This window comes from Alligator mississippiensis, chromosome 3, assembly GCF_030867095.1.
Source record: "Alligator mississippiensis isolate rAllMis1 chromosome 3, rAllMis1, whole genome shotgun sequence".
Classification (NCBI taxonomy): domain Eukaryota; kingdom Metazoa; phylum Chordata; order Crocodylia; family Alligatoridae; genus Alligator; species Alligator mississippiensis.
In genome coordinates, this window is record NC_081826.1 from 60,318,153 (window position 1) to 60,390,241 (window position 72,089).

A 72,089-nucleotide genomic window follows, 5' to 3' on the forward strand; every position below is an offset into this window, starting at 1 on the left:
GCCCTTGCTAGCATTTCCTTAAGTTCTTTTCAAACTGGGATATACAGGACCTGGGACAGTCTCCTTCAATGCTCCCTCACTACCTGACCTGGGCTAGTTCTAATCTGATGAAAAATCCCTTTGGCTTTACCAGACACTTCCATGAACACATCTTTAAATTCTAGCACCAGCTGTTCCATTTGTTCCATCCCTCCTTCAGGAAAATGAGTCCCAATAATGAGACCAGTTTTACCAATATCCTGAGAGTCACTAATCTCTGGAGCCCATTCCTCCTCTACCACCCTCGGGTCCATTAAATAATTCTCATGATCCTCCCACTCCTTTAGTAAATTAACATGATAGATTTGTTTATTCTTTCGCTGCCATAGTTGCTTCACCTCATAGTTGGTGGGCCCTACCTATCTACAGATCCTAAAGGGTCCCTGCCACTTAGCTACTAGTTTACTGGTGTGATCCTGAAGCATGACTAGAACTCTGATCATAATTTTGCTTTTGGCGGGACTGACTTCTCTCCAAATTGTCTCAGGCTATGTGTCTTATGCATTCAAGCTGTTCTCAAAGCTCTGTAACATGATGAGGATCCCTTTTGCTGACACGCTCACTCTCCTTCCAGTCTTCACACATTATATCAAGTAGGCCTTGAGGCTTATGGCAAGAAATCAACTCAAAGGGAGAGCAGCCCAGGTAAGCTTGAATATCAAACATAAGAGGGGGAAGGGTTTGTTCCCATCTCTTGGTGTCCCCTTGAATACTTTTCTTAACCATGGTTTTCAGAGTGCAGTTGAATATTTCTTCCAGGCTATCAGTCTGTGCAGGATAGACTGATGTCCTAAGATGATGTATCTTAAAGGTTTCACCAACTCCCTTTAACATTCTAGACAGAACATTCGTGCCTTGGTCAGAGACTATCTCTTGAGGGATCCCCACCCAAGTTATTTATCTAATACGTTCTTCTGCCACTTTTGGCACTGTGTGGCAGGGCACCTTTGGGTCCCTGCCCCTTTAAGGGCAGAGGCAGGCAGCTACCAGGTGCCTGATGAGTGCAGCCATTTTGAACAAGGCATATAAAGGCTGCAGTTTGCTGTGGTTAAGGGAGCCAGAAACATTGCCTAGCTGAGCTGCAGTGGGAACAACCTTGGAGGTAAGCACAGGAGCTTATGGGGATGGTTTGGAGGCTCCTGGTCCTGGGCATGAGAGTAGGCCTGAAGGGCTGTGCGTGTGAGGGGGCTGAGTCAGGTTGAAGTTGGAGTAGGCTTGAAGGACAGCCCAAGGGGTGTACTGAGTAAGATTGATTGAGAGTAAACTTGAAGGACAGTACAAGGGCTAGCCCCAGGAGAAGTTGTGCCCAGTGGGAGGCCTGGGGCAGAATTAGCCTAGGGTTTGGCATAAGGCTGAGCCATGTACAGTAAGGGAACTTGCGGGAACCAAAGGATCTGCATGGCAAGGCCAGTATGACAGTAGCGAAGCCTGATGGCCCAAGGAGGAGCAGGTCTGTGGAGTGTGGCCCGGTAACAGGCAATATGCCAGAGGCCCTGGTGAAAGAGGGGCGGAGTGAAAGAGGCTTCCTGTGAGAGGAGAGATAGTGTGAATGTGTGTATGTGGAGCCCAACTTTGGACTCAGTTTGCTCCGGTCTCAGACTGGGAGTAATATTAATCTGGATGCCATCTGCAAGGCATGGGCTGTGGTGTAGGGGAGTTCAGAGCTGCAGATAGCACCCCCTGGCATCAGAGCAATAATGGGCAGTCTCCCACATGTATCATCCATATATGGGAACAACAAAGTCATAGCAGGTGGGATCAGACGGATTGTCCCACAGAGACAGGTGAGCAGGCCAACATGAGACCCAGCCACAAGAGTTGCCACTTGTCACACACAGTCACTGTCTTCATCAGGACTGCTTCAGGGTAATGAGTATTGTGGTCAATTAACATTAAGACAAACTGACACCCAGCTATGCTGTCAGGGAAAAGGCCAATGACATCAAGAGCTATTTTGTCAAACGGCCATTCAACTATTACAAAAGGTTGTAATGGGGCTCTGGGTGGAAGTATGTCAGAATACCATTGGCATTTGGGGCATGGGTGACAAAACTGCTCCACCTGCTTATGTAACCCTGGCCAATAGGTTTTTTTTACGTAAGCTGGGCAGTCATTTTGTCCCTGCCCAGATGTCCCCCCAGTGGAAGGGGATGAGCTATTCTAACCATATCCTTCTGGTAACATCAGGGAACTAAAATCTGGGTGACTGCCTCCCCTTGCCACTTTCCCTTTGCCTGTTCAATAGAGAATGTGGTCCCTTACCTTGAAGTGGGGGTATCTTGCTAGTAACTGGCCATTCCACCGCCTCCTCTCACTTGTCAAGGCTTTCTGCATACACTCATTGGTTCTGCTGCCTGTTCTTCTCTAAAATTTTCCCCGATTACTTCCTCTAGGTCTATGTCATGCAGAACATCTGCTAGGCCCTGGGTCTCAAATTCACCTCTGAAGAAGGCTACTTCTAACTCCTCTGCCACTTCTTCCCTGCTCGCTTCTCGATCTCTCCAGTCTTGGGCTTCATTTAAGGCATCATAGAAGTATGGCCAGTCTTGCCCCAGTAACATTGGGCAGGGAAGAGTCTGGGTAAAACCCACTGCCATTTTCTCTGTGTTATCCATTACTGTTAGCATAACTCTTCATCTACGGTGGGTATAGGATTTCCCATGTAGGCATACCATACTTATGTCCATGTTGACTTCTCCTTCCTGAGGATCAATTCTCCCCTTTTGGGTCATGGTCTGAGCACACCCTGAATCAAGAAGGGCTGGAACAATCACAGAGCCAATCTTTACTTGTATCACAGGCTTTGGGATATCACTTGGTCTGTTCAACCATCCAAAGATGCAATTTATTTGCTCTTTGTGCTCCAGATTTCCCTTTCCCATGCACAGTCTCTCTCTGTCTCTCCCAGGGGCATCATTCACCCAATTTCTTGAGGAATTGTCAAGCTATATGACTGGACACCCTGATTCGGAAAAATATCATGACCCTCTCTGCCAGTGGTTTTCTTAACCAGGCCATATTTCTTGTCCCTTCTGATTTTTTTTTCCCACAGTTACCCCTAGTTTAGAGAATTTCCCTTTCATTCTGATCTTCTCAGCTTCAGAGTTGTAAAGCTTGCTCTATATACTGCTGCTGGTGTCTCCTCACTCAACTCTGTGTTTCTTCTAAATTTTTACAAAAATTGTTCAAGGGTAAAAATGTAATGTTCAAAGGGGAAAAAAAATCCAGCATTCTACTGTGTCCCTCAATATCTAAGCTAGAATCCTGCGCTGTTTTTCATCTTGCCTCTTTGCTGCTCAAAATTGCTGCTGATAAAATTCAGGACATATTTTTAGCTGGTACAAAATTGCCTTTTTCACTGTTGCATAATCATGGGCCTCTGGTCTTGAAAGTGCCCTGTAGGCTGCTTGAGCCTGGCCTGTCAACTAGGGCCCTAACAATGAGGCCCATCTGGCTGGGTCCCACCCTGCAGTGATGGCTCTTCTCTCAAAAGTTTGTAAATAGGCCTCAACATTGCTGTCTCCTGTCATCTTGGGGACTCTACATTTCTCAGAAACACCCAACATGCCTGCTTGCTGTGCCTCTATTTTTTCACTTAGCTCCTGTTGGCACTTAGCACCACCATTTTTGCTTCAGCCTCTTGTGTCCTTAACCAGATCTGGACTTGCTAAGCTTGTATTATTTAATGTTCCTACCACCAGTCCTTTGGAGCTACCATCCAAGCTCAAGCTCCCATGCCCTCCATTTCTTTCTCTCTGTGGTTGGATCATGCTACTCACACTTCACTGGAAGAGCCTGTCACTTTCCAGCCAATGAACCACTGTGGAAGTCCTTGCCATGCACAAAAGATCTTATCATAGAAAGTTGCAGACTCTCTGTCAGGACCCGATGGTCCTCTTTGGTACTCCCCGCCATGCCTTGGATGAAAAAGGGAAAAGAACCAAAGAAACTGTAATCTTGGGAGGAAGATCAGATGACCAATCCTGCAACTTAGTAGGCTGCCTCCTCTTCACAGGGCTCCACCATCCCCATATTCTGCCCTAACCACTCCAGATGTTTCTGTGCAGAAATCAATCTAACATTTTCATTCATTAGTTCTCACTTGCAGGGATCATATGTATGTGATTCTCTATTTCATAAGTTCTAAGAAACAGTCCCTTTGACCCCAGAGCTTCCTATTAAATTCTCCGCCCCATTAGTCCCAAATGCAGAGTCTCATAAACCCCTTGGGACAGAGGTATCATGGACCTCTGCCCAGCATCCCTTGGAACTCGCACTCTCTGTCTGTTTTCTTCTTTTTCCAGACACCTTGAATGGGGACCCCATACTCACTGACTCTGACCATCATTGGCTTCTGTGCACATCCTCCTCATACCTTTTCTTAGGTGAATTAGTTTAAGTTATGTAGGGTTTTGGGTTTTTTTTACCACCTCCAGATAATCCAGTTAGTCACCTCACCTCTGTGCAATCCCACAAGCTCCTGCTCATGCCACTCCCCTCTTTGGGGAACTTACTACTGGTCCATCCTGGCTTTAACTTCCATGATGATCAGCTGGGCAGTAATGCTTCCTGATGGGATTTCTTATTCTTTCGTGTTTCACTTAAGACTCATTGAAAAAATATACTGCCTGTCTGTAATTGTGGTACCAATATGGAAAAAGACTTCTGTACTATGATCACTCAGTTTACATAAGCCTTCAAAATGAGTTACTTAAGGAAATTTCTCAGTAGGGATAATTAGCATTGGCCTGATCCAAAGATTACTGCAGCGAATGCAAAGACTCCCTCAGACTTCACTAAGCATTGGAGCAGAGCCTAGGTCACTTGGTCTACTGGGTTTTTTTGTCTGTTCCTCAGGACTTTGGCAAAGCTTTTAATTGCTCTATGATCCTCTTGAGTAACTTGGGAAACTCCAACTCTGACTCCAACTCCTTTGGAAAATTTTGGACTTGCTGTAGCTCATTTAAGAAAATTCTACACTTGTTAGTATTTCAAATGATTGCAACCATGTTAACAGCATTATGCCTCTTCAGAAAGAAACTCACTTGTGGACAAGATTAGTTGTGTGTCAGCAATCACAGTTTGCATGTTTTGTAGTAAGTTGTATCATTATTGCATATGAGAAGCCAGGGCTAAACCAGCTGAGAGGAAACTGGGTGCATCTACATATGAAGTTAATTTTACATAATAAACTCCAGCACAGTTTGAGCTGGAGTAAACTGCTCCTGGGAACGGCACCTACACATGTACCCAGGACAGCAGTAGTTCCAGCTGAGGTGGAGCAGAGCTGGGCTGGCAGGGAGCACCTTGGTCCCTGTGGGGGCAGCATCAGACAGGAGAGGGGCTGGCTGGTGCACAAGGGTGTTGACCCCCTGGAGCTGTGTGATTAGGCTTCAGGCAAGAGTCTGGCCCCTGCCCGGTCACCATCTACACATGTTTCAGTGCAGTAAATGACCTCACTGTAAGATAATATTGTCCCTAACAGTACTATCTTATGGCAAAGTTAATTAGTTTACTGTGCCTTAATACCGGTGCACATGTAGATAGTGACACTTACCTGCAGAGATAATTAATTAGTCTGCTCTGCAGTAAAGTGCAGATGTAGATGCACCCACTGGGCACGTCTATATGAGAGGCTACTGCTCAGTCATTACTGTGCATTTATTTAGTAGTTCTATTAGCAAGTACTAATTAAAGCTCAGTAACTGAAGTTACTGCACAGTAGTGCCAGCAAATGTCTTTCAGGTGACACTACTGCACAGTAGCCTAATAAAACTTTGCAGTATGTATTAGCACTGTCCATGCTGTGACATGCTACTGTGCAATATTTTTGGCTACTGCACAATCAGTGTCTTGTGTAGACATACCCACTTAGTGCCAAACTGCACTGCATGTTCCAGCAGTATATCAGTTACAGTGCTGAGATCTCTTTCATTATACTGTTCAGTGATACACACCGGTGTTTTCATCGTATATAGAAAAAAAAATCCTGCCATTTGATGTGATTTGGTTCTTTTTCAAGTAGTTTGATCACTGTCACATAGCAAATCTGAAAACAGAACCTAGATATCCTGAGTACATACATACTGGATATTGTATCTATCAGAGTCACATTGCCTTTAGAGCTTCGTCTTTGATTCAGTATATATTTACAAATCAAATATTTGATTTTTTATATTAATGAAACAAATGATCCAAAACGCTTAGTACTAAATTAGGAATCAGAAATTGTGGAAATGCACTTCCGTCAACAACTGCTGTAACATCCACTAAGCATAAAAAGTCTGAAAAGATATCCATTCCATTAAAGAGACCAAATAAAGGCTAGAATTATTTTAATTAGATTTTCTGTTTAACTTGTTTTCCAACCACTTCGTTTTTAACTCCCTGTTATTTCCTGCCAGCAAGCTGTGATAGTGCTTTCTTAAGAACCAGAGTCAAAATAAGCCAGCTGTGCTGAACATGTGTGTAACAAGGGAATCGTTTATTATAAAGCTAAGATCTGGTAAAGGAAAAAATATTCCTTACTTGTTTCTGGTTTTGAGTATTTGAAACCTCTTCTTTTGAATAGGTCCTTTAAGATCACTAACTCATAACCTATAAAAAATCAGCTGCTGACATGAAGATTAAGTGTTCTGCAGATTACCCATTTACCATTTAATCATGAAAAAATTCTTCGTTCTTTAAAGGGGTATAGGTTGTAGCCATGTTGGTTGAAGGACACAGGAACACTTTCATTTAACAAGCCTTTGTTGTAAAGTTTGGAATTTGCTTTGCTTTGCACCTATTTGTCCAAGAAAAATACCTATCGATGGAAGGAGTTGAAATTCGGATGCTACGCAGAATGAAAATGCTCAACTGTCTTCCTTAATCTCTATTTCCTAATTTGTGTGTGTGTGTGTTTTGCACACATGCATGTGTGTATATATATTTAAGATTAACACCTAGAATAGAGAAACCCTAAAGGGTTTTGGCACTTATTTCTTTTAATATTATTTATTTATTCATTCCAATTTTAAAAACACAGCTATTAAAGCTCAGTCAGTTCTTTAGCCCTCTACTCCATAAATCAAAAACCACATCATAAAATATAAACAAGGCCTGCCTTTAAGTATTTCTACCTTATCCTAGGCCTTCCTTCAAAGGAAAGAGGGGAAAAAAAGATATAATTTTTTTTATTGCTCATAGAAAACAAATAAACTGCCAATAACTCTCTCTCTCTTTTATCCTGAAAGAGTACCAGTGATAGCGCTTCTGCTGATCTTAATCATGAGTTTATATCACGCAAAAGACATATAAAAAACTAGAATTCTTGGTTCCAAAATGATACCTTTTATTAGACCAACTGGAAAATGGCAAGAAAATTGTCCTTTTCTGGAAGCTTTCAGGATCCAAGTCCCTTCATCAGGCTCTGGGAAAAGTGTAGATGGTACAAGATGGTAAAAAGTCCCCATAGGTAGGAAATAAACTTCATTTTTGCACAGAGGGAGCTAAAGATGGAAGGCTGTCCCTCTGGATCCGTGAGAGTGTCTTTGTGAGCTGTGATGAGTAGCTCTTTGCATTGATCAGGTAGAATTCCTTCCCTGGAGGTGTCAGATGGCAGGCAGGGAGGTAAAAATACTTCCATGTTGTATCGGGCAAAAGCACAGTCTTTCAGGTAATTTAGAACTTTATAAGTTAAAATTTGAATTCCACTTAGGGGCTTATGACAAGCCAGGGTTGATCCCAGAAGTTTAAACTAGAGTCCTACAGCATCCCAGGATGCTCTCTGGACTGGCCTGTGCTCTCTGCTCCAGAGCAGGGGTGGCCCCACCCCGCTGCTCTCTAACCTAAGCAGGGACAGGAAGTGGCAAGACACTGGCTGGCATGGCCCTGTTAAGGTAAAGAGGGCAGGGAGGGGGTTAATTCTTCCCTCCTTCCCCTCTGTTCTCACCACAACCAGGGTCTGCCCATCTGCAGGGGAGCAGAGGGGAGGGGGCTGTGGTGGTGGCTCCTGGGGCTGGCAGACACCAGCTGCAGTGCAGAAAGGATGGAGGGAGGAATTAACCCTTCTCCCTGCCCCCTTCACCTTAATGGGGCCACGCTGGGATGATTGTCCTCTGTGGCAGGGAGGGGGGCTCTGTTTCATGCTGGGGGGACTCTTCCCCCTCCTCCCCTGTCTCCTCCCCCAAGGTGGGGGTGCTCTGTGCAATAATGGAGGGGGGCTCCTCCTCCTCCTCTTCCCCCTTCCACCTGCCACTGCAGGATGATGTGGGGGAAGGGGATGCCCACCCCAAGGGGGACTCTACCCCCCCCTCATGGGGCAGGGAGGGGGGCTCTGTTCAGTGCTGGGACTCTTCTACCTCCTCCTCCTCCCCACCCCCACTCTGTGCAGGGTGGCCTGGCCCAGCCTGGCCCAGTCAGGATGTGGGGAGTGGGTGTAACTGAGCCACAGTTGCCGGGGGTGGCCCTGCCACCATGGCCTGGGCCATCCTTGTTCAACCCCAGCCAAGGCAGCTGCATAGTGGACCTGGGTCTGGCCATGGGGGCGGGGCCACTCCTGGCAGCTGTCGCTCAGTTGTAGCCATTCCCCACACCCCAGCTGGCCTGGGCCAGGCTGGGCAGTGTTGCACAGAGCCTCCCATCCCCGCTGCATGGTGGTGGGGGGAGGAGGGGAAGAGCACCCCCCAGCACTGAACAGAGCCCTGCTCCCCACCCCATGGCAGTGGGGGAGGAACAGGGGGGAAGAGTCCCCCTCTGGGGGGAAGCCCCACAGAGCCCCCCTCCTCACCCCATGGTGGTGGGGGTGAGGAGGAAGAGCCCCCTCAGCACTGAACAGAGTCCCCCTCTCTGCCTCACAGTAGTGAAGGAGAGGGAGGAGTGGGAAGAGTTCCCCTCTGGGGCTGGGCAGTGCTGTGTTCTGGGATTGCTCCTGGCTGTCAGGTGTCCTGGGGTGGGCAGAGCTCTCCCTGCCTCCTGCTGCCCCACCACTGTGGTCTGGTCATGCTCCCTCCTCCCCCACTCTCTGAACCCTGCAGACCAAGGTTGGGGTTTAAACCCCTCCTCTGTTACTCAGGCTTGCCCTGGCCTGGCCACGCGCCTCCTTCCTCCCTCCCCTCGGCTAAGCTTCCTTGTGGAAGGGAGGGCTGCTCTAGTGTCCCCAGGCTTCTGGTCTGAGCCACTGCAGGCATGTGACTGCATTTCTGGAATGAAAAGAGAATGTCTATCCACTTACAAACCAGTTCAATCTCTGCAGGTTAGATTAATATGCAAAGATTGAATCAATTCAGGCTTGGACTTTTTTGAATGTCTGTCTCTAGCCCCGGTGTTGATCTAATATGCTCTCACACTGCATCTAAGAAGTTGGCCACATTTTCTGTATTCATTTCAGCTTCTATCCAGTCCCAACATAAAGTTCTACCTGGAGGTGACAAATGCTTAGGTAGCGTTAATAGGGTGCAAACTAAGGAAAAAATATATAGTGGCCATGACCAGAAGAAAAACTGCTCTTGCTATCTGAGGAGTGGCTCAAGATCTAACAATCCCAAATTGTGTGCATGTTTTGCAAGTGGACATCACTTCCTCACTAAGTACTGATAAATGCTTTGTCACCACCAGTGCTATGTAAGTTTTATCTCATTCAAGCCCAAAATTTGTGTAGGAGAGGATAATTTGTTCCACTGCTCTGGCTGAAATGAATGATAGAGACACAGAGCTGGATGTCAGCCCATTTCTCCTCTTTACTCTTCTATCAGCTTCATACACACATAAAACAAAAGAAGTTACAGTACTGGCCCCTTGCACCTTCCTGCAGAAGAAAGCCTTGTTCAAATCCTGAGTTCTCTCTTAAAAAGTAATAAAGGAGAGCATCGCCTGCCACTCTTCTCATGAGGAAAGAAACGAGCCAATAAATCTCATGATCAATAGATCACTGACTCAATAGTGTGCATGAGTCCTTGGATATAACCTACCCTTTCAGATACCTGGTACCATTACATGTGTACCCGAACATGGAGGCATGGGCACAAATGTTGTAACATCCAAACACCAAGTCACTTAGCCCTTTCTGGGCTTTCAACAACTGCCCGCTCACAAAATATTTGTTCATAAACAAATTTATTGGGGATAAATGTACATCTCTACAGCGACAGTTTCACACAGCTCATTCAATTCTACTCTTCTTTGGTAGTTCATATTTCTAAACCCTTGGTGTGTAACTGAAGATAGGAGTAGCTCAAATATCTAATCTAACTGGTTCCTGGTGGCTGCAAGGGTGGATGGGGGGATTTTGGGGGCAGCAAAATCCCTTAATATGTCTTCTCAGCCTGGTGCCAATGATTGAACCACAAAGCACACGAATGCATTTCCTACATGAAGAATTCCGCAATTAGTGCTTATGACTGAAGCTCCTCCTTTCTTGTGCCCTGATCTTGGGGCTATAATTTGATCCTTGCTTTCTTTTGCATACAGACCTGTTCCTCTGCTCTCACAATCTCCAAATAAGAAGCCTTATTTTTTCCCTTACATCTGGCCCATTTAAGGGAGCTTTTGCTCTGTTAATGTTCAAGAATGATTGTCTAGCCCAAAGATACTGGCCATCTTCCGTTTACCAGGGCTATCCTTTTTTCAGCTTGTCTTTCCTGCTGTCTCTCAGTGGGCACATCTACCCATGCATTAATGCACTTTTCTAATGCACATTAAATTTAGTACCTCCAACATGAGGTACCAAATGCTTATTGTTAGGATGGTTAACCCTTGCATTTTCCCACCTTTTTCTTGCCGATTTCTTGCATCTAGTGCATTGGTTGCTAATGCTTGCTTTTTCCTGCCTTTTTTGTTGTTGTTGTTGTTTTGGGGGGGGGGGGGGTTTGCAATCTGCTCTTTTTCCCGCCCTTTTCCCTTGTTGAGCTGAGCTGAATCAAAACACTGAAGGGGCTTGGTTTCAAGTTAAAGATTTAACTAGGCACTGTTTGTTTAGGGCTTTAAATAGTTAATTGTCTGTTTAATTGTTTAACTAAGTGTACTCTGTCCAAGTTTGTGGATGATACAAAACTGTGGGGAGAAGTGGACACACTGGAGGGCAGGGAACAACTACAGGCAGACCTGGACAGGTTGGACAAATGGGCAGAAAACAATAGAATGCTATTTAACAAGGAGAAATGCAAAGTGCTGCACCTAGGGAGGAAAAATGTCCAGCACACCTACTGCCTAGGAAATGACCTGCTCGGTAGTACGAAAGCGGAAAGGGATCTCGGAGTCCTAGTGGACTCCAAGATGAACATGAGTCGTCAGTGTGACGAAGTCATCAGCAAAGCTACTGCACTTTATCATGCATTAACAGGTGCATAACAAACAGAGCCAAGGAGGTGATACTTCTCCTCTATCGGGCACTAGTCAAACTGCAGTTGGAGTACTGAGTGCAGTTCTGGGCGCCACACTTCAAGAGGGAGGGATGTGGATAACCTGGAGAGGGTCCAGAGAAGGGCCACTCGTATGGTTAAGGGCTTGCAGGCCAAGCCCTACAAGGAGAGACTAGGGCACCTGGACCTCTTCAGCCTCCGCAAGAGAAGGTTGAGAGGTGACCTTGTGGCTGCCTATAAATTCATTATGGGGGCACAGAAGGGAATTGGTGAGGCTCTACTCACCAAGGCGCCCCCGGGGGTCACAAGAAATAATGGCCATAAGCTAGCCGAGAGCAGATTTAGACTGGACATTAGGAGGAACTTCTTCACAGTTAGAGTGGCCAAAATCTGGAATGGGCTCCCAAGGGAGGTGGTGTTCTCCCCTACCCTGGGGATCTTCAAGAGGAGGTTAGATAGGCATCTGGCTGGGGTCATCTGAACCCAGCACTCTTTCCTGCCTATGCAGGGGGTCGGACTGGATGATCTATTGAGGTCCCTTCCAGCCCTAACATCTCTGAATCTATGTTTGTTTAATTGTAAAGTAAAGGAACTTAAACCAAACAGGGAAAGGGAAACCAATGGGTATATAAAGAAGGCTTTTGAGAACTGTGACTAAAGACAGTAGGGGTAAAGTAAGGGTGACGACCTCATATGGGTGCAGAGTGGAAAGTTTCCTAATGCATAGGCAATTCCATGTAAATGCAGGGGTGGAACCATGGGTGTAACAGAAGGAAACTGGGCCTGGTTAATGCTAATGAGGGTGAACTGAAAAGTATAAATGTACAAAAGCAATGATATTCTGCGCGGTGTTCTCAGTATTCTGCGCGGTGTGCGTGTGTGCAGTGGCTACACCCGTCTGAAGTTGCCTCCACTCTAATAAAGCAGTTGAACGCAGTGTGTGCTGGTGTTTGCCCCCTGCTCTGGTCTGGCTAATGAGTATCAGGATCCAATGGGCAATTGATTCATCAGATTCCTAGTTAATGGGCCTCATGTGGGGTTGAGGTTTAACATACATTAGGTGATGCTTAATGCTCAGTAGCCTATTCCACTATGCATTAGCATATTAGCATGGTTTTTTACATGCCACTTTAATGTGCAGTGGAATAGGCTACTGCACATTGAAGCACACATCTAGACGTGCCCAGTGACTGCTTGTTTAGTTCCCATAGTTCTCCAGCCACTCTTTTCCCAGCTACAGCTTCCTTCTTACCCAAAGGCCTTTAGAAGAGTTTGACTTCTCTTGGCCTCTCTTTCTAGTCATAGGATTGCCTTTTTCTCCCAGCCCCACCAGTTTCCTCCCTTATTGAAAGCTAATCTGTTCTCAGGCCTGATGCAGACCAGCACACTTATCTCCTCCAGATTCTTCCTGCAAGGATTTATCAAGTCCTGCTGCCTTCCCTCTACACCCACCTCAGAGATTGCTGCCTCCAGCTTTTCAGCTCACTCACCACCCTCTGCATATCACTCTCTCTTCCTGTGTAGTAAGGGAACCCTATAATAGCACTGCACGGTTCATTACAATATTGCCATACTCAATCAAAAACATTCCGCTTGAACAGAAAATCCAAGTAAGACAAAGAACAGAGTTGTGTAACAGAAAAGAGATGTTGAAAAATGATCAGTAATGTGGGTTCAATATAGTTTTCCCCCAATAAATCTAAACTTCAAATACATATTATTTTGCCTTAAAATTCATGAACAAAACACAATATTCTGTGATAATAAGCATTCCACACTTTCTGACATATAGCAAGACAGCTAAAGTATTTTATCCTCTACAACACATGCAGTTAAATTTAACGTATGATGTTTATATAAGTACATCTTTTGTGCTAAACTCACACATAAATAATGTGTGTAAACTATGCAATTTATTGCAGATTATTAAATATTACTTTGTCAATGTAAGAAATGCCCAGTGAAGGCAAACAACCTTAACTCTATCCTTTAGTTCAGGTGTTCCCAAATTGTGGTACATGTATGCCTGGGAGTACGTAAGACAACTCTGGGGGGTATGTGAGAGAAATTGTGTAATGGCAGATTTGATTTTCATTATAATAATATTTGGCATTTAAGGGGTTAAAATGTAAAACATTTGCTGGTAGGGGTACATGGGCAGCTGATAAATCTGGAAGGGCATACACAATAAGAAAATGTTTGGGAACTTCTGCTTTAGTGATTACAAGGGTAAAATAGGAAAAATACTAAATAAATCTTTAAAATCCAGTTAATCCAATCTGGCATCACAAACACTAAAATATACTTTAATCATATTTATATGGTTATTGTGTCACATCGGGGCGAAGTTAAAATTGTTTGGATGCTTTAAGTAGGCCTCCCTTATCCTAGCATGTTTGGGTTTCTTTTAATGTAACCTTTATTCTGAATATTTCTGGGGTTATAATGTCTGATTTGGGGATAATTACTTTGTTTTCACTTTTAAACCAAACCACATTTAATGTAGTTTTTTGTTTCTGGTTAAGCATACCTTTGATAAATGGATCATATTTTATATTTGATACTATTTGCTTGAATCTTAGAAAAAAGCTTTATGAATATTTTCCAGATCTGAAATTAATGTTTGCTAAACTATAAGAAATCATGGAATGAGAGAGAGAATGAAGGAGATAAAAAACATTTATACGACTTACTTAGGTAACCTTGTAGAAGACCTACAACTTCCTGTTAAAGGTCATTTATAATTGAGGGATTCCTGAAACTAAACAATTAAATGCAATAACATTTGTTCAAAGTCGAGAAAGAAATGGCAAATTGCCACATTCTTAAAATCATGTAATTGAGTGAAATCTGGAATTTAATACCTCAGCAGATGACAAGTTCAAGGATGACCCTGTTTTACAAAAGCGCAGTTGGAACGCATGAAGCCATCTGATTTTGAGTTTTCATGTGAAACATTTTAGAGCAGCAGGATTAACGAATGGATGAGAATGTGTCCTTGGATTAGAATGCATTCCTAAAGAATGAGAATAAGAAATATGAGAAATATTAAAAAGAAAACAAATGCAGCATTGTTAATTTCTTGCTCTGTGACTGAAACACTTGTAACTGAGTGTCCAGAATATGACTTCAGTAGTGGTTCATTTTCTCATAATGCACCTGCATGCAATGGAAACGGTTGTAAACAGTACATGATTCTACTAAGAGATGGAAAAGACCATAAACTGCCATTAAACGTTGCTTAGTCCTCCATAAATGCTAGTAGATTCCTCTCCTGGAACTAACAAGATAATAAATTTAAGTCTTCTCACGTTTCAAATTCAGAGCATAGAGTTTTCTGCTAAGAACAGATCTTTGTAAATATATGTACAGTATTCTACAGCCCATACTCTAATTTTAAGTGAAAGTTAATGTTACAGCAGACAGTTTCTTATCTTCATCTTAAGTTTTTTAGTTTATTTCATATAGGGGTAGTTGAACACAGTGATCAGGGGAAAAATTAGATTTCTGCTCTATTTATAAAAAATCAAAACAAAAAAAAAAGAAGAAAGCCAAGTCAAGAAAAGCCAAAGTTGTCTGAATTGTGAACCCAGACTAGGTTCGCAGTTAAACTCAACAAGTGCACCAGCTGTTCCATTAGATAATTCCTTGGCCAAAGATCACTCTTGTAATAAGAATGAAAATGTTCACACTCTAAAATGACAAAGCATAACTACTGAAAAAGAGAATTATTGCAAACATTCAAGATGCCCACAAAGCTAACTTTTTCCCATTACTATATCTGCATTCCAACCCAGAAAATAAACCATTAGCAGGCTGCGGACTCTGTGGAAGTGAAATATAAGCAAGAGTGTTAACAGTAAAATGACCTAAGTGAGAACATAAGGACACTTATTCTTTCAATGAAAGGTAGCTGCTTTATTAAAACTGTGAGTGGAGGATTTGATGTCACATCTAAACATTTTTATAAAACTCAATCCTGTCTGGGAATATAATTAATCTCTTTCTTAAGGAGTCCACAGGTCTGATTCCCACTGGAGTCTTTCCATTGAAACAAGCCTTATGTTTATATCAGGCTAGAAGTGTCTACTGTCCCACTTCTCAAGGTCTATTTCTTTGGAAACATTCTAAAACCACATACAGATGATCAAGGGGAGGGACAGGAGAAGTTATGGCATCATTGGCAACCCATGACAAAAACACAGGTGGGTGTGTTGATAAACATGTTCAGCCTGCAGCTGCTGCTAGTGTGATGGGAAAAATGCCGTTCTAGGGATTAGGAATATATTGCAATCATGCCAGCCAAAACATGCATGACAGTTGAAGAAGAGAAGAGCTATCTAAATGGTAAAAAGAATACAATAGGTTTGTTCATTTGTTTCTACATTACAACAGTTTATTAAATTCTCAGTTTTTCCTGGTGTTTGTATGAAAAACAGTTACAATTCAAACTTTAACTCACCTTTTCCTTAAATAGTAAGAGTAAATGATTTCATTTCTGCTTGGACCCAGTTGTTTAGGCCAGAGTATTTATCCTATACTCATTGTTCAGTAGAAATATACAACAAAAAAGTAGTTCCCTTGTCTTAAATGAGAACCCTCACAGAGTGAGGTGCTACTCAGCAGAGTAAAGATGTCAGAATCTGGCCCATAGCATTTAGAAATAAAACATGTACTCTCTAATTTTTTACCACTGATGGCATTTCATACCACAATATGATTTGCATGGCTGACATAAAGTAATACTATATCAACATTTTTCAAGCAGAATGTACTTGATGTGTTCTTTTCCAAGGCAGATGTTTTCCAGATATGCTGTTGTCACTCATTAAGATAGTAAGACTTATGTGAGTTATGATATGGTAAATACTGTATATGCCAGCTCATCCATAAAATCTTTGGATTTCTCAGATAATTCTCTCTCTTGCTTTGCTTTAATCATTTCAATATGACCAGTTTCCTTGTGAATGGACGAGGCTTTTTACATATGTCAGTAGGACAATGAGCAGTAAAACAGAAACAAACAAGCAGTTTGTATCTGGAACTTGCTTTTGTTTAACTTTTGTCTAAAATCTTTGTCATTCAATCCCATATCATTAATAACCTATGTCTGGGGGGGAGAAGGAAAATGTAACTGTCACTTCAGAATCCTATCTGGATCCTACAATACTTTGAATGGTAAAATTAGCTTGAATTTACTTTTTACTCACTGGCATACAGCACCCACTGACTCAATCCTCCTAAAGTGTGATTTTTAGTTTGCTTTATAAAAGATTCTGTTGTTTGCCAATCTGGCGCAGAAACAGACTTCATCCTGCATATCATATAATTTTGAAACCCCTAATCATTGCCAATCCTACTTGGGCAAAAGTCAGAAAATGGACCATATAATCTGTCCCAATCTTTATCTTTTCTGCTTTACCTATAGGAGAAAGACCTTTATTATGAGGGATTTCTTGTGCATGGGTTTGTGCCCAGTAAATCAGTAAATAGATATACATCACTTCTTCACCATCCATTTGTGGTATGCCAACCTAGAGAGCATGGCTGGAGTGTACTTACATGCCTCAGTGTTCCCAGGAGATGGGAGTAGGTGCAGAAATCCGCAAACTTGTTCGAATCTACATCAAGGTAAAACTGAAATAGCTTCAGACCCACAAAGCCACCAATGGGCCCCTTGTTCCTGAACCCAATTACTTGAGGACTACAGAACTGGGATGTTCACCAACCCCCACAGCTTTCTCCAGAGTAGGGAAAAGATTACCTTTATGATGGGTTTAGCTAACTAATCCCATCTACTTAACTCAACTCGTTTTCCTACTGTGGCTACAGAATAACACCATTAGTTCCATTTAAGGGGGGTACATTAAGGGACACTAGTGAAGTGTGACCTAAATTGACTGCCAATTCAAAATAGAGTTCACCAGGACCTAGCCCCATAGCCCCAGATGTAGGAAAATCTTATCTCCCACGTAATTTCTGCTTTCCCCAATCCAACAGTCTCCCCGCTTCCCATTTGGTGATCCCCATTACACTCAATGACAGTCACCACTCTACCCCTCCAAGTGACTTGCTTAATCACCGCTCCCCAACCTTTCCTCTAACTGCTCCTGCTTCCTTGAGAATTCCTGAAGTTTAGAAAATTTTCCTAGGAAAATTTTATTTGGGATACTGTTACCTATGGAGGAACATCTCTGTAGAGTCACCTTCAAAAGATATATGCAACTCTTCATCTTGAACTACATCTTGAAAGAAGTATGAAGGGTGGTTCAAGTTTAATAGCACCTAGTACTATAGGATATGGCCAATGACTAGATGTTCAGGGCCAGATTCTATTTAATCTATTAGATGCATAAGAGAAGTTAGGTGCCTATGTATGATTGTATTCCATTCTACTCAAGTCTCTCCTCACTACTTTTTTGTGACCCAGTCTTAACAGTGAGGATTAGCAGATGGATTAATGGATTTTCAGGACTTGAACAGGTTGGCATAGAATCACCTCACATGCCTAAGTCCACTTAGACATCCAGTAGGTGGAATAAATCTGCCCTTCAGTGCTATGATAAAAATAACAAGGATTGGTTATATATTGGTTTGTATCTCTAAAATAGCTTAATCACCACTCCCCAACCTTTCCTCTAACTGCTCCTGCTTCCAGTTTTTTGCATGCACTTTTTAAAGGATGGAACAAAAGTTTATCCTAATATTCTGTAAGATATGACGAGTTAGAGAAGATGGAACACACAATGGAACACCCTCCCCTTCCCCACGCCCCGGCTTCCCCGTTTTCAGTTTGCAAAACAAAGATTAAAACAACAAGATTTTACAAAAACTAAATCAGTTTATTTTTTCTGTCTATGCATTTCTTTTGAATTTAAGTGCCTGCTCTTCACTCTGTATTTTGAGTTTGTTTATAGTTTGGTAGGATAAGTCACATAAGAGAAATCACATGACTTCTTCCAGATCCCTAAATTTCATAACTCAGCAGACAGCACTGTAACTTAATTGATTTCTCTATATCATCTGAAAAAGTCAAGGGAAAATATCTTTTCATCCATATAGTATGGGGAACAAGCAGGAGGAACTTGCTCTCCTGCTAGCTAACACAAATCCAGACATAGTGGGGCTCACTGAACCTTGGTAAGATCCAACGTACGACTGGGTGGTAAACATCAAGGGCTATAGGCTATATAGGCAGGATAGAATGAAGAGAAAAGGTGGGGGTGTGGCACTTTACATCAAAGAGCAATACACATCCTCAGCAAACAGCACTCGGTCTGAGGTAGGGCAGACTGAGGTGCTCTGGGTCAGAATACAAGGGGGTTGGGCAGGGGAAAGGGACCTAATGGTGGGGGTCTACTATAGGACACCTAACCAGGGGGAAGAGCTGGACTGGGAATTCTCTGGTCAGCTCACAGAGGCAATCAAGTCAAAGGAACATGGTCATCATGGGTGACCTAAACTATCCAGACATCTGCTGGGAAGATCAGTCAGCCAGGTCTGACTGCTCACGTAGGTTCCTAGCCAAATTACAGGACCTCCATCTAACCCAGGAGGTGCACAGTCCCACCAGTGGAAATGCTGTGTTGGACCTGGTCCTGGCCACAGGCAACAACCTGGTGAGGGAACTGTTGGTGCTCGACCACCTGGGTGATAGTGATCATCACCTACTGGAATACACCATCCAGCGCAGGGTGTCAAAGACCTGCAGCAAGGCAGCAGCCCTGGACTTCAGGAGAGTGGATTTCAATGAGGTAAGGAGACTAGTCAGGGAGGCACTGAGGTTCTGGAGGGGATGGGATTTGGGAGTCCAAGAGGAGTAGTTGTTGCTTAAGGAGACGATCCTTCAAGCCCAAAGGGTGACAATCCCCACATGGATCAAAGGGGGCAAGAGCACTCAAAAGTCCCCATGGCTTACCAAAAGCATCCTGGAACATCTCAAAGCCAAAAAGGAGGTGTACACCCAATGGAAGGGAGGGGCTCTCACCAAGGAGGAGAGCTTGGGATTGTATGGGGGCTGTTAGGAAGGCTAAGGCAGAGATGGAACTGGGACTAGCGACCCAGATCAAGGATAACAAGAAGTCCTTTTATAAACACATAGGGGGTAAAAAGAAGGTACCAAGTAACGTGGGGCCTCTGCAGGACATGCTTGGTAATCTGGTGGTAGCACCAGGTGACAAAGCTAATCTCTTTAACAGTTTCTTTTCTTCCATTTTTCTTAACAAGGACAGGGACATCCCCCCCCCCCCCGCCCCCACTGGAAATCCGGATGGACCCAGGAGAGGAGCAGCCAGGCCCAGGGTCAGTGAGGACCTAGTCAGGAAACTTCTGGAGGGACTAGATGTGTTCAAATCAGCAGGTCCCAATGGTCTTCACACCAGAGTGCTGAGGGAACTGGCACAGGTCATTGTGGGACACCTGGCACAGCTTTATGAGCACTCATGGTGCTCTGGCAAGGTGCCAGAGTACTGGAAAAGGGCAGATGTAGTCCCCATTTTCAAAAAAGGGAGGAAAGAGGACCCAGGAAACTACAGGCCCGTTAGTCTTACCTCGGTCTTGGGAAAGCTCTTTGAGAAAATTATCAAGGAGAGCACATCTGCGAGGGACCAGCAGGGGAGAAAATGATTAGAGGCAACCAACATGGGTTCATTAGAGGCAGGTCCTGTCAGACCAACCTGGTGGCCTTCTATGACCAGGTCACAAAAGCCTTGGATGCAGGTGTCGCAGTGGACATAGTCTTTCTGGACTTTAGGAAGGCCTTCAACACTGTCTCTCACCCCATCCTCATTAAAAAAATTAGGTGACTGTGGTGTCGATGCCTACATAGTCAGATGGGTCGCAAATTGGCTGGAGGGCTGCACTCAGAGAGTGGTGGTAGACGGGTCATTTTTGACCTGGAGAGATGTGACCCTTGGTCCTCGGGCCCCCACTGTTCAATATCTTCATCGGTGACTTGGACAAGGGGGTCAAAAGCACCTCGTTCAAGTTTGCAGATGACACTAAGATGTGGGGAGAAATGAGCATGCTAGAAGGGAAGGACAGGCTACAACTAGATCTGGACAGGTTACAGAGGTGGGCAGATGAGAATAGGATGGGTTTCAATATGGACAAGTGCAAGGTATTGCACCTGGGGAGGAAAAACCAACAGCATACTTACAGGCTGGGGAACTCCCTTCTTGTCAGCACAGAGACAGAAAAGGATCTTGGAGTCACTATTGATTCCAAGCTGAACATGGGCCGCCAATGTGCGGACGCAGTCAGGAAGGCTAACCACACCTTGTCATGCATCCATAGATGCATCACAAGCGGGTCCAAGAAGGTGATCCTCCCCCTCTATGCAACATTGGTCAGGCTGCAGTTCGAGTACTGCATCCAGTTCTGGGCGCTGCACTTCAGGAGGGATGTGGATAGCATGGAGAGGGTCCAGAGGTGAGCCACTCCTTTGATCAGGGGACAGCAGGGTAGGCCCTATGAGGAGAGACTACAGGACCTGAACCTGTTCAGCCTACACAAAAGAAGGCTGAGAGGGGAACTGGTGGCCATCTACAAACTTGCCAAAGGGGACCAGCAGGCAATGGGAGAGTCCATGTTCCCCCCTGAGCACTACCGGGAGTTACAAGGAATAACGTCCATAAGCTGACTGAGAGTAGGTTCAGGCTAGGAGCCTTCTTATGTCTGAAGATGGCTAATGAAGCCTATTCAGGAATGACAGGCTCTACTGCAGCTCAGATATGTGTTTCCATGTGGGGTGGATGATGCTAGGTTCTTGATTTGGTCTGAGACATGCTATTTCTGCTGCTCCTGCTTTTCCATCTCCTGTTGTTGTTGGGAGGTTTCAAAGCACTGAGTTCCCTGCAGCAGACTCTTCCTCCATTTGAGGCATGTCTAAGGTAACTCTCTAAGGCCAGGGTCCCCACCTTCCTGATGTTCTACATACACATGCTTTTGGGAAGAAACTGTAGAATGACGCCGTCACTTACCTCGGCAGTTTTTCTCTCACCTGATATGTCTTGATGGAACTTCTGATTATTGGGAGTTGGAAGCAGAGTGAGACATTTTTCTCAAAGTCCTCCCAGCAGTCCTTCTTGTAGTGCTCCTCCTCCCCTTCCATCCTACCTTTACCACCACTTATGATGGTACACATCTTCATGACTCAATTCATTCAAGCACCATAAATCCTTCAACTCGAATCATGTCCTGAGATGATGAGGATCCACCCCACCCCACTAATTCATTGAAGGATTCATAGACAAAAATACCACCCCCCCCCCCCCGCTTTTGTACTGTAATCAATTGATGTCAGTCCCTTGAAGATCTGTGTAGTAATCAACTTAAATCAATCTTATTGGGCTGTTACACTGCCCTCACACCCCTGAGACAGGTCTGACATGACCTCCCTTTGTCGCCAGGTAAGAGTCCAAGACCTCCAGTAATCAGAAACAAAAGAAAAAATAAAACCAGAGAAAAACAAATAAACTTTGCTTGAAAGAGGTAAGGCTCCTTTAAGATTCACAGTCCCGGGTAACTGTGGCTGCTTTCAGTTTCCTCTCTCTGCTGCCTCTGAGCTGATGCCTTCACTGCCTGGCCATCCTGGTTCAATCCTTGTGTCTCTTGTTACAGATTGGAGTGTTGATCCATTGACTACCTTGGTCAGTGGGTTCACTCACTCTTCTGCTGCCATCTGCAAGGTACTGGTGGCAGGGAAGACCTCTGGCTCCCCTTCTCTGCACCAGCTTTGGTCCTCTCCCGATTGCCCCATTTGGGGACCAGAAATACAGTTCTTCAGGCTCCCTTCATGAATCCAGAGGGAGCAGGAGCTCTGGAAACATGTCTTCTTCTCCCTTGCTCCATTTGGAGGTGTCTCCACACCTGCGGTGAGTACTTTTCCCACTGATAGTTCTGGAAATTTCCCCAATCTCCCTCTTAATCTCTCATAGCACAGTCCTGGATGATAGTCTCCCACAAATTGACATCAATGTTACGGTTTTTTTTTTTTTAAGTTGGCCTTGAGGACATCCCTAAAGCACTTTCTTTGGCCTCCTCCTGGGTGTACACCTCAGCTGAGCTGGGAAAATAAAACTTGCTTTGGGAGTCTGGAGTTGGACATCCAGATGACATGGCCAGCCCCATTAAGTTGATGTTGGATGATCATTGCCTCAATACTCACGGTGTTTGCTTGCAGGAGGATGCTAACATTGATACATCTGTCTTCCCACTGGATTTGGAGGATCTGCTGTGGGCAGCACTGATGGTACTTCTCCAACAACTTTAGATGTCTCCTGTACATTGTCCATGTCTCAGCTCTGTACAACAAGGTAGGGACCAGGACTGCTTGATAAACCATGAGCTTGATTTTGATGTTGCCATTTTTGAACACCCATTTCTTCAGGTGTCCAAAGGCTGCACTTGCACATTTGAGGTATTGGATTTCTTCATCAATGTCAGCCTTCTGTGGGAGATGGCTTCTGAGGTATGGGAAATATTCAATGTCCTCCACAGTCTCACCATGGATCTGGATTACTGGAGCTAAGGACTGTTCATTAGGAGCTTGTTGGTGGATCTCCTTAGTCTTCTGAATGTTAAGCATCAATTCCAGTGCCTGTAAACCTCAGTAAAGACATTGACAATTGCCTGAAGGTCTGCTTCCAAGTGAGCACACACTACAGCATCATCAGCGTACTGGAGCTCAGTGATTGAGATTGGGGTGGTCTTGGTTTTGGCTTGAAGTCAGCTAAAGTTGAACAGCTTACTATCCATTTGATAGTTTAGCTTCACTCCAGCTGAAAGTTTGTTGGTGGTCAGGTGTAGCATTGTGGCAAGGAATATTGAGAAAAGTGTTATAGCAATGATGCAGCCTTGCTTAACTCCCATTTTAACGTCAAAGGGATCTGTGATAGATCCATTACTGAGAACCACCACTTGCATACTGGCATGAAGCAGGCAGAGAATGGTGACAAATTTTTGCGGGAATCCATACCTAAGGTACATCCATCCTCACCTAAGCTACAAACAGACAACCAGTTTTATTCCTATCTGAGTATTTTGTCTTGCATCAAACTGCAGACCTCACAAAGGGACAAGCCCATTGTCCCACATCAAGTGCCTGTGAAGTGTCTGAATTGACACTTTGTCTGGGATCTATTATGGCTAATTCAACTGTCCCACATCTGTTTTGATGCTAGTCAAACCTTGGAATAATCAGTCCCAGATTAAACTGGTCATTTGTTTTTAGCCCTAGACTTAACTACCTAAATCAGGAAACAGAGCTCACCTTTTACCCAGTAACCTAGTTGCAGGAATCAAGGTAGATATCACCTACTTGGATTTTGAGAAAGCCTTCAATACGGTCATCATATTCTTATAGATAAACTGAATGACTGTGACATAGAAAATTACACTGTCAGGTGGGTGGCAAATTGGCTTAGGGGTCACACCCAGAGAGTGGTGGTGGATGGTTGGTATTGACCTGGAAAGATGTGGGCAGTATTGCCCAACAAGTCTCAGTCCTTGGACCGGTGCTATTCAATGTCTTCATCAGTGACTTGGATAAGGGCGTGAAAAGCACTCTGTCCAAATTCACAGATGATACCAAATTATGAGGTAAAGTTAACACACCAGAGGGTAGGGAATGAATCCAGGTCAATCTGGACAGGCTGGAAAAGTGGGCAGAACAGAATAGGATGCAGTTCAACAAGGACAAATGCAAGGTCCTGCACCTAGGGAGAAGAAATCACCAGCACAATTACAGGCTGAGGGAGGACCTTCTCAGTAGCACAGCAGTGGAAAGGGATCTTGGAGACACTGACTCCAAGATGAATATAAGTCATCAGTGTGACAAAGTGATCAGTAAAGATAACCACACTTCATCATGGATTAGCAGGTGCATAACAAACAGGTCCAAGGAGGTAATACTTCCCCTTTATGCGGCATTGGTCAGGCCACGGTTGGAGTACTGTGTCCAGTTTTGGGCACCACACTTCAAGAGGGATGTGGACAACCTTGAGAAGGTTCAGAGGTGGGCCACTCATATGGTTAGGGGCCTACAGCCTCCACAAGAGAAGACTGAGAGGTGATCTTGTGGCCACCTACAAATTCATAGGGGGGACAGCAAGGAATAGGAGATGCTCTGTTTACCAGGGCACCCCTTAGAGTAACTAGAAAGAACAGTCACAGACTGATGGAGAGCAGATTTAGGTTAGACATCAAGAAGAACTTGTTTATGGTGAGGGTTGCCAGAATCTGGAATTGGCTTCCAAGGGAGGTGACGCTCTCCCTACCTTGGGGGTCTCTAAGAGGAGGCTAGATATACACCTGACTGGGGTCATGTGACCCCAGCACTCTTTCCTGCCCAGGGCAGTGGGTCAGACTCATTGATCTGCTAAGGTCCCTTCTGACCCAAACATCTCTGAATCTGCAGCAGAGACTTGAAGGAGATTTTGAATGGACTTCTCAGAGCCTTTGAGGAACTAAGGGATTTGTGGCAAAAGAAGTAAAAGTCCCATAAAACCTTGTAGCCAATGAGCCAACCTTTATTTACCCTTTATACACCTATGTTGCACAAAATTAGCTGCACAACTAAAAGATATAACAAAGAACCTTGCCTACCTAACTACAATGTTTGTCATTTATACAGTTTGGATTCTATTTCTACCTGTGACGTCTTGCACCCTTCTGGCCGCCCGGCCTGTCAGGGTGTGGCCTCTCCCCTCAACTTTCCTGCCATGACTTTGGTGTTAAACTTACTATAAGAGGGGTCTTCAGTGGAGATCTTTTCCCGGGTGGGCCCTCCCGATGCACGGCGGTACTTACGAACGCCGGACGCAATGTTCCACAAGGCTCCGCCTCCCCTACACCCTGTCCACTCGCCAACCAGTTGGTGATGTGTTGATGATGATCTCTGGCCCTGTAGGATGGCCGAGGGCCTGTCTACCATGTTCCAGTCACTCTTTCTCCCCTCTCGGGGGTTGTTTTACTTCAAAGAAAGTATTCCTCTGAGTAGGAAGGGGCCGCAGGGCTGCCTCCCTTATCCCAGCCCCCTCTAGGGATCTCAGATGCCTCTTCTCTCCTACTGTAAGCAGGGAGCTCCCCTGCCTCCTCGTTCTCAGCTTCTTCTGGGGGTTGTGGGGGTGCCCCTGCTTTGCCTCCCTCAGGAGGCTTAAAGCTTTCCCCGGTGCTGCCTGCGAGAGCCACGCAGGCTGGGTTGCTTCCTCCCCGTGCCGGAGCCTGCCTAACGAGCTGCTGGCCTGCTCTCTTTCTCTCTCTGGCTCTCTCCCCACCCCAGATCCGGCAGGGCTTTTAAACTTTCCTGCAGCAGCTGGTACGGCCACTGGGATTGACTCAGCTGTTTCCCGCGCCAGAAACAGCTGATTAAACAGCCAGTGTAATGCTGGTTGGTGCGACTGCTGCTGCGGGTATGGCTCCTGTTCTGGCTGCCCTGCCAGAGGTAAGTTAGCTCTGCCAGGGGCCTGCTCTCGGGGTATGGGGCCTGCAGGGTTCACTCTCTGCCTCTCAAGAGCCTGTGGTGGTGCCTCACCGCCACACTACCCATAACTGAATAGGATCACCATCTACAAATATGTCCCAGAAATAAAGCAGAGGAAATAGGGCATTCCACCTTTTAACTCAGTGGCTAAGATACTTGACTAGGGAGCAAGAGACCTATGTTTTAGTCCAGTCCCTGCCCCTCCCCACCCCGTCTCCTGCCTGCCTTCCACCACACACACAGCTGGGAGTTTGAACATGGATCTCTCTGGAGGAAAGTGCTTGAACCACCAGGTCATGGGACAGACATTGCCCAGAAAATTCCAAAAGACCTCCTCTTGGAGCTGACCAATGAACCTTGCACTTAATGGCTGCCTATACATGTGTTTGGTGGGGGAGGGGGAGGTTTAATTAGAGCAGTTCCAGACAGATGACGCTCTAATTAAAATGGCTCACCATCACGTGTATTAAGCCTCCACTTATTTCAAAATGGCCATGGAATGCATTATCTAAAGCTCATTCAACAAGGTTTAGGTAAAGTGCCCATGTGGCCATTTGGAAATGCATGGGGACTTAATACTTGTGACAGTGAGGCTATGTTGGAGTATGCTAATTAAAATGTGTAGCAAACTCGATTAATTGAGAAGTGTTCCAATTAGAATGTAAATGAGCATGTCTATATGTACCCAATGTTTATTGGATAAAGTGCATAAACAATAGTGGGATACTTTCTGACCCATTGGGAAAAGGGGCTAAGGCCCAAACCTCTGGCAACATCCATCTCACTAAGCTACTTTCCATCTAGCTAATTCTTTTCCTGGCCTCATATATATTTCCTTCCTACCCCATGAGTCAACTCCAAAAGAAGAGGTTGGAAGTGCTCTGGGCAAGTGGTATCTGAAAAAGCACCTCCCAGCATCAAATACCCACTAGTAGTGTTTTCTTTTTTTTTGTGATGAAGGTTTTAGGAATTACTTTGTACATGCCTGGGCAATTCTGTTCTACCCTAGTTCTTACATGGGCATAGTGCTGCCTACTAAACATGCTCGGATGGGAAGCGCAGGATGAGTGTAGCTGCAGAGGATCTAAACAGTGTAGAAGTGCCAAACGTTACAAATTACATTACTACATAACTGCTACTTAGGCTTGTAGAAGTGAAATAGCATTTAACCCTATAAGTTTGTTGGCAATTATATCATTTCCAGGCTCTTAGACGCCAGGATGAATATTACTGAATCCTTGGTCACCGATACACAACAACATATTTAGAAAAGCAGCAATATGATACATCAATTTGTTGTACAACAGTGATACATCAATCTGTTGTACAACAGTGGAATGTGTTATAGTGCAGCTCCAAATGTTTCAGCAATTCCTGAGGAGAAACACAGCAGTTCAGAGTTACAACTTACTGGAGGGAAAGAAAGCTGTTTCCTTGTAATATTTGAAGCTGATTTTTACTGAATGTATCATAACCATAACAGAATGGTAGGACTTAACTTTTCTCAAAACCTTTTCTTGTGGGATATAATTCACATTCCTATCTTAATTCATATCTTTGATCACACTTAATGCCTCTTCACAGTCACAGGGCACATAAACCCACCCAACTATGTATTTGAAACAGATAAAGCCACAAGATCTCCATTTCATGCTATAGGCTTCCATGAAGGTTTTTTTTTGTTTTGCTTTTTTTTAGGATTTGGCTCTAAAAATATACACCATAATGGGTGCGTCTACACGAGACACTGTAGCGCAATAGCAATGAGCTATTGCACTGTAGCTCATTGCTACCACACAACAGTGTTGTCAGGCACTAACCATGATGTGATGCTACTATGGAGTAGTAACAAGCTACTGCACAGTAGCTTGTTGCTATTGCACAGTAGCATTGGAAAAAAAAAATGTGATGGTACTGTGCAATAACGCTGGTTACTGCACAGTCATTTAGTAATTGCTTATGCAAATACTTGCTTATGCGGCAAACTGCACAAGTGTTACTGCACTGTCACTTAGTACTTGCATATGTAAATACTAAATGACTGCAAAGTAACACCTGCGCAGTCTGCCACTCAAGTAGATGCAGATACTGTGTACCAAACATAGGATACAATGGGCGTGTCTGCCCGTGCGTTTCAGTGTGCTTAAATTTAATGTGCAATAAGTGGGTTTAGAGAGGCATCTACATGTGCAGGCATTAAGGCACATTAACACTGTGTGTCGACTGACTAAAGTTAGTCCCAAGTCAGTCGACACACATAGCATTAGTGTGCCTCAATGTGTCTGCACGTTCATTAATGTGCTTTAACTATTCATACGTAAATTTGATACCTGCATTTGCAGACGTACCCAATGTTTCCTACAGCACCAAAGATCAAGCTGAGTCTATAAGCACATGTTTGTAAGTACTATATTTGTTAGGGATGCTGTACCTAACAGACAAAAATAGTTGCAGAGGGGGATTGTGTAGAGAGGAAAAGAGTTTTGCTTTGGGAGCTTGATTTATTAAAAAAAAAATGAAATAATCTCATTCACTGTAATTTAAATGTTTAAGTTTGAAAATAAAACATTTAAACCTGAAACTTCAGTAGTGAGAACAATATGTTTTGCCTGGTTCCTTTGGCACACATCTGGCAGGCAGGTGTATGTTTTCAATATCTAAGTTCATCACCATGTCTCAGATCAGTCTCTCAAGGTATTTAATCACTGTCGGTATTGTCAGGCTCCATGTCATCCTCAAAGCAAAATGTTAAGGGTATTATGTTGTATTTATTTTTCATATTAACTTTTCAGTATGTTCATCTGTTGAACTTTCCAAGTGTCTCTGCTTCCTGGTGTATTATTAGTGACCAAGTGTAGTATCCTCAAAGTAAACACTAGATGGTGGACAAGTCAAATACAGACAAAAATTATTTTTTTTTTTGTCTGGAACAGCTACAATACTCAGCCTCTTTCTCAATTACTTAAATGGTCTTCATGAGCTAGCAATGTAACTGTCTATCACTTTCACACCTGTAGTATTATGATCTTTGCAATAATGCTTTCAAGGATCTGGAACTGGTAAAAGACCTTATACAGCACACACTGCTAGCAAGGTATGAGTGGATCTATAAAAATAGTTGTTAAGATGGACTAACATATGAAAAAAATGCCTCTTCTCATACCACTGAAATCAATTCATGTGCCTAGAATAAAATTGAAGTGCTAAGAGTATCAGGTATGGCATTATGTATATCAGTCCTATTTGAAATAGCTTTAGACCTGGTCTTTCAAAAATAACAAGAATTGAAGAGTGGGTTCACTACCCTCTTCTTCTGTTCAAGTAACAGCTATAAAAGGGTGATTTGCTGTAAATGTCCTCCACTTGAGTGTACTTTGTGTACTGTCACCTACATGCAAGCGCAGAAGGTGACTGCATACAAATTAAATCAGCTACACATGGAGGGTTTAATGTAAAAATAGTGTATGCACTTGGCTGTGTTTATGGATAAAGTTGGGCAAGCACATGTGAAAGCCTCAGTGAAAATCATTTAATGTTTGAAGTTTAACTGAGCTCATTCATACATTGAGTACTGTTCACTGCTTTCTAGCTGTTTACAGTAAGATAGCTAACCTACATGGAGGAGCTAAACTTTAACTAAAGACCTCATATTTTGCCACGGAATAGTGTTATGGAGGTGATCACCTCTTTGACTACAGGGTTCTGGAAGTCAGTAATATAAAAATTTCAGATATTACATTAGCTATTCACCAAGTCACGACCACATCAGTGCATGAAATTATAAATAATTTAAACTATTACTTTTGTCAGAATCACTATACATGAGTTTGCCATACATATATTAAGAAATCTCATTTAGAACTTAAATGTGTTACCTTTTAAAGACTCTTTTGTGTTTGGTCAACATCTTACCAAGATCTGTACATTTATTTTATTTGTATTCCAGAAAAGATAACAATACATTATAAACACCGCATGACATTAATTTTCCTGACATTATTTTTCAGTGACAAAACTTCTCATACATTATTTCTTTCTGTCATTAAAATTGATGGATTTGTCCTTTCTAAAACTAGGTATCACACATCTGCCTGTTAATAGCAAGTTATCAATAAGCCCTTCCCTGAGTCAATAGCCTTTTTTCAATATAACCAAATAGACTCACTTTGGGTTTGTGGGTAGTCTAATTTGAGTTGGCTTAAAAATTCTATTTGTTATTTCATCCCAAGTACTTATGACCCAGGTCATTCCTACCATATATGCTGAAGGGTCCTTATTACTCCACACCCTTTGCAGCACTTATGAACTCCCTCTTTTCTTAGTTTAATATTTTCCTTAGCTTAAATGGCATGAGGTACTATTGATAATTTTTCCAGATGGTTCCACAAATATACAAGGTTTTGGCCATTTGCCAGTTTTTTTCCCTTTGTGCCCAAGTAATACCTGTTTTTTTTTAATTCTTTCATCAGTAAAAGTAGACTTATTTTCTATACTTGTTAGTTAGTATTCATTATACTATATGGAGAGCTTTCCTGTAATTAGTTTTTATCCTTGTTAATGATCTCCTGAAACTTGAGCTTCCTGAATGAGAATTGATACAGTGCTTTAAATGCAAACAAACCAAAACTGGTATATTAATATTCCCCATGAGTATTTTAGTGGTATTAATTTCCATCATTTTATCATTATGGAGTAGTTGGCTAATGGCTATATATCCTTTTTGTTTCTCCTGTACTGTATTAGATAACCCCAGTTGAAATTCTGGATGTTAGCAGGGAGGAAAAGGACTTTCTATATCAATCAAATTCTGTATGTGAACTGTCATTATGACTGGTCAGATCCTCCCCTCCCTCCCAAATCTTTAAGGTTGAACAAAAACCAGTGCACTAAATATACATTAAAAAGTTTGCTTTTCAATTTCTACCCATTCTTTTACTAAAGTCTCCATTATATCATGGTAATAAGCTGAGCTGTCAAATAGTAAGTTATTAAATTCAGTACTTCAAATCCCATTTCCTGAGTGGGTCTATAGAGAGTTTTCTTATTTGCCCTTAAGAACCTATTGTCTCTGTCAAGAACATGAGAAATAAATGAAAAATGTGTGTGACTAGCTTTTCCCTACACTCATTTTTGCATTATTACTTACTGACTATGAAAAGGTTGATTTCCTTCTACTACCCTTGAGATACAGCAAGAAACTAGTGAAGGGACCATTAGTTCTTAATGACTGCTGGCCATGGGCTCCCTTTGAATATTTCTATTCTAATCACAATCCCTCTCCTACTTGCACTGGGGTATGTGACAAAAATTGAAACAGCATGAATGGAACTTGAGAAACGAAATGAGATGCTGGGGTACAGGAATCAGAATCCTGCCTTTCTAGCAGATTTAGGCATGACATGTCTACTAGAATACAGCAATGAAGAGAGAAGCTGACTGTAACAGCGAGCCCTGGGCTCTCTGTTACTTTAAGAGGAGAAGCAGCCCAGCGACCGAGCTCTGCAGCCTAGGCAGGGGAAAGAAACTGCCAGGTGTTAGGAGAACAGGGTTAATGAAGCAATTAGCAGCCAGCCCAGGCAGTCACCTGACCAGATGTAGGCAACGCCCTAGGTGCATATAAACCTGGGGCTTGAGCTGTAAAGCCAGTCTAGCCTGGCTCATTGCAGGATTAGGAGCTTCTGTCCAGGGATACTGGTCAGATTGCTTTGCTGCTCACAGGGAGAAGTACCCCCAAGGAGCTCACTAGGAGCCAGGCTGGAAGGTATGCTAGCCCAAGACTGAAACAAGGTTTGCGTTCTTAAAGGGTCTGCTTTTGCTTATGTTATAACCCAGGGGCTTATGTTATGTTACTGTTTCTACCAGTGGACTTGGATGAGACTATAAGGGGAGGTGGAGGCCTCTTTAGTGCCCAGGGGGCATTCGACTGCCTTGAGCCCAGCCAGGGGCAGGCTTAGGGCTTGATCCCTTATTGAGCCCAGAGCAGCACCAGGGAGGGCACAGCCACAGGGGGACCAGGGGCTCAGTGAATGAAAGGGATAAATGAAGCTAGTGCCTCAAAGTCAGGTCTGATTTCAGTGAGCCTAAGCTAGAAGGCTTAGCTAGACTAAAAGAGAAGAGTCCAAAGCCCCAGCAGAAGAACAACATAACACGTGTGAGGCATGGTGCATGGTAAAGGGGAGGATTTGAAGCCACACAATTAGCCCTTAAGGCTTTGGGTGCCCTGCTGGGCACAGCCAACTACAGAGGCCCAGCCAGGGGCCTGAGACCAGTGTGACTGAGGTCCATGGGCAGTCTTTCCATTTATTTACATTACCATCAAGGCATGGCAGGAGAGACAGGAAGGCACTCTAGGGGCAGAGCGAGGCACGGTCACAGAGCTACCCAGCCACCCCTGGGACCCTGAACATGTTACACTGACAAACAAGAGGAGAGATTCATTTAGGTTTTGCTTTACTGTTTTTGGCCAATATCCCTAACAAATTCAACTGACTGATGAAAAATATCTTGTTTGAAAAACCTATTCTGTGTCACTGCAAACATTAGATGGTTGCATGGGCTTCATGCTCAGCAGCACTTCTACTTTCCTCCTCTCCCCACTTGCTGCCACCACTGCCCGGCCCTCCTGTCCTTCTGCAGCCAGGGATGAGGCTGGGGGAAGCTGCACAGAAAGCCAGGCAGTGGTTGGATTTCCCCCTCCCTAGGAATATCTGGGGAGACTATGCAAGGAGTTGTCCATCTTCACCACTGTTGCTTACTCATAGCTTCTCTTGTTAGGGAAAGTGACAGAAATAGAAGTAGTTAGTCAGTTCTTGGTGACTTTGGACAATAATCACATTTTGGGAAAGGCTGGGTTCTCGCACATTTTTTTAGAATTGAAAATATGCTTATTAAGATCATTATTGTGGGATTTTTCCCCTGAATTTTAAGTTGGGATCATTTGGCAAGTTACTTTTTGCTCCACTCAATGGGTGCTTTTGACTTAACTGTACTGTGGTTTCACTGAAAGATGCTGACAACATGTTTGAAATTGCCTTTCAGAGTTTCCAGGCATACCTTAAAAAGAAGAAACATCAGGTGGTGGTAAATGGTGTCACCACTCCAGGGCTCCACATGTGATGGATACATAAAAGTGTTTCTCTCTCATGCTTTTCAACAAACATATGAATTTTCTTGATTAAATTATTTTGAAACACTAGTTACAGATGCCGATAGCACATAATGTCTCTTGCCTGGTGGACCTATATAGTCAACCTCTGTTTTGGAAAAAGGTGTGGAGCTATCTCCTTTTGTGCAAAAAAGAAAAGTTTTGTTCTTTTTTTATAATATCTACACAAAAAAGCTTATCTATCCTCCATGCTCCTACTTGTTAAGATGCTGTCTTCAGAATAGCCAAATCAAGTTACTTTTGATCAGGTGTTTCCCTTTAAAGTCCTGTGTTAGACAATGTAAGATTTAAGCCTAGTGTAGTAACATAGTTAAAAGCTATTTAGGTTTTCACAGGTCTCTCAGTTGGACTCCCCTGTTCTCTTCTGCTTGTTCAGAATGCAATAACAATAGCAAGACATACTACTCACTTGAGTTGTCAAATAGAAAATATTCTATTTATTATTGCATTGCCAGTGGCTACCAATATTCCAAGGACTTGAATACTTGTTTCTTTTTGCCCATATTCTACTGCCATCCTTGGAAGCACATAATCAAAACCTAAGAACATTCCATATGGTATAAGGTAATAAAATACCTGTTGTATCCAGCGACCACTGAATTCTGTGTAGAATTGGAGTTACTTGTCTCTAGCTATCATGGGAATTAATTCATTTCTGTTCATTAGAAGCTACATTGTTCAGATCTCATATCTACTGGTGAGCATTTTTACTAGAAGTCTCATTGGCTGATGTTCTGAGCAAGTGCTAATTAATGTTAGCAAGGGCTGAATCAAATGTACAATAAAAACCATCATAACAGTTCCAACAGAAAACGGATTTAAATTAATTAGCTCTTTCTGTTCTTAAGTCTTTTTATTCACTGATAGATGTAATGTTCATATTCATTTAAAGAGACTATCCAAAAACCAAATGCATTTTTGTAGCATTTATAATTAACACAAAATCGTGGCCAAACAGCGTTTGCTCATTTAACAAGCCAAGTGGAAATTGTCCAAGGTCAATAAAGACCTGGCCATGTAGAATGCTTCCAGGCTGAATAAACTTGATAAAAGTAAATACATAAGTTAGCTAAAGCAAGTAAAAGTATTTCTCTCTGTATTTTGCAAGGCTGTATGTTTTTTAAATATCGTTTCTAATTCCATGTTTTAATTACTTTTCATCTCGTTCTTTGGGAATAAGAGTGCTACTTTGTTTGTTTCCATTTCCATGTGCTTATTCAATCCTCAAAATGAATATTAAATTTATTTCAGCTTAAAACCACCTAAATCATTTTGTTTTAGAGTACATCAGTTAGATTAGGTTTCAACTTGTACTGCCAGAACTCATCTTAGTCTGGCTAAATTGTGTGCCATATCATAGTTTTAATAAAGTGACAGCAAATGTTTAATTGGTCTTTTTTCTGTTTACCATCCAGAGTTTTCTCAGATGAATCGAACTGTGATTAATTTGCCCAGAACACTGCTGTTTTGTACTAAAATTAGATAAGGGCACTTTCTGATTTTCTTGTAAATTAAAGAGCTTTCTTTGATTTATCATCTACTGTTAGAAACACAAGTTAAGTCTGTCTTAATTAGGTTGCTTAAGACTGGACAAAGTGCCTGTGGGAAATTTCAGATGCCTGAGACTATTTTTTAAATACCCAACTGGGCAGGCAGTTTGCTATCTCTGCATTGTTATTGGACAGAAATACCAAAAAAAGGATTCAATAAGGATGAAACTATAACTCCCAACACATGATTTTATAAGTTCAGGAAGACAATGGTATGTTAAAGACTTTAAGGAAAGTATTGGAAAGAAAAAATCTACAAAGATTTTTTTTTTTTTTTTTTTTTTTTTTTAAGAATCAGGGCTGATCTTTAAGACCTCCTTTCTTTTGTTTTGCAGGTTTAATTTACTCACTTATAAAGAAAATTATTATTTTTCATTTTCCCCTGTGGATTGGGGTTATGAACATACAAATGTGATGTGTACACACAGTTTGAGTCCATATTTCAGCTTTACCTTTCTACTTGCATTGTTTCTTTTCCTTATATAAAATAAACAAAGATAATGCTACCAGTATCTACACTGAAGAAAGGTAATGTTTTTTTGTAATGATCACATCACTGCTAAGTTGCCAGCACATTTTTTTTCCAGCAAACTAGCTTATGTCCTGTCAGTGATATATTAATTTGCAATTTTTCTCCTTCTCTAACCAGTCCCCAAATTGCAGCAAAGCACTGACAAGCTGTCTATAGGATAATGTTCCCTTGCTGATTTACAGCAGCCTGAGAACAATAGAACAGAAGTCTTGTTAGCCATGGCGGGAAGCACAACAATTTGGATGGTTGTTGTGCTAGGTCTTGACATCTCATGACTAGGTGTTGTTGTATCTCCTTGTGGTGACAAGATGAAGCTATGGGAAAAGAAAGTAGGTGGGAGAAGGAATGTACCTGAAAAGCATTCATGTCACTGAGCAGGCATTGTCACAAGCAAACTATGTTTGAAGTGTGTGGAGCTGTATTTTTCTCTTGCTTTAAGCTTTAAATGTGAGTAATGAGAAAATGGGATGGACTGTTTTGCGCCACTCAGAAGACCAACCAGCTGCGCTGTTAAATCAAACAATCAATTAATTAATCAATCAATCAATTAATGTTACAACATACCTAAGGTGAAAAAAGCAGATCATAACTTTCATGCCACACCATAGGAAGCCCTGATCTCTACTATGTGCATTCAAGGAAGTAAAAATATAGAAATTATTATATTGCTAATGGCACTTTTATCTTATAAAAGACCAATTATTAGAATAAAAGGAGTACAGCAATTAAGGCTTGAGGGAATTTTGCAATTGACAGTAGTAGAAACAGAGTGCAATGGAACAGTCCATTTTCTCCTTGAAATGGGCAATAGAGCTTACTGCAAGGCATCAGTGCTTTCTGGAGTCATTTTGGCCATTTCTGGAAAAAAGAATACTAAGATTAATCCAATGTAAAAGTTTGCTTATCAGTAGAGCATGTATCTTTGCATGCATTCATTTCATGAATCATGTTAGATCTCTTTACACAACAACAGGCACACAAGCCTCTGGTAAGCAGATCTGCGAAAGATCTTCCATATAACAAAATGTCTACACAGAGCCACAAGTGATTTTGAAGATCACAAGTTTTGGTTTCATGGAAAATATAAGAGCCAAATCCTAGGACTTTTGTACTTTATCTTAATCTTACCAACTAACCATCAGTAAATTGACTGATTGTCTATGGAGTCCAGTTTAATAGCAGTTTAATTCTATTGACTTCAGGGAAATGACTTCTATTTTTTGCTGGGTAAGAAGGAAAGGAGATAAAAGGACCCTGATCCTCAATTTGTATAAATCATCACAGCTCCTCAGAGACTATGATTATATGACATTTTATACCAGCTCAGGAGCTTGCCTAGTCAATTCACTATTTCTAACCTGTAGAATAGACATTTGAAATACACTGTATGCATGGCCCTTGCAAGAATGGTTTCAGCTTTTTTGTTTAGATTTAGATAAGTGACAGATCTAATAAAATACTTTATGATGTGCAAATATTTTCCAATGCTAGCACTGGTTTTATCCTTATCCAAAATATAAACACTGGAGGACTGAAGAAACAGTCATAAAACCATGCTTTTCAGCTAACAGTAGAGTTAAATGTAGTTTTTCAAATGCTGAATTGGAATAGGTACATTAAAAGTAAAGAAAAATGCAAGGTCTGTTCATTTTAATTCATACCATATTGCAATTACTAATTATTAATGTTAATTCAGCACCATCAGATGGTTAAAATCTGTTCAGGGTCAAATCCTGACTTCTGCTAGACAGTGAGATTTCACACACACCGCAGACAGAATTAAACCCACTCCATAGAATAAAAAATAGGGATCAAATTCTTTACCACATAGATTTAAGAGCTTATATTCAGCTGGTAAAGATGTCAGGGCAGGGTGAAATAGTTTGGGAACTGTCTCCTACAAGTCTGAGAGTTATTATTTGAATTCAGACTATCTTTTTAAAAGGAAAATGAATATGCTTTATAAAATAGAGATGAGGATTCCTTGGTTAAATGTTTGCTATCTGAGCCCTGGCTCTAATAGTTGTTTGTATCTGTTAAAGTGGATTTAAATACTGCTCAGGAATATCTACATATCACGCTATGTCACTGTAGTGACATGCTACGATGATGAAGTGTCCAGAGGTGTCTACATGTGACCAGCAGCTACTTTGCCATAGTGGTGTGCTCCCCCATTATAATGCTCTTCTATGGCAAAGTAGCTGCTAAAAATAACAGTCCACCATGTGTACAGCACAGTATGGGTGGCTACTGTGCCATGCTTTAGTACTTCCAAAAGGAAGTACTAAAGTATGGTGTGCTTTGGTACTTCCAAAAAGAAGAACTAAAGCATGGCGCAGCAACAACATCACCATAGGGCAATGTATAGATGTGCCCCTTGTGATTCAGAGGCAGATTTTTTTAATGCAGCCATTTCAATCAGCTGATTTTGTAGGTCTCAGTCTTGGAACTTGTTCCCAGGGATTGATGCAGGTGCAAAGCAGAACCCTGAGAACCCAGACTCCGTGGACTCTCTACTCATGAACACCTTCATTGAAGTCAGTGCGTCTTTGTGCAAGCATCTGCCTGTTTGGACCACCTTCCACAAGCAATACACAGCACCTATACAATCATGTCCCCATTCTGGTTGGGAAGGCTGAGTACCATCATGACATAAGTATTGTGTAATAATAGACCCTTTCAACTCTGCTTGTATCATATTATAATTCAAACTGCCATACATAGCCATGGCTTCTAGCGCTATATATTTCTGTACATAACTCAAAAATCTCTATGCCATATATTAAATACCAGCTCAAGAAGTAATTAATTTGAAATGCATTTTTGTCACAAATCTAAAACTTATTCTAGAATTATATCAAGATTCCACAGTTAAGGTTTGATTTTATACTTAAAAAGTGGGAATCAAGTTTTTTTGGTTTTAAATATGTAGCATATTCTTCCCAGACTTACACTGCTTATTCTTTTGAGTCCAGAATTAAATTTCTGAAAATACTTAATGAGTATGTTCACTTAATGGGTCTGTCTACATATGTGCAGCAATTACTGTGCAGTAGATTAGTCTAATGTGTCATTTTCTAGTACCTCTAGATGCAGGTACTACAAATTGACACATTAAACTAATGCACCAAAGCACAAATTGACACGTTAAACTAATGAGCCAAAACACACATGTAGATGCTAACCAGAACCAAATTGCTCCTGGCCAGTCTAGGCAGTGGGAGGCCACAGGGGCTGGGGAGAGCTATTCTGGTTGTGTGGGAGGCTGCCTCCCAGCCACATGGATATCAGGAACCGGCCCAGTCTCCATAGAGCTGGGAAGCAGCTGCCTAGCAACCAGAGCAGCTCTTCCTCACCCTGGGGAAGTTAAAAGTAGCCCCGTGCCAGTTTCGGGCTGGTACCCAAAGGAGCTTGGATCTCATCCTGGCTGCTGCAGGGGGCAGATAAGGGCAGGAACAGTTCTGGCCTAAATTGCTCCTGCTGGGTGCATGTTCAAATGTGTGCGGGGCTGCAGTTTACTGTGCCTGAATTTTCTATGCAGAAAATTCAGGTGCATTAATGCATGTGTAGACATACCCAATGAACATGTAAAGCCTTTTAAAGGCAGTTTTTTGTCATCTGCTCTAGTAGAACTCATATGAAGAATTAGCTGGATTGAATTTATGCCCTGGGTACATTCTTTCATTACAATACATAGGATTGTGCTGTAGGGGATCAGGCTCTGGTCCTGAAAAGATGTATGCATATGTGTAAATTTCAGTTAGTTATCCTTCATAGGACTGGGCCTTAATGCTCAGGTTCATAATCTTATAGGAATATTTTGGGTTTGTAGAAAAGCCTGAAAGCCCATGCCTCCAATCAATCAGAGACATGTGGGGCAGTCCTCATTTGACATAGCTTGTTCTGGGTCACTGGTATAACCCAAGGTTTATGGCACATGCCATGGGTAGGAAAGGATAGGAATAGAGTACACTATGTTCTTCAGTTAATATGCTAATATAAGTACATAGGAGATGTGTAGAACCAGCCTAAGAGTGAATACTTCCTTTCTGGACCTTCTTTTCCCACAGCTATGCCTAGTCATTCCTTGGTGCATTTGTTAATTCACCTGTGGTTTTTAATATATGAAAGCCCTGGCAACTACCTTTATTAGTCTGTGCAGGGGTCAAAAGTGAGTGCCCCATCCACATGATGGTACATTCACCTCATGGTGATAACTCAAGTATAGCTAAGGGTTTTAAATACAACCTAGCACCAAGATAACAATACATGTATGGGGAAATCCAGTGATGTCACTGTATCAAGCCATCCACAGTCAAGACATGAGCAAGGTAAACAGTTGTGAGACTGGGGAACAAAAACTGCTTCTCCCAAAATGTAAGCACTATTGCCACCATGAACAGCTTTCAAAGCTATGACTTTGAAAGATAGACCCAAGTCATCTGATTTCATACTACATAGTATGATGGGGAGAGGCTGATATTAAAAAGGCATTGATCTCCATATAGCCTGTGTGCTTTCCAGTTCTTTAAAATGCTTGCATTTTTATTGTCAAGGTTACATCAGGTAAAAGCCATTACTATCATATCAGATATTACTAAGTCAAGTGGTAAAAACTGGTCTCTGTGAATCTGAAAGCAGAGGTATTCTAGGTGCATTACTGTGGGCAGCCACATAAAGCTTCCCTGAAGATTTCTGCACTGGAGAAAATGGTAGAAAAATGCATCTAACAAGTCTACCTGAGTATTACATGCTGTGGTTGTAGTCAATTTGGTGAGCACAGATTCCTTGTGAACTCCTTGCGCTCAAATCATAACCCTAAGGGCCAGCTTGGATTTTACATCTTTATCATTTTGTGCATCGATTTTTTTTCTCCCCATCCTGCTTTGTAACTGAGTAACAAGGTTCATCAACCTGAACTGATCGCCTCAACAGTAGGAAGCCCTTGTGGAGGAAGCAAACTGCTCTGCTCTAGTCCATTGGACGTGTGTGCTGAAGCACCAAAGTAGAGAAGGCGCTGGGGCAGTGTTATCTTTCCCCATCTCTCCAGTCCTGCTCTGGTGGGCAGAGCTCAGACTGAAACACGAGGAGCAGAGTAACGTATTGTTTCCTCCTGCCTGCTGTTTGCTTGTTACCCCAGCAAATTCGTTCCATGAGAAGGAATAAAGTGCAGACCTAATAACTTCTTATGTCCTGGTCATTTTAGTAAAAGATAATCAGCCCCATTGAAACTTCATTTCAGTGATCGCGATTCCTGTAGAAATTCTTTATTGCTTTGTGTCTGTGTGTGTATGTGTGTGTGCGAGAGAGAGAGGGAGAGACGGAGAGAAAGTAATAAAAGTGCCCTCCTCCCCGCCCCAAGCTGATTGACAAAATGAGCAGAATCCGTGTTCTCACACCACAAGGTATCTATTACATGAGAACTTTCTTCTGGCGCCAGGAGGTATTTAGAGAGTTTGCTTGGCTATTCCACAGGGGAAAGTGTGCTGAAAGTTAGGGATACCTGAGCAAAACTGACTAGTAGCCAGACTCTGGGGGAAAGCAATAAGCTTTAGCAATTAATAACGTCTCATTTTCTTCCCCAGGCTATTACATCTGAAACTGAGGGGGGATGAATAAAACAAAACGAATTAAGTCTGCAAACCAAATGACACGGTGCAAGGCGATTAACACAAGAAGCAGTGTTTAATGGCTGTGTTTTCATGGGCTGCTTGGAAGCCAACCCTTGCTTTTTTTTTATTTTAAACTTGTTTTCCTGCTGTATTCCTAATCGGTAGATCTAAGCAAAGGAAGAGGTCATTCATTAGTTTTGCCGAGCAGCGTGTATGTTAGGGATTTTAAAGCTCCCTGTGCGTAGAACCCCAGACAGACAGATGAATAGATAACACGTGTGCGTGGTGCACTGTACTGTGGAAGCAACGACAGAGAGCCTCTGAGCGGTATTCCTGGACTCATAGAAAATGCGGGTTGGGAGGGACCTCAGGAAGTCACCTAGTCCAACCCCCTGCTCAAAGCAGGACCATCCTGCTATATCATCCCAGCCAGGGCTTTGTCTACCCCGATCTTCAAAACCTCCAAGGATCTTGGAAGTCTTAAAAACCTCGGGGTCTTAAAAACCGTCCACAACCTCTCTGGATTACCTGTTTCAGTGCTTTACTACTGTCCTCCTGAGAGAGTTTTTCCTGATATCTAATCTGATAATATCCAAAGGGGTTTTACGTTTGTTTGTTGATGTTACATTTGTACACAAATACATATATTCAATATTAGTTATATTTATTTATTTATTCATATGTATGTATGTATGCATGCGTGTATATATGTATTTATATATGTATATATACGTGTGTGTGTGTGTGTGTATTCAGTATAACTACTTGGCGGCAAGTGATCAGGGAGTAAACTTCCCTAATTCATAGGATAGTAGGAAATTATTAATTATTGCCACCCAAGTAGTCATATTGAATATATTACATCTGTCTATCTGTCTATCTATCTAGTTCTAGATGATCTCTATGGCTTCTCGGCCTCTTGAAGAGAGCCGGGCTGCAAACAGCTCTTTCCCCAGGTGCGGGGAGTGCCCTGCCCGGGGCTGCAGGGCCGCTACCCGCGCTCCTGGCTTTCAGCTGGAAAGATCAGGACTGAGAGCTTCGGGTTTGCCTCTCGCACCCCCTGCCAGCGCCAGCCTCGCAGGCACGTCACCATTTCCGACTGAACTCAGAGCTCATAATGAACACCCTGCCTTGCTCCTGTACTCAGAGCTCGCCCAGAGGGGAGACACTAGACTCTTCGTAACTTGCGGGATACCCTGCAAGCACCACCGCCCCCTGGAAAACATATGGGGTCACGATAGATTTTACGTACATCTTTCACCCCGATTTCATTGCTTACAGGCACAAAAATAATCAGAGATTCCAAAATGGCCTTGATGCTCCTCCCGCGTGGGCGCAGGGCATCGCTGTGTGTCCGCTCCCCTGCCTCAGTCATCATCATTTGGCTGTATCGCTCCCAACACAGTTAAACAAAAGGGAAAAGAAATCCTACCCACACCCTGCCTCGTTCCACTTACATATAAATAACCCTTCATGCTGTGAAAACACTTCTTTTGCCCACAAATATCTGCTTAGCTTTAAGGATGTTCGGACAAGTTGGAGCGTCCAGAGGAGAGCAACGAAACTGGTTGGGGGGCTGAGGCATATGATTTATGATTTAGGAGGAGAGGCGGAGGGGACTGGGTTTATTTAGTTTGGAGAAGAGAAGAGGGAGGGAGGATATGATAGCAGCATTTAACTACCTGAAAGGGCTCCAAAAAGGATGGAGCTAAACTGTTCTCAGTGGTGGCAGATGACAGAACAAGGAGCAAGCGTCTCAAGTTGCAGCAAGGGAGGCTGAGGTTGGATATTAGGAAAAACTTTCTCACTAGGAGGGTGTTGAAGCACTGGACAGGTTACCCAGCGAGGTGGTGGAATCTCCCTCCTTGGAGGTTTTTAAAACCTGGCTTGATAAAGCCTTGTCTGGGATGATCTGGTTGGGGATGGTCCTGCTTTGAGCAGGGTGTGTTACTAGATGACCTCCTGCGGTCCCTTCCAACCCTAATTTTCTGTGATTCTGTGATTTAACAGCATTCATTAGTCGATTATGTCACCAACGAAACCTCTTGGCTCTCTGGGTTGGTGAGAGCCTCTTGCCCTGCCTTCTGCCTAGTTGCTGGCAGCCTGGAGGAAGAAGCTGAGTGGAGTTTCTAAGCCAGGCGATGAGTTTTGGTGAAGCCCAAGGACCCAAACTCAGCTCTGGAGGGGGCTGTTTCTGATTCTTGGTAACGCAGAAAATGCCTTAAGAAAAATACACGTGGAGGCACACTCCAAATATCAAACTGGTCCATGTAAAACAGGATTTTCCCACACCTGCCTGACCAGCCTGGTGAAGTGAGTTCCATGAACAAGGCCCTATCTCCAGGCAGCAGTCGTTTATCTTTACTGATCTGGCTTTAGTGCTTAGGCGCCCGAGCTGTCCTGGCATCACATAATGATCTCAGTGCTGAGTTCCTCCGGATGGACAGCTCCTGAGCCAGGATTTGGCCCAGGTGGTTGCCCCGAGTGACTGAGCGTACACAAAGGACCGCACTATGTCAGAGAAAGAAAGTTTTGGCCCAATATCGGAGTGTAATTGTCTTTAAAGAGCACGAACTGCTGGAGGATGAAAGTGTTTGTTATAAAACTGCCGTCTGTGCAGGGTCGAGTTCCGGCCCCATTAAAGGTCCTTTCTGAAACTGAGGCGCTGGTCGAGCGCAGGAGAAACGCGTCTGCTGAATTCAAGAAACCAATTTCTGCTGCCGCTGGTGTAAACCCCGAGTAATGTTTGTAGTGACTTCTGGTTTACACCAGTGGTAATGTTGGCCCAAATTCCGTAACAATCAGGAATTAGCCAGAGAGGAGATCTGGGAGACTGTCTCCCCCCTTCCCTGTTCGCCACGTGGCTACATCCCATGAACTCTCTTGTTACTTGCAGACCTTCACCCGCGGAAGAGCCGGGCGGGACAGGTGACATTTCCCGATGTCGCTCTTAGGGCCGGGCACCATTTCGCTCTCTGTTTAGAGAAATCCAGCACTTTCTCCCATTAACCTTTAGCTAGGAAAGCGGCCGGACCGCACCTGTATAAACAATCCAGAGGAAGGGGAAACAGGAAAACCTGATGTGTGTGTCTGTTTCTCTCTCTCTACATAGAAGTGTGTCTATAAGCGATCCGGGGCGCTAGTAGGGAAGGTGCTAGGCAGGCCCGGTGAGCAAACCCCAGCGCCGTTCTGGGTGTCCCTTCCCAGAGCAGCAGCTTGTGCGAGCCAGAGAGAGCATCCAGTGTCAAAGCAAGTTCAAGAGATCCAGTTGTGAAGTATCACTCGTGCGTTTCAGGGGCGCAACAAATATAGTCTCGTCAGCTTCACTTGGCAAGTGTGCTATGGAAATCTCCTCTCGAGTCAAGCGTTGGTAAAGAAGGCGAAGTTCATGTGCCCCAGACTAGGGACACAGCAGCGTGAGGAGCAAATCGCGACGTGCTGAGCGAAACCGGCCCTGGAAGCTGTTTAGGTGCCAGAGAGGAGGGGGCCGGTTTGGCGGGGAGAGAAATGAAAGGCAGAGCTGTAGGCATCAGGTCCCTGCAAATTAGAAGGTATTTTAACACAAGCACCTTGCAGCGGAGTCCCCCCTAGGCTGCTCTAGATCGCCCTCGTGCATTGCCTTTGTCAGGGCACACATTGCCGGGTTTCCTCCAGAGCACAGCCGGGGAGATGCGCTAACTCCGGTGCACGTCTGGAGAGAGCTGCCGGCTTCCACTTATATTTGTCACATAATCTGAACCATAGTATCCATAATCGCTTGCCACTTCCTATAGCGCAGTGATTCTCAGCCCATTTAGACTCAAGGCACCGCTAACTGGCGGCTGAGACTTGGTCGGCACCCCATTTGAAAAAATAACTTCCTTATTACAGTGTTTATCTTCTTCTTGCAGGTTTCGGGGGTGTTGGTTGTAGCCGTGTTGGTCTAAGGACAAAGGCGGACGAGGTTCTTTGGGTTAATGTGACATCTTTTATTAGACCGACTAAATAGCTGGGGGAAATGTTCTTTGCAAGCTTTCGAGCAAAGAAGAGTGTTTGTACGTGGAAGTTGGCGAAGAACATTTTCCAGCTATTTAGTCGGTCTAATAAAAGATATAATCACATTTACCGGAAGAATCTTGTCCGCCTGCCTTGCAGTAGAGCCTGTGCTTATCTCCTGACACTTCCAGGTACTTTCCAAGGACTTGGAGGCAGCCTTCCTCCAGTGCCCTGACACCCAGTCTGAGCATCACTGCTAGAGCCCGTTGGCATACCCGGATTAGGTGCCGTTGCTTTTCAGTGACTTGCAACTATGCTGGAAGAGACCTGGGAAGGAAAAGGATCTACCGCTTTCAACAGCAAAACAGTGTTTGCTGTTCGACTCCGTGCATCCCAACAGCCCTTCCAGCCCGCGGGGCAGTGAATGAAGTCACTGCATAGGACTCAATGCAGAGGAAATCCCAAGCAGGTGAAATGAATCCCGTTACAAGCGGGGAAGGTTGTGTCCGGGGTTGGACTGGACCCCGTGCCCGGAGTGCAGGACGGGCTGGACGACCCGTGCCCTGGGCTTTCCTAGCTGGGTTTGGCAGAGGAGCTGTGCCGGGGAGGGCGGCGGCCCTGAGCGTGCTCGGGGAGACCTGCCGCTCCCAGCTCCGGGAGCCCGCGCACACACTCCCGCACACTCACACGCGGCCACTCCCGATCACGCACACTCACAGTCACATACATACACGCACACACTCGCAATCACACGCACACAATCACTCACAGTCACACATATACACACGCACACACTCCCGATCCCCCCCAGCCTTCAGGCCGCGCGTGGCCGCCCCGTCGCAGGGATAGAAGCAGCCGCCGCCTTCCCGCGGCCCCAGCGCGCAGCCCTCCCCCGCCCGCAGGCGGCCCCCACATCTGGGCAGGGCGGCGGGAGGCCCGCGCTCCCATTGGCTGCCCGCGGGGGGTGCGGGCACAGCTGGAGCCAGCCGCAGGGCGCTGCACCCCGCCCGCCGGCGCTTCGCCCCGCCGCCACCTGAGCCGTACATATAGCGCTGTCTGACGGCGCGGCCCGCCCGGACGTGCCGGGCTGCGGGGGGGGCGGGGGGGAGCGCTGGGCGGGGCGGGGCGGACTGCCGGCGGCCGCGCTGCTGCCATGTCCACGGGCTCCGGCAGCGACGCCGAGGAGCTGCCCGACATGGCCCTGCGGGGGCTGCAGCTGGGCTGCCCGGCGGTGCCCGCCCCGCGCCCGCCGCGCGCCCGCCTCTGCCCCGCGCCCGACGCCTCCTCGGCGGCGGAGGAGGACGAGGAGGACGAGGACGAGGACGGCGGCGGCGGCTGCAAGAGGAAGCGGGCGCGGGCGGGGGCGCCGGGGGGCAGGCGGCCGGGGCCGGGGCCGGGGCCGGGGCCGGGGCCGGGGCCGGGCCGGGGCGCGGCGGCCGAGGGCAAGCAGTCGCAGCGCAACGCGGCCAACGCGCGCGAGCGGGCCCGCATGCGGGTGCTGAGCAAGGCGTTCTCCCGCCTCAAGACCAGCCTGCCCTGGGTGCCGCCCGACACCAAGCTCTCCAAGCTGGACACGCTGCGCCTCGCCTCCAGCTACATCGCGCACCTCCGCCAGCTGCTGCAGGACGAGCGCTACGACCCCGGCTACGTGCACCCCGTCAGCTTGGTGAGGCCCGCGCCGCCCGGAGGGAGGGAGGGAGGGAGGGAGGGCAGCCGGGCTCCAGCTGCCCTTTGACTCTTGGGCGGGGGGTGGGCCTGCGAAAAGGCTGGAAACTGATTCCTTAATTAACAAGGCCACCTAAGTGAAGGAGCAGTCCCTCAGGTTATGATGGTCAAACCTTATGGGGGGCTTTGGTCTCTTATGGGGGCTCAGCTCCTCTGAGCTCCCCACTAATTCGCACCCAGGAGGGAAGGAGCAGGCGAAAGAGGGGGCCGTGAACCAGGTCAGATCCCCCCAGGTTCCTCCCTCCCAAGCCATTAGCTGCCATGGGACAGAGGCTGCCCAGCTGCAGGGCTGTGTCAGCGCTTCTCCACTTCCCAGCTGCCTTGGGGGGCCCAGGTCCCGCTCTCTGAGCTGGGTGGGACTAAGAGGCAGCTGTGGGCATCGGGGCAGACTCTGGGGAACATGTCCCTTGGCTCTTACACAATCAAATAATTCAGGGTGACTGAGACCACACATAAACCTTATTCAATGAAGGCCTGGTGCACTGCACAGATCTAAACCAGGGCACTGCATCCCCCTCCTCCCCTTTTTCTTGATGCCTGCTTATTCTGTGCAATTTGGTCTGGAATAAATCGGGAGTCTTGTTTATGACATCAGGAAGGCAGTCACAAAGCCATCTACAATCCTTCAGGTTGGAAGAGGGAACAAGTGGCAGCTATCAGTTCAGGTGCATTTGAGTATCACTGTAGCACTCTTTAGTGAAGCCAGTTGGCAGTACTTCCCCAGGGGAAAGCAAACTTTATCCTATAAAACCTAGCAAATTAGCGTCAGAGTCAGACCCTTAGCAGTGACAAAACTGAACTTTAGGGTGCAACCATCTGCCTAATATGACACTTTTTTTTTGCTTACAGACTTGGCCGTTTGTGGTTTCAGGAAGACCAGAATCAGACCCCAAAGAAATTTCTGCTGCTAGCAGATTATGTGGAACTACAGCTTAGTTGAAGTAAACTATTTCCCCTCCCTCCCGGATATTTTTAAGAACTGTGATTTTTACAGGCACAAAACAAGTAGATGGTGACAAGCCACCATCTCCAACAAATGATCTTAAATCTGTGTACCTACCCTGCCACATAAAGGGAAAGCAAAAAGGGAGGAGGTGAGATGGGGATTTCTCTGAACTGGCTGCAGCAGCTGAAGTCTGGAATTTGGAAAGGCCTTACTTTTGCTGCATTACCACTGCCTGAGGACCTGTTGTTTTGAGGCTTTTAAACTAATGAAAAAGGAGTATAATGTTTATAGAATTAACAGCATGGACCAAAATACAACTCTACGATCTAACAGTGTTATTTGTATTCCAAAGAAAAGCAGTATTCTAGAGTAGGTTTCAAACTTGGATAGATTTATAATATATTTTGATGGCTTTTGTATTTGTGGATTCTATTTACTGCAGCTATGCAATACATGTAGTCCTACTACTTTTGTCTTTGTAACTAAACTTTCCTTAAAGACCTCTAAGTAGCATAAACTAGGTCTTGCTAATTAGGTTATGGCCATTGGAATTAGATTATCACCCTTGTTTATGTATTACGGTGCCTTTCACAAAAGTGGGGGACTATTTAAGCAGAGTTTCCATGCCTTAACTTGGAAGGAGAATTAGTCTACAGTTAGGGTCCATGCATTTAAAGGAACAGTTTTGTATCAAACAATACAATTTACATTTTTCCTATCACATTATGCTCACCTATGGAGTATGTTAACCTGACTTCTAGTGACATTTCTTCAGCAATTGAAGTGTTTGTAATGAGAAAATGCCATCAAATGAGTTGCAAATTGTAAATAATTTTATTTTTTTATAAATGACATTAAAATCTTTCTTACAATTATTCTGTGATTTATTGGTGCTATGACAGTATCTAGCTACATCCGTGTAGGTACACTTTAGTAATTCTTGAAATCCAGCCTTGTAAACACATTGTTTCCTTCTTTTCTTCATCTTCTGTGTGGTATTTCTCTGCAAACACAGGGAGGTAACAATGACAGCAAAAAAAAAAAATCATATATGTTACAGTAACTCATAATTCAGCTGAGTAAAAGCAAATTTGAAACATTTACAAAATACATTGTTGTTCTTGTTGTTGTTATTATTGTCTATTCTGGGAACTGGGAAAACAAATAAATGTCAATTAACAAATGGATGGTGGTAATGTTCTCTTTCATAGGGTGAAAGAGAATGTAGTAATCCCTTTGCAACTCTTCCTTGTCATTTTAGTCTTCAGTCTGCCCTGCTTTTATTTGTACAGTGAAAGCCATTTGAGGTGTTGTTGTTGGAAGCAGATTTTTTTTCTTGTGTCTAAATACTTCAGATGAAAAATTCAAAGATTTCTTTCTGAAAACATATTTTGTTTTGTTTCTTAAGAGTTTAGTTCACAATAGTCCCAATGACCAGAAGGACTGAATCACTTTAGAAAAGAAAAGACATCACTTTGTTATAAATAATCAGGTAAAATGGCCTGTGTTTAACTAGAACTGGTTTAATTTTTGCTTCTTGTCAGTTAACCTTGGATCTTTAGAGCAGGGCAAGTTTCCTTTTAGGATGCGTGCAAACATTGGATTTAGATTGACCTAACTAGGGTCCCTGGTGCAGCTCCCTGCACCAGTGGACATTTATATGTGCTGCTCCCAATTTATGATTCCACAGCATAATGTAAGCAGTGTGATTGTAGACCTGCCACAGGAAACATTTGCACACACCCTCAGCTGCCACAAGCTGACTTTAGGTAGCTTCCCTAGTCCTGCCCAGTAGAGGTTTCGCCTATGGAAGAAAAAGGGAGGGAACGATTGAGTAGGGTTGCTTTCTTCAATATTCAGTGAAAAACAGTTTCTAGTCCCTAATAACAGAAGTTAGGATTCAATCCACTGTCTCCTGAAATCAATAGGAGTTTTCCCAATGACTATTGGGAGTTAGAGTGAGTCCAGGGGAAGTTCACTGAAGACAACAGTCCTGATTTGCACCCATGTAACTGAGGTCAAGCTGTAGTTCACCCTCTCCAGAAGTAATTTAGAGAAGAGCAAAGTGATCCAAGCCCAAGGGAAAGACTTTAAGGAGGGCGTAATATATAAGAACAACTGGCCTTATGTTTACTGTCGGAGACCCTGTGAAAAGATTATTCAGCAATTTAATGGAGGTGTCACTTGAGATAATCTTATTTGTGACCCTCAGCTGTTTTTGGCCCCGATCCCAGCTATAACTGGTTAATGACTTGGCGATTGGAAAAACAAGGCAAGTGTAGAAAACTTTAAACTTTCAGTATAGAAAGATTAGTGTGGACATGCTGAAAAAATATAAAGAAAACACCCAAACTATGAAGTGGTTTTATGTTTAAAAAAAGAGTAAAAAAATGGGGGTGAGGAGTATGAAAGTAAGAGAAGTATTTAATAGCTGCTATCAATGCAGAATAATATATGTTCTCTAAAATATTCTTCCTCAGTGTAGCTATATTACATGTAATAAAGAGGTGTTTCATAAAATAAATAATGACTTAATAGTAGCTTCTTAATTGTAGGTTTCTTTGTAAAGGTTCATAAAGTTCATATTTTAGATTTTAGGTACAACCTTTATCCAAGCACACATCAATCCTAAGCACACCAGCATTAGGACCTGGCTGATACTTTAAGAAAATAATTTAATTTTATTTCCTATACATTTTAAGTAACATTTATCAAGTATAGTTTTTGTTCTGGTCTCTCTATAATGGGCATTTTGTAGTAAGAAAAAACAGATTCTCTATTGCAGGGGTGTCAAACTCCCTTCATGCCCCAGGCTGGATTTGTGGGGCAATTACTGGCTCTGGTGGAGGCAGCAATGGCAGGGCAAGTAGTGGCTGTGGCAGATCTGGCTGTGGGACAAGAAGACGCCACAGCTTGCCAAAGGGTAAACCGTCTGCTAGACATGTCCCCAAATCCCCTGGCCTGCCAGTAGTCCATCAGGTAGATGGAGCAGCTCTGTAGGCCAGATCTGGCCTATGGGAGGTTTTTGATGATCCTGCTCTATTGCATTACCTCACTATGGATGGATATTTTGACAGCAAGCTTGCTGTCCTATCCATGGAAATATGCATACAGACTCTAGGGCTCTTAGGGTGGAAACAAACCTTTGCACCACAACAAAAGATTTTATGGCAGCACAAAAGGTGAAGCAATCTGACATCTGTATCCTTTGTTATGCCACAAATGCTCAAAATTTGGGGCAGTAACAAAGGTAGTAATAGATTATGCCCCTTTATTGCAGTGGATGTCTGTTTGTCAGCAGCTGGAGCTGCTCATGCTCTCTAGCTACTCGGGGCAGGCTCTCAAGCTCCTGGAGTACCTGCTTGGCTTTCCCAGGGATAAGACAGTTTCTTGTACCCTGCTACTTTGGCCAACCCTGAACCCTCAAAGATAAAAATAAGAAATATATAAGTTTAATTACATTTGGCAATACCAAGTTCAGTGACATTTTGTTACATGCTAGCTTTTGTCACTGACACCAGATCTTTATCCCAACTTCATTTGTAGATCTCCTCAAGGCTTTAATGTTTCAAGAATGAAAAGACTTAATCACATTTTTTATTCAGACTTCACTCAACTAAGACGCATTGAATCTAAAATCTTAAGGCCAAATTCTTACCCTAAGACACACGACCACATTGACTTGGGTGGGAGTTACTTCCATATATCAGAAGAAAAGTGTTTTTTTTACTACTCTTTATGATATTTTAACTTTATAAAAGCTGCACAGCTTTTTATCACATCACCATCTATAAAGTGAACACTATGTAAAAGGAATTCTCTGATACATATCACCTCTTATACACAAGAAGAGTTGCCTCTTAAATAATGACCTTTAAAACTCCTGAGCTAAACAAAATAGATGTCACTTCTCTTTATGAGGTGCCTTTTACCTTTCACAGTTAAATATATCATAAACGGATTACTTTCAACACCTCAGATTAGCTGTCAATTTAGCGTAAACTTTACATTTTCTTATTTAAAACCAAATCATTGAGCTCTTTACTGGACAAATGAAGAAAGAAAAGGAAGGCATGAAATATCAGAAGCTGAAATCCATCTTAGCTTGGGATAGCCTTCATGCTCTCCATTTTATTTGCATGGAACCATACGCTGTGAGCAATTCTGCTGTATAATCAGTAGTCACTTCTTCCAACAGTAGCAGAGGTACGGTGCTACTTTGTGCTTAAAGGGGTGAGAATCTTGTCATCCTAAGTCACTTGGGCACTTTTGAAAAATGTACTTTTTTATATATAGTAGGTAAAACAGCAAGCTATTATTGTGCAGACCTCTACATTTTAGTAGATTGTTCCCAAAAGGCGGCTAGAATCAGTTAATATGTCATTCAGAGGCACATGTCATACAATACCAATCAGCTACACCTCAAACATGGGTTTAGGAACATGGGAACATAGGCCTGAAAGGGTCTTTCCTGTCGGACTGCTGGGCTCTTTGTGATTTCTGACCAAGAGATGGTGCCAAAAGTAAAATAAGGTAAGAAAATATTCAGGGTGGGAAGAATGTTACAGTTAAAAGTCCTGCCAGAGTTCAAATGTGGAGGATAAGTAAAAACAAAAAGTTTAAATAGAGCTTTGCTCTGTTCCTTCAAGAATTGGGTATAAAAGGAAAGACAAAAAAGGGAGCCATATTTCTGATGGCAGCTAGTTCTGTAGCACTTAGTGTTTTTGATATTGTCCTGTTAATGTAGGCAAAGGGGGCTAATTGTGTAATTGTCATGTAGAAATTTGAGTGCTGAACTGAATGTAAAAATGAAATGTGAGAGATGCTTTTAAATGGACAGTGCAATAAAAAGGTAAACACAGAAAAAAACACTTTGTGACCTAGCTAAGAATGACGAGCCAATCTTACACTTATTTGTGGTAGGGGGAGGGGTAAACAAATCTTGGGATCTGGAACAAAAGACTCAGACAGATACTATTGGAGAAACTTGAATTATCCTTTGACAAAGAATTTAGAATTTTCTAAGCAAAATAACTTACCTAGCTTTTGGCAGGGAGGCAGTGCTCTGACACTACACTTTATAACAATGCCGATTCTACAAGAAAATGGACTTGAGGAAGAAGGTTGATGCTGGAGTCCAGAAAAATAAATTCATGAATGAATGAATTAATACATATAATCAAACAACTAAAACTCCAAGGAGCTGTCCATGCGGTGGCAAACAAGATAAGCTAATGTGCTCAGCAATTGAAACATATGCAAGAACTGCAATGGACTACAATGGTCTGCAAAAGTTTGTATATGCCATGCGACAGCATAGCATGATTAAAATGGATGACATGGACAACAGCACCACTAGCTTAGACAATTTCTGCATTGGCTTAATGGACAACATTGCACCAGAAAATGTATGGACTTTCAGTCTGAAAACAGCTGGGGAGTTTATTAATTTTAAGCCAGACAGACACACAAACCACTGTGGTTCCATAAACAGCAATATCAGCAGTGGAAGTGCACAGGTCTTAGTATAAAGTAAGCAGATAAAACTCAGAGCTTAGAGTGGTGATCTCATTCCAATACTAAAGGTAGAAAGAGATGTCGCTGTGTTGGGCTGATCTCCTTCATGGGACAAAACACATGTTGCCCATTGTACCACCCATTGATGCTGCAGAACAATGGGTGACCTGTTCTCCCAGGCTGGTCCTGTGCACCCCTGAAATTTCTGCATAGGACTGGGCCCCTCGACCCTGGGAGCACCTGCCTGGCTTTCCCCGCTTACAGAGATGCACCCCCAGGATCTCCAGGGCATATCGCAAGAAGCGGGGAAAGTCAGGGCTTTCCCACTTACCAAGACAGGCCTTTAGGATATCTAGAGAATTCCTCAGTAGGTGGGGAAACCCAACTTGTCACTTAACAAGATGTGCCCCAGAGATCTCAGGGGCAATTTCTATGATACTATGATCCCAGGCGTGCATCTCTAAGTGGGAAGGATGGGCAGGTGCTCCCGGGATGTGAAGGTCCAATCCTCCTCAGGAATTCCCAGGGTTCACAGGATGGAGCCCCTCAAATCCCAAAAGCACCTGCCTGGAGCAGCTGAAGAGCAAGGGTAGTTCCAGGCTGCCTGCACCCTCCCGCCATAAAGTAAACAGACATCCACTGCTCAATAGCAACACAAATTGATACCACCTTCATTATAGCCACTATTTGTGGTGTGACCAGGGGAATGGATGTGTGTTTGCTTACATTTTTATGTCAACGCAAATGTGATGAAAGGCGATGTCTTTTTCTACCCTAAAGGAATACAGGTACTAAACATGTGGGTTGGAAAAAGGACAATTTGTAATAGTACCTATGGAAAAGTACCTATTACTGGCTTAGAAACGTTAAGCCCTTGGTCTTTATAAAAGGGGTATACTTATTGGAGGGATAGGGGAATAAAACAAGTGAGGAATAATTTATGGGAATCTTCCAGGGGATAGAAAAGCACAGAATAGAGCTGATGGAGCCCAACCATCCCATGAGTCACACCCCTAGGAAAGTTCTTCCTTACCAAGAATGTCAGAGGCAAGGCTTTCTTAGTGTGATCTTTTATTGGACCAACTATATAGTCATTAGCTATCTTGGGTATTGTGCAGAGTAAAGCACCAAAGGTGTTACAATTTCAACTAAGTAGGTTGAGTTACCTAGCTAACTCTGCTAAACAACTGTTTGGAGGCCCCAGGAATATTAAAAATCATGGTATGCAAATCCAAATCCCAGGACAAGGGGTGCTGAATTAACTGTTTTGCCTTGAAGGGTTTTAGGCAATAACCACAGCCAGCTGAGATGGGTGAGCCCCATGACATGGCATAACCAGAGCTAGTGGACTTTCTGCCACTGGACCATGCTGGTGATGGTGTCTCTGCTGAGTGCAAGTCCAAGTGACAGGGCAGGGCTCTAGCTGAACAGTGTTCATTAGATATTTTTATAAAGTACAAGAAATTTGTATCCTGCTAATGTTGACAGCTAACTATTGTTATTATGTTTGCCTGTGAAGGAAGATGCCAAGCTATGTGCCTTTAAGCATATCTCCCCACAGCCTGAAGAATCAGATATTATGTTGTTCAGACACTCATGTTACACATGAAGCAGACTACCTCTGATTACCAGGCAGAATTATACTCATGAAATCATTTCCATTTTGTTCTAACAGTATTCTAAGGCAAAGAGCATCAAACATTCTGTATTCATTCATTAAATGTGTTGCAAAGAATGCTCTTCAGGAGGGGCATGCAGTTACTGAGACTGGTGGAGAGCTCCTGAGACCTGTGGAGTCTCAGCATCCAGTCATCTAAAGTACAGTCTAGAGCAGACCTTTTCTCTCAGGAAGCTACAATTCTAGTTTTCTTTCTTCCTTCATATATACCTCCTCACATTCCTTGAAGTGGTTGTGTAAATTATGTCATAAGATCCACTACTCCACACACACCAAGAAAAAATATTTATTAACGAAGCTGTACTCTTTTTTTCCCTCCTTTCTCCGTTTGTCAGATATATACTTAGCTGGTGTTGGTAGTTGGTTCCCATTGGCTTAAGAAATGAAGGGTTCTTTATATTGAGATTGAGAGGGAACTGGATAGCCTTTCACTTCTTTAATCCTAGTTCAAATCCAGATCATTAATTACAAGAAGATACCAGGTGATCTGTTGTTGGCTTGAGTGAAATGTGTTTGGTGATTTTTGATACCTCCCAGTGGATTAGAATCAATTTCACCAGAATTGTCACCACTTTAGGGGATGATTTTGGAACTCTCAGAAAAGATGCCAAAGATAAAAGGACCCTGGGAACATATTTTCGCCTGCCTGAAATTTTCTGTTGTCAGTTATATCTATGCACAGAAATTGCAAGTGACCTCATTTTGATTTGACAGCTCTTTGCTCCATATTTTGCATGGATGTAAATAACTATTGGAAGTGTCAAAGCAATGCACCCTCCAGCCAGTTGCATCAATTGCTATCTATTCTTTAATGATGATCCTTCCTGGACAGAATGGAGGTATGGAAGGAAAGGGAAGTTGCTACTACCTAATTTAGTAATAGCCATAGATAAAAAGGGACTTCTCTCTTGGGCTTTTTACCCAAGCTCCTTTAACTAGCAATTTTTTTTTTTTAAATCCAGAAAAGAGTAAAATATGCATTTTTGGAAAGTCCCCATCAGACAAGCTTCTAATCACTCATTTCTAGTTTCAGACTTACCAGGGACTGACATAAGAAAAAAAAAAAGAATAAAAATGTGTTTTAACATTCTTGCTTTTAGATTGTCCTTGCAAATTTTTAACAGGCTTTTAAACTTTAGGCCTAGGGGCAGAAGTTACACATAAGCCGGTAAAGGTGATCGGAAACTGGTTCAAATCTGTAACACAACAGAAGTTCAGCGTACAAAAAATGGCTTGAACCAGTTAAAGATAAACTTGGATAGATGTAGTATCAGACTTAACTGATTTAGGTTAAATCAGTTTATTGAACTGCTGTCCCAGATCTCCTCCAGGTTCCAGATAACTTGAGTCCACCAGCATCCCAGAATGTGTTGCATCTCCCCTGCAATTCCACCCACCCTGCAGAGGGTGGGTGGGCTAGCCTTGGCCCAAACTGTCTGCTCCAGCCAAGCAGAAAGTCATGTTGTAGTGCCCCCTTACTTCTGGCCTCCGCCACTGCAGGCATGTGGCTACATTTCTGGAAAGTGAATGTTTATTCACTTGCTTATTGGTTCAATCTATGCAGCTTACATTAACCTGCAAAGATTGAATCCATTCCACCTTGGACTCTCTGATTGTCTGTACTTAGCCTAAAAGACTAATTAGTTTTGTGGATAACACCTAGTGACAGGAGGCCAGATTTTTAAAGTAATTAAGTGCCTACTGATACAGACAGGCACATAGATGTTTAGAAGCATCTTTGCTTTTGTAAATTCTACTAAATACCATTATGTACTGTTGGATACTTAAACACCTTCCCCTAAGTGCTCTCACTGTTTGGAAAATAGTCCCAAACATCAGACATAGCCTTTGACAACTGAGAAGCCCAGACCCAGTTCTGGAGTCCATCCCAAAAAACACAGTCTCTCTCTGCTACTGGAAACATTTTTCTGTATCTTCCATGCATCCTGGCTTCCTTCCTTCAGTTCCTACAACAACTATTAGATCAGAAAAGGGGAACTGGGTGGATGCAGATACAAAGTTGAAAAAAACCTTGGGTAGTAGAAAGGGAGGACAAGCCTCAGAAGACAAATAGGGTGAAGTGTCTTCAGGGTTATTATGGGAGATCTCATATTTTCAAAGGCAGGGGGAAGGAAGGATGAGCATTTGGGAGGAGGCGGGAACAACAAAAGCACATTCAGCTGTTTGAATGCCTAGTGTTATTGAATTGCTCCTGCAGAGAGTAGTTGTGACTCTTGGTATTTTTTCCCCACTGTTAAGCAGCCAAGTTATGTAAATACAAAAACAAAAAGAACACCAGCGAAGAGGAGCATGCTAAAATTGGAGAATAGACCATAGTAAGCTATAATCATTTTCAGCTTAAAGAAATGGTCAGCTTCCCTTGGATTTCCTCAAACTTTTGAGTCCTTATAATATTAGTTTTCTAGCACTGTCCTAACGAACACCTTTCTGCTAGTTAATTCAGGAATTCTTGCTACTGGCATTAGAAAATACCATGCTAAAATTGAAAGTAATATATATCAGTTTGATATATAATAATTTCCCAAACCATTTGTGCTAGAAGCATCTCTCTGTGGTAACTGCATGCATTTGTGTACTAATCAAGAAGACTGGTAGGTTGGGATCGTTTTCACTTAATTATAATATATATGTTATTATATATTTCACTTAATTATATCATATATTAGTTATAATATATGATCTAATTATAGCATATATTACTTATAATTATATATATATATATATATATATATATATATATATATATAATAACCAAAGCCATTTCAAGAGCTCTTTTTATAGAAAGTCATCTAACCATACATACTAAACCCAAATGTCTCTTAGTAGACAAATGTGGTTTGTGTTGAAGACTTACTCTGATCATGTTAAATGTGACTATGGCACCATCTAGTGGCTTATGAGACATCTCTACAGGAGTGAACACATCTAATTTGTCATTTACATTAATCTGTGTGCTTTGAATTATGATCTATTTTATTAAATATATATTGAATTATATAATGATATATTCTAGAAGGCACTTTTTCCAATTATTTTTCAATTTACCTACATTTACCTTCTTCTTCAATGTTGGAATTCTGCACTTATGACACTCTCAAATGACCTACCTGATTCTAGGGCATTACCTACTAGATGAGGTTAAAAGTGCATGTGCAGTAAGTGTTTTGGTAGCTAAACTATTTTTTTAGGGCTTGCTCTAGAACTCATTGATTTCAGCTGGAGACTTTTAATACACATTATTGTGCTTTGGATCATGCCCTTAATGGGAACATCCTGCCACACAAGCGATCAGCAGTATAAGGCCATAGGACAGGGAGAGACATGATGTTTATCAAGTTCAGACACTTCCATGATAAGCCACCATCACGGGGGACAGTGATCACCTAATAATAGAATTCACCATAAGACGGCGAGTGGGTAAGGTAACTAGTAGGGTGAAAGTGCTAGACTTTAGGAAAGCTGATTTCAATGAACTCAGGCGATTAGTCAAGGACGCACTGCAGAGTAGGAGATTTGAAGGGATGGGAGCCCAAGAAGGGTGGCTGTGCCTTAAGGAAACGATCCTTCGGGCACAAAGCAAGACGATCCCCGAGCGAGGCAAAAGAGGGAAAGGGGCCAGGAGGCTTTCTTGGCTGACCAGAGAAATCCAGAGCAGCCTAAGGGACAAAAGGGGAGCACATAAAAAGTGGAAACAGGGAGAGATCACCAAAGATGAATATACCTCCTCTGCTCGTGCTTGTAGGGAGGCAGTTAGACGGGCCAAAGCTACCATGGAGCTGAGGATGGCAACCCAAGTAAAAGACAACAAGAAATTGTTTTTTAGATATATAGGGAGTAAAAGGAAGGCCCAGGGAGGAATAGGACCCCTGCTAAATGGGCAGAAACAATTGGTGACGGACAGGGGGGACAAGGCTGAACTCCTCAATGAGTTCTTTGCCTCAGTGAGGGGCACGACAAGTCTCTCACTGGGGTTGTAGAGAGGCAGCAGCAAGGCGCCAGACTTCCATGCGTAGACCCTGAGATGGTGCAGAGTCACTTGGAAGAACTGGATGCCTTTAAGTCGGCAGGCCCGGATGAGCTCCATCCAAGGGTGCTGAAGGCACTGGCCGACATCATTGCAGAGCCACTGGCGGGAATATTTGAAAGCTCGTGGCACATGGGCCAAGTCCCGGAGGACTGGAAAAGGGCCAACGTGGTCCCCATTTTCAAAAAGTGGAGGAAGGAGGACCCGGGCAACTATAGACCTGTCAGTCTCACCTCCATCCTTGGCAAAGTCTTTGAAAAAATTATCAAGGTTCACATTTGCGAGAGCCCGGCAGGACAAATTATGCTGAGGGGAAACCAGCACGGGTTTGTGGGGGGCAGATCATGCCTGACCAATCTAGTTTATTTTTATGACCAGGTTACGAAATGCCTAGACACAGGAGGAGGGGTGGATGTCATATACTTAGACTTCAGGAAGGCCTTCGATACGGTATCCCACCCCATACTGGTGAACAAGTTAAGAGGCTGTGACTTGGATGACTACACAGTCCGGTGGGTGGCGAATTGGCTGGAGGGTCGCACCCAGAGAGTCGTGGTGGATGGGTCGGTTTTGACCTGGAAGGGTGTGGGCAGTGGGGTCCCACAGGGCTCGGTCCTTTGACCGATACTCTTTAATGTCTTCATCAGTGACTTGGACGAGGGAGTGAAATGTACTCTGTCCAAGTTTCCAGACGACACAAAGCTATGGGGAGATGTGGACATGCCGGAGGGCAGGGAACAGCTGCAAGCAGACCTGGATAGGCTGGACAAGTGGGCAGAAAACAACAGGATGCAGTTCAACAAGGAGAAATGCAAAGTGCTGCACCTAGGGAGGAAAAATGTCCAGCACACCTACAGCCTAGGGAATGACCTGCTGGGTGGCACGGAGGTGGAAAGGGATCTTGGAGTCCTAGTGGACTCCAAGTTGAACATGAGCCGGCAGTGTGACGAAGCCATCAGAAAAGCCAATGGCACTTTATCGTGCATCAGCAGATGCATGACAAATAGGTCCAGGGAGGTGATACTTCCCCTCTATAGGGCGTTGGTCAGACCGCAGTTGGAGTACTGCGTGCAATTCTGGGCGCCACACTTCAAGAAGGATGCGGATAACCTGGAGAGGGTACAGCGAAGGGCAACTCGTATGGTCAAGGGCCTGCAGACCAAGCCCTACGAGGAGAGACTAGAGAAACTGGACCTTTTCAGCCTCCGCAAGAGAAGGTTGAGAGGCGACCTTGTGGCTGCCTATAAGTTCATCACGGGGGCACAGAAGGGAATTGGTGAGGATTTATTCACCAAGGCGCCCCCGGGGGTTACAAGAAACAATGGCCACAAGCTAGCAGAGAGCAGATTTAGATTGGACATTAGGAAGAACTTCTTCACAGTTTGAGTGGCCAAGGTCTGGAACGGGCTCCCAAGGGAGGTGGTGCTCTCCCCTACCCTGGGGGTCTTCAAGAGGAGGTTAGATGAGTATCTAGCTGGGGTCATTTAGACCCAGCACTCTTTCCTGCTTATACAGGGGGTCGGACTTGATGATCTATTGAGGTCCCTTCCGACCCTAACATCTATGAATCTATGAATCTATGAACCACATCAAATAAAGCCATTCATAACTTTATCAAGCTCCATCTTTAAATTAACTAGTTTGATAGCCCCAATTTCTATTGGAAGAGTGTTCCACAACCAGATAGAAACCTCCTTTCAATTTCCAGCCTAAATTCATTGATACCATTTTATATGTCCAGTATGTTTTACTGGATCATTTGTAGTATATTAACGCAGCCATCAGCACTGATTGTTGTTTATACAATAATAAAGATACCACTTTCCTTGGAGAAAGGGCTACTTGACCTCTTCTAAAAAATGCTATCAATGTATAGAAGTCAAAATTGTTTGGTATTCTTGCTAGGATGCTTAGAAAATGACTTGCAAGTTAAATAAAGATGCTTTCTATGTAAATTGTATAGGAGTACTAATGACAGCACCCTGGCTGGAATAGCAGGCACTTCAGAGAATTATGATTCAAAATTACCTTGATCAGCCATAGAAATGTTCCAAAATCGATCAGATGAAATTCAATAAGGACAAGAGTCAAACAGTGCACATAGGATGGAACAGTTAAATGCACATAGACAAACTGGCGAATGACTGGCTTAGTTGGAGTACTACAGAAAAAGGATCTGCATACTATAGTGAACTGAATATGAGTCAACAGTTTGTGCTACTGTTTAAAAAAAGCTAAAATCACATGGAGATGTATTAATAGGAGTGTAGTATGTAAGTCAATGGTAGTGCTTCTTTCACTCTATTCTGCACTGGTGAGACCTCATGCTTGTACTGTGTCCTGTTTTGAGCACTAAATATCAAGAAAGGTTCTGACAAATTGGACAGAGTCCATCCAATGGGAGCAAAAACATCATTAGAGGTCTACAAAACATGACTTACAAAGAAAGGTGAAAAGAACTGGAATTTTTTTTAGCCTGGAAAGAAAATTGGCAGGCTGGGAAAAGGAAGAAAATCTGATAATGTCTCCTTATAAAAAGGATGGCAATAGACTATTCTCTGTGTCCACAGGGTGGGGGCAGGGGGTCCAAAATAAGACATAATAGCCTTTAGTTATAAAAAGGGAAACTTAGGTTGGATATTAAGAAAAACCTTCTAACTATCCAGGTGATTAAGCACTGGAAAGGACTATCTACAGACATTGTAGAATCTCAGTCACTGCACATTTTAAGAGCAGATTTAGATACTTGACTAAGTTTGTTCAATCAGGGATGATTATGTCTTGGACTAGATGGCCTCTTGGAGGTCCTTCTGAGCCTCATTTTTCTATTATTCTACTATACAGTACAGAGGTCTAGCATGCATTTATAGGCACTCAACAATGTTGTTGGAACTAAATCACTTTGGGGATCAGAATAGGCCACAAAAGCAAATGAAGTGTTTGTTTTTTTTTAAATCCATTAGAATAAATCATAACATTTAAAGTTTGGCTCAATATATGCAGAATGTATTCACATGTAAACAGTGTTTTTATATTATGATATTCTACATTAAATGCTAAAAAAATATTAGTCCAGTCATGGAAATTTGAGCCCTTGCAAGCTAGTCAGTGAGTACATGTACAATGGGGTATGTCTATTGCAATGTTAAGGTATAAACTGTAGCTTGTGTAGACATACTTGAGCTGGATTTAAATGAGCTAGTTTTTGTACAAATAACAGTGGAGGCCATGGCAAGATATGTTTAAGCTCTAAACGTATCCAAGCATTTGCCCACCAGCCAAGCTGAGCAGAGTTGCATGCTTCCCTAGCTACACAAGTATCAATACCTGAATCAACTAAGTTAAAGCTAGCTCACATATATCTACACGAGGTACAGTCACACTGCTGGCAGAGGCGGCAGCAGCCAGCAGCAATCACGAACTGCCCGCAGATGCCCTAGCAGTGTCAAGTGGCAACTGCAAGCAAGTGCCACTGGGTGGCAAGCGGCAACTGCTTACAAGTGCCGCCAGCAGTGTCAGCAGTGCCTTTTCGTAGGGGGTGCACTGCCATGCTCAGGGGGTGCATTTGCACCTGCGTGCACCCCCTATGCCTTGCCAATGACTTGTGATGGTTTGTAGTGCATTGTAGTAGTGTATACACTATTGTAGTGTATATTGGATATTGGATAGTGTATATTGTCCATGTATTTTACAGGCACAACTGCAATTACATATTCTGGATATCTTGCACTTACACATGCAGAATATTCACTAGAGAGCCACAATACAATTGAGAGTATTTTGGTGATGAAGAGAGATTCTTGCCCTTTGAATGTGTTTTATTTAAACCCAGCAACCTCTTTTAAAGTTCTGTTTTGCTTTCACTTAAATTGATGGCTCCAGCATTTGCATTTTGGTTGGGACTAAACTTTTCAAGGAGTATTGTGCTTTGCAACTTTTTAAGAAATACTGTTGGCCTCTGAGTCCTGTGCCTGCTAGACAGGTATCCTCACTAACCAAAAAAGAGGCTCTTGGAGATCCCATTATTGTCTGTAAGATCAGCCTCATTTTTGGTGATTTAAGCAGGGATTAGGAAAGAGCTGGAGGGAATTCCTTGTTTATGCTCTACTGTCAGACTGAAAAGTATGGGATAATTCACCTTCTTATCTACTTGTTTCCCAAAACTGAGTACATGGATGTTATATATTCATTGCCTTTATTCAAAATAAAGACCAAATTTGTATTAGGACTGTGTTACAATATGGACAGCTCATCATCTACTGTGTACTGAAAGACAGGGTGACATGGAAAGTCAGAGAGGACATCCTGGCATGGAAAGATTGAAACTTTGCATAGCAGGAGTATGAATAAAACTAACACTGTTGCCATTGCATGAGTTTCTTGTCTTATGGTACAGAGGACTTCAGTATACAGATCTGCCAACACAGATCTTTTTACAAGCAAACAATACATTTGGAAGTTATTTCTTTAAAGTACTTCCCAAAGAAGTTGTTAAAGTACTTGGTGCCACTTCTTAATTTTCAAAACAGCTATATGTGCCCAGAATACAGTCTTTTCTAGACTTATTTTTAAAATTGCTGTACTGCTGTAAAAAGATAAAATAGCTATTGTACAAAAAGAGGTCAGCTATCACATCTCTTTAGAAACAGTTTTCCCTTTTAAGCATGCATGTAATTAAATTTCATTTTATGAGAGCGCCACTCTCTTTTTGCAATAAGAGACAGACTGGAAGATAATATGAAGTCATGATGCCCTCTGGTGGGGGAAAAATAACAGGTACATAGCATCGCTCTGCTTTGTTTTCTTTCATGTATTCATTTTTTTCAATGTGTTCTCCAACATAATGTTATTCTGTTCATCTACATTTCTAGAGCCAGTATTTTATTGAGGTCCTAAAAGATCCTATGTAGAATAATAATTACATGAGTTAATACTAGGGAAAGCAGCAGCCCCTAGCTGTTACAGCAGGAGGCTATGTACAATTGACTGTACAATTCTGAGCAAATCATTTTCGTTTTCCCCATTGTAAAATGTGGAGAATCACATCTCATAAAACTTTGAGATCTTCCAATAAAAGGCACCATTTTATACATGTAAATAATATTTTGTTGTTATGAAACGATGAGGTTTTCTATAGATGATCCTTCTTAGTTATACCATATATTGAACTATCCCTTTAATATATGTCTCTTTCCTAATTGAGGGAAGGGGGAAAGAAAATATTTTTCTGAGTTGACCTTAGTGAACTCCTTCATAATTCCTGTAATGCGTGAGCCTAATCTCAAACAGTCTCTAATGCATTTACTTACAAACATTATACTACTTGTATCCCAAATGAAAAAAAAATGAATTTGGACTGTGGAAAAAAATAAGTAAAGAGGATCCATTTAAAGTGGGCATAAACTCCAGGGATGGGATTATCCTGTGAGGTTATGAATTTAGCTAAACCATAGCAAGTTTGGCAGAGGATACACACTAAAGGTATGACAATGAGGGGAAATGATGTAGGGTCAAAACATGAAGCAGTCTTGGTATTATCACCAATGGAACAGCCCTAAGGGGGCTACAGAAACTGAGCATAAGTTAAAGTACCTCCAACATCAGCACAACTGGAATGAAACTCAGTATACCAGCTGCCCCAAAATAGTCTAACTCCTAATACCCATCCATTCTTACATAAAACACAGAAATTAAGTAAAGAGAGTCTGATCCCATTAGCTGGTACACAGCTTCCCTTCTTTTCTACCTCTTTCCAAGGTGGAGGTAATCTTCTCTTGTTTTGCCATCATGTTCAAGTTTGGGTCCAAAAATGGGCACATATTATTGCTCTCAATTTGTAGCCTTTGTGATATCCTTGTTGGTGCATGGTTCCCCAATATGTGGGCACATCAGTAGGTGGTCTGTAGATTGAAAGTTTCCTGCTTATTCACACATGGCATTTACGGCATTGGAATATCCCCAAATATGGGTTTTAATTTTAGTCTTACCAACCCATTTGGAGGTAATTCAAGCTTCTCCATGTTGGCCAGTCAAGCTCTACAGGGAGATGTTCAGCAGTTTTGATATTTCTTGCACCTTCGTCTTGAGTAATCTCTATTTGGAATTGCTAGATTTTTATTTGTCTGTGTTTTATCCAATAGCTATATTTCAGAGAGGAAACTTTTTGGTAATTTCAATCTACTGGGAGCTGCAATGTAGCCATGTAGTGGGAGCCTCTTATCTTTGATCTGCTAGGTACATTCTATTTTGCTTGCTGCTGCTCTCCTGATGTCTGGTGGGGCAATTCCAGCAGGTATGTAGAGACTATTGGCATTCATTGGTTTAAGGCATCCGGTAATGGATCTGTAACTTTTGGTCAGCACAGTGCACAGCTTCTTTGCATGTGCTGATCTTTCCCAAATTGGGCATGCATATTCAGCTGCCGAATAACAAAGTACAAATGTATTAGTTCCTAACATTGTTGTGTTGGCTGCCATTTGAAGTCAATGAGCTTTTTTAATATGTTGTTTCAGGAACTAACTTTGTACTTCATCTTTTCTACGTGTGCTTTACATGAAAGTGTATTGTCTGGTGTCACTCCCAAGTAAATAGAATTAAGGTAATGGGTGAGGATTATTCCATTCCAAGTTAGATTGAGTTGCTTACTAGTATTTGGCTCTGAAGATGGAAGACACGAACCTGTGTTTTATTTGGATTGCCATGTAGTTGAGTGAAACTGGTGATTTTCACTCAGCCATAGTGTCAACTGGGGATACACACAGGCAACCAAGATGGGGAGCGTGTTGAAGCATCAGCAGAGGCACATCAATTGAGCTTCATCCATGATTCAGAGCTACCCAATTCTTTTAATAGAAGTCACTGAAAAAGGAACTACAACCCTGACCTGGCATTTCCTTGCAACAACATAGCTAGATTCTGTAACTAAGCCATTGTGGAACCTATTCCCATAATCACAACAGAGACTGTCCATCTTACAAAGCAGAACATCTATAACACCAATCTAAGTTCCCCTTTGATGCCACTTCAACTTCAAGAAAGCAAAGTGGGATGATTTCATCAAACACCTTGACGCTGCTGTAGTTAACATTGAACCAATACCAGAAAATTATGAGCAATTTGTAAAAATGCTATGTAAGATCTCAAAAAGACATCCCAGGAGGCTGCAGAATGAACTACATACCAGGACTAATGCCAGAAGCAACCAACAGATAAACAAAAGACATTAGGCTGTACAAAGCAGACCTGTTTGCTGAGGAAACTATCATTGCAGGAGAACTGGTTGCTATATTAGTAGAGGAAGGAAAGAAGTCATGACAGAACCTCATTGAGAATGTCAGCTTGACACAACAGCAAAAAAGCATGAACAACCATCTGGAAATTACCAACAACCCACAAAAAGAAAGAATGACACTACCATGTTACTGCAAATCAGATCAATTATATCAACGCACAGAAAATGGTAGGGCACCAAATTAACAACTCAAGGTTCAAATCAAGAGAAAAGAAAATCAGGGGGCTCATCATTTTTGGGACACATTTTACAATGATTGGATTAAAAATTGCAATAAAAACTCTTAAACCCTGGCCTTGATGATATCCATACAGAACAAATAAAACATTTCAGACCAACAACAAGGATCTGGCTACTCCAATTGTCCAATATGTGTATTACCACGTATAAAGTATCCAAGATACAATGACAAGCATGCAGCACTCCTAAAAATAGGAGAAAGATCCCTCAGAGCCAAAGAGCTTCAGACCTGTATCTTTACTATGTCAAATATTACAAACATCTTATCTTAAATTGTTTGTCGTCAGTTGTTGAAGAACACCTAATTCCTGAGCAAGCTGGCTTCTGCTCAGAAAAATCACATACCTGTTAAGTATTAAACATCACATAGCACACTGAAAATGACTTCAAAAAAGGAATGGTCACTGGTGCCATATTTCTAGGTCTGTCAGCAATTTAAACCACTGGATGTTTCTTGTGAAAATATATGATGAAAGATTACCTACTACTATGAATAATATGATCCTTGCTAGAAATTTGATAATTCTATGTTGAATTATGCAAGAAGCAGAACCAGTCGAGAGTGCTGGAGGTAGAAGGATTGGAGGGAATCCTTTGGGCAATTTCTTTTCAGTCTCTGTAGGCATCACTGTTGGGATAAAGTAAGCATGTTCATTACCGCCTAATTTTGGAGGTGTAATTTTCCTCTCATTGCATCATATGAAGAAAAGGACACTGAATTGTAGTCTTCCCATCATTTCCAGAAAGTGGGTTGGCAAAGCTATACTGCTGCCTCTGACAGTGACCACAGAGACACCAGACCACAGATGGGCTAGTTGCCTTGAAATGTCTGAAATTTAACAGTGTTTCACAGTTGGGCTCTGAGCCAGTAACCATAATTGCTTGCTTTTTCCCATGTGTGGGGGGTAGAGTTGCCTTCCTTATGATACTTTGGTTGGGGAGGGGGGTGAAGAATGATTGCAATACCTAGAATTGTCATTCTCTATAATCTTTCTCATCAGGCCGTCCTAATGTCTCAGTGTTGAGAAGGACCCCTCTGGGAACTGGATATGTCTCCTTGTATCTTTCCCACTTCAATTTAACTTTGAACTGACTGGTCAGAATCTACTTCATGACATTGTAGATCCACTGAAGTCACTGGCAAAACTCCCTTTGTCTTCAATAGAATAGGATTTAATTCCAGGTGCTTATCACATATGGACTTTGTCTACCTGTTCTGTATAAACACTGATGAATCAGTAACACATTTTTCTTGCTATGAGAATAAATATTTTACCACACGTTGGTGTTTGACATGTTCATTATGTCTCAGTGAGAAAGAGCATATTACTTGCCAGTCTTTTGTTCAAGATTTAATAATTGAGCATCACTGTGAAGGGCCCATAACAACAGTTCTCTCTTCCACAAGATTGTGTGCTGCGTAAAGGCGTCCTTCTTCTGCTTGAGGTCTATCTTTTGCTTCTTATGGATAATTTCTCATGATGGGAACAACTTTGTACAGTACCTCCTGCACTTTCAGTATGTGGATAAAATCTAAGGTGGAAGTTCAACCTAATAGACAGTTTTTGTCTGGAGATTTCTGAACATTGGTTTTCTAAGTACAACGGGCAGGAAAAGGGGGCAATTTTTACTTTTCTGAAGCAGGTTTCCCTCTAAAAGAAACTCTGTCCAGTCAAGGTGTTAATTTACAAATTTGGTTTGCAATTTTTAGGTGAGTATGGCAGTGCACCTTTGGGTGCCTGCCACTTTACGGGCAGAGTCAGGCAGCTAGCAGGTGCCTGATGGCAGCAGCCATTTTGAGAACCAGGTATATAAAGACTGCCATTTGCTGCTGCGAGCTGAAGTGGAAACATTGCCTGGCTGAACTGCAGCAGGAACATGTGGATGTAAGGGCAAGAGCTTATGGGGATGGCTAGGAGGCTCTTGGTTCTGGGCATAACCTAAAACTGCACCCTGCTGGGGATGAGCGGCCTGGTGGGGCTCCTGGTGGTATGGGAGCCCCCAGGAAATGCCAGGCCAGTTACCACCCTGGTAAAAGGTTGGTTGGGGTGCCTTAACCCCTAGCCCCCACAATTTGGTAGGTACAAGGGCCAGGCATGCCTATGGCCACCTGAGCCCTAGGGGGTAGAAGACCCTAGGATAGGAGTGGGGGCCCGGTCACCTGAGCCTGCAGGGGAGGAAGACCCCAGAGGCCCCTGGTCAGGGATAGTTGTGAAGGCCCTGAGAGGGCAGGGAAGTAGGCAGCCCTGCACAGAGTAGGGTTGCATGGGAGTAGGCCTGAACAGCAGTTCAATCGCCAGCCTTATGAGTAGTTGATTGTGAAGATAAGACCCCAGGGTGGGGTGTGGTGTAGAGTCCCCAGAGTGGGCATAGTAGGAAGCCCATGTGTGGGGAGTAGGCCAAGGTATGCTTTTGGATGCCTGAGGCTGTAGTTGGGCCTGAGGCCAAGTAGGGGGGCTCAGTCAGGAACCTAGGGGTGAGTCCTGACCCTGGTAAGTCCTCTGTGGGGAGGCTGAGCATGGGTCAAATTACAGCAAGGGAGAGCACAATGACCTGCTGCTCCAGGGAGAGAGGGAGAGTCCCTGTGAGACCCAGGAGCACCAGCTGGGGTGTGGGTGTGGTGTGTATGTTATATGAGGCTTGGGATGCAATAGAGGGCTAGTCGGAGCTGCATACAAAGGCCTAGGAGAACAGGGCCACCAAAGGGCAGCCTCCCACCTAATTAAGACACCAATTATTAAACAAGAAGGCAAGGTGAGTGGTTAGCCCAGAAACAGGTGGGTGGGCCAACTTCTTCCCGGCCCTTGGAAGGCCCCCTGTTACAAAGAGCTTAAAGATCCTGACCATAGCTCTCATGGAAATGGTAGTGAGGTCCCTTAGGCAAAGTGAAAGGTTGCATCTTGGTAGACTGAATTAGTGGTTTGGGTAAGTGTAATGGGGCCCCTGCTCATTACTAAGAAGGGGAAGGGAGCCCAGGGCCCGCTGACCAGCCCAGCCCCTTTGAACAGACCTAACAGTAAAAAGGGACCTAAATAAGAATGCTGCCCGCCACAGGTATAGGCAGTGAGTGGCAGACCTGGGGTGGAAGTAGAGGGTCAGGTGACTCAAGGAGAGGCTCATGGACCTAGGGCTTAGCCCAAAAGAGTCTGGCTGCAGGTGTTGCCAGAGACAAAGTCCTAGGGGGAGTCAGTCTGGATTGCCTGGAGGAAAGGACTATGTGCCACAGAAGGGTGGAAGAGACCCTGCACTGTGAGCAACATGAGAAATACTTTGAACCTTTTGCATCTGTGTTACCCTGGCATGAAAATTAACCCTGACAAGGGAGCTTGTGGTTGGCAAGCCCTGTGTTTAGGAGCAGACATTCATACTTTTGATTTATGGTTGAACTGGAGGACTGCAGTAGCTGTAAGGGACAGATTGGAGATCACTGGAATACAGCAGTGGCACCTAGTTTAAACCACTCCTAGGGGCTGGAGCCCTGGGATGTTGTGTGTGGGCAGTAGCCCAAATACACTCAAAAGGGTATGTGGCATGTCTGAGGACTGGGTATCTGGCAGCAAAGACTTAAGGGCGGGGGGGGGGAGGAGTATAAACTCCATGCCCACAAAAGGGGTGTACTTAGGGGCTGAGTGGCCCAGAGCCCACAGAGGACTGATTTGGAGCTGGAGCCTGAGAACCTAGGGTTGTGATTCAATGAACCCCAAGGTGTGGGCCCAGACAGATTAAAAGTGAGCTGAGGCTTGGGAGGGCCTGAGTTCAGACAAGGACCTACCCCAAAACCCACATCTACCTCCTGGGGTAGCCTCCCTGTGAACATACAACAAGTTGCGGCAGGTGAGATAAATGTGAGGGGGCAGGATCCAGACAGACCAGAAGCAAGGGATAAAAGATGGGAACCCAGTGGCAAGCTGGGCTGGGAACATTGAGTCAACACCAAACCTTTCATGTTACAGTAAGGTACTAATATCCATCCAGCTTGGTCCCTGAGTGTTTCCTATCACCACAGCATGCGAGTATTTAAATTAAGTTGCACTCTGGAAACACCTCTTCCTTCATCTCAGTTTCAGCCTTCTCATTTGATTTGATAAGGATAGATGGTGTCTGAGTATGGAGTCATAGCTTTTTCAGCTATTACTCCACAGCTGTCCAACTGTCCTGAGGAAAGGGAAAGGAAAAACTATCCTCTTGAAGGCTTATAGTTAATTACTTCCTTCACAATATCACTACAAAGTCTTGGGAGTGAGAAGTGGAAACATTACGCTTCTCTGAGATGCAATGCATTCAAGTGCTTCTTTTCACCCCAGTATGATATGACCCTTTATTGATACTAAAAGCATGATCTAGCCCTGTACAAATGCCTTGTGTTCTTATCATTCAAGACTACACTTCAGTTAAACTCCTCAGTAATTGTTTACATATGTTGATATTTACAGCTTGCCTCAAGCAGTCACTTTGCAACTGTAACCATTCCTCCTTTGGGATTTGAATGTTGTTTTTTTAATACTTACTATTTTCCATTTTAACCCAAGAGAAACAAAAGGAGTGAAATCTTTAAATGGATTGCCCAGTGAGAGGAGTAAAGTTTCAGTTGAATTCTTAGGGAGACGATTTTAGCATTACACCTTGATTTTTAGCAGGGTTTCTGATGGTGTCTCCCACAACATTCTTGCAGGCAAGCTAAGGAAGTATGGGCTGGATGAATGGACTGTTAGGTGGATAGAAAACTGGCTGCAGCATTGGGCTCAGACCCCTTCCTGGTTTATGTTAAAGCAGACTTCTCCAGCGTCCTGGCACCCTCTCTGGGCTGGGCAGGGCAGGGCTCTCTGTTCCAACCACAGGGCTCACCCTACCCCTTGCTCTCTAGCCCAGGCAGGGACTGGCCCTAGCAGAGACACAAACTGGTTTGGCCCTGTTAAGGCAAAGTGCTCAGGGAGGAGGTTAACTCTCTTCCCTCCTTCCCCTCTTTCCCCACTGCAGATGGGATCAGCTTGTCTGCGTGGAGCTTAGCTGGGCAGGGTGTGAGTGTGGGTGTGAGGATGGGGGGTGGAATGTAGGGATCCCAAACACTCTTCTCTTCACCCCCACCTTTTGTTCAGCCCCTGCTGCCTGGCAGCTGCAGCAGGTGGGGAGGTCAGGGTGCTCGTGCCCAGTGCAGGCGTGGTTCTGGCCAGCTTTGCACAGAGGGAGGAAGCCAAGCCATCCTATCACCAGGGCTCTGCTCTCCACACCTGCAGCTCCAGCACTTGCAGTGTTACACAAATTGCCAATTGTTCAAATCATAAACAAGACTTTGAGGGAGGATAAGGCAAGATGCTGCATTTATTGATTTAAGTTCCCTTTCCCCCTCTCCTCCCCCCCCCCCCAACACAGATGGACAAACATGTCTTGCCCCATCTTTTATAGCCTTGCCAATTCATACAGTCCTCTGGGGTTTGCTGTGTTGCATGTTCTTCCTTGAAGGTTGATTGCCACTGTTCTCTTGCTATTCTGGGGTGGATTCTTCTTGTTTGGTCTTGTCTGTCTGCATTCTTCAGCCAGTTACCAGATGATGGGTTCTTTTTCCACAGACTCTCTTACCCATCCTCTCACACATACAGCAAAGGTCGAACACTTATGTCAAGCTACACAGCAGTACAAAATGGAATTCCTTAAGGCAATGCAAAACTCAAGAAAATACATAAGATTAAAAGCAATAGGCAAAAAGTCTATGTGTATAATAGCATAGGGAAAGTCCCCGCACTGGAGCCTTCTGCCTCCCCTGCTCCCTGCTGTGTAGATCCCCACACTCTGCCAGGAGTGGAGGGAACCTTGCCCCATGCAGTCCAACATAGGGCTTCCCCTCTGCAAGCACGGAACTGCAGATGCGTGGCATGGAGTCCCAGGGATAGAAGTAGCCAGGCAGGCTGTGGGGCTGCACTCCTCACCCCAGCGCAGCACTGGTTCCCTCTATCAC

The 72,089-nt window shown here is 43.5% G+C and overlaps 1 protein-coding gene and 1 long non-coding RNA gene across 2 annotated transcripts; both read left to right on the plus strand.

The window, feature by feature from the left end:
- Window positions 1-1,076: 1,076 nt before the first annotated feature.
- On the plus strand, window positions 1,077-34,632 carry LOC132249075 (uncharacterized). Its single transcript, XR_009460467.1, has 4 exons — window positions 1,077-1,141; window positions 21,999-22,252; window positions 22,561-22,693; window positions 32,899-34,632. It is a non-coding gene; the product is annotated as an uncharacterized LOC132249075 (long non-coding RNA).
- Window positions 34,633-45,693: 11,061 nt separating this feature from the next.
- On the plus strand, window positions 45,694-48,240 carry MSC (musculin). The gene is made up of 2 exons (XM_006276142.3): window positions 45,694-46,360; window positions 47,269-48,240. Exons 1-2 carry the CDS (start codon window positions 45,848-45,850, stop codon window positions 47,353-47,355), a joined length of 600 nt encoding a protein of 199 aa, XP_006276204.3. The 5' UTR covers window positions 45,694-45,847; the 3' UTR covers window positions 47,356-48,240.
- The last annotated feature ends 23,849 nt before the right edge of the window (window positions 48,241-72,089 follow it).

Coding starts and splice junctions, on each gene's coding strand:
- MSC (XM_006276142.3), top strand. CDS start 45,848: ATGTCCACGGGCTCCGGCAGCGACGCCGAGGAGCTGCCCGACATGGCC. Junction 46,361..47,268: donor ACGTGCACCCCGTCAGCTTG/GTGAGGCCCGCG, acceptor TTTTGCTTACAG/ACTTGGCCGTTTGTGGTTTC.